At 36.6% G+C, this 72,089-nt stretch overlaps 2 protein-coding genes and 1 non-coding gene across 3 annotated transcripts; all 3 read right to left on the reverse strand.

Moving 5' to 3' along the window:
* Positions 1 to 12,426: 12,426 nt before the first annotated feature.
* LOC141625584 (small nucleolar RNA R71) lies at positions 12,427 to 12,533 on the reverse strand. The gene has a single exon (XR_012535356.1). It is a non-coding gene; the product is annotated as a small nucleolar RNA R71 (small nucleolar RNA).
* Positions 12,534 to 33,389: 20,856 nt separating this feature from the next.
* Positions 33,390 to 34,732, reverse strand: LOC141617390 (uncharacterized). Its single transcript, XM_074434584.1, has 2 exons — positions 34,243 to 34,732; positions 33,390 to 33,412 (listed from the first exon to the last, which is right to left on the reverse strand). Exons 1-2 carry the CDS (start codon positions 34,730 to 34,732, stop codon positions 33,390 to 33,392), a joined length of 513 nt encoding a protein of 170 aa, XP_074290685.1.
* A 7,021-nt stretch (positions 34,733 to 41,753) lies between these two features.
* On the reverse strand, positions 41,754 to 42,829 carry LOC141621401 (uncharacterized). Its single transcript, XM_074437936.1, has 3 exons — positions 42,728 to 42,829; positions 42,496 to 42,615; positions 41,754 to 42,391 (listed from the first exon to the last, which is right to left on the reverse strand). The coding sequence occupies exons 1-3, from the start codon at positions 42,734 to 42,736 to the stop codon at positions 41,978 to 41,980; spliced, it is 543 nt and encodes a 180-aa protein (XP_074294037.1). The 5' UTR covers positions 42,737 to 42,829; the 3' UTR covers positions 41,754 to 41,977.
* Between the last annotated feature and the right edge of the window lie 29,260 nt (positions 42,830 to 72,089).

Here is a 72,089-nt window from a genome sequence, read left to right on the forward strand (position 1 = left end):
TTTGGAATATAAATTCCATCCCCCACTTTATTTTGGACATTGTCCTCAATGTACATGTAGGAGTAGGAATAAAAGGAAATACATGTTTTTAGATTTTTGGATTTATAGAAATTGAAGTACAAATGCAAATGCAATGATATGAATGCATGCTCTAACCAAATGCAATTTTATATGGCATATATAACAAATGAATGCAATCTAAACTACACTATATGATGCATGTTCTCTATTAAGCTATGGTCACCTATGATCAAACCTCTCCAAACCGATTTAAGCACTATTTCTAGTGTAGGAGAAATGAGGTTGGGTCATTAGTGACTATGCATGAACTCAAGTCTATATGCAACTAACTACATGAATCATGTGAGATATATTACAATCCAAACTAATCTAATCATGTGAGATATATTACAATGCAAACTAATCTAATCATGTGAGATATATTACAATGCAACTATACATGCGAGATAGGGAAATAAAGGGTTCTTACAATCATTGTAGGAGGTGAAGATGGCAGATAGGATGTATACATAGCAATTTCACGAGCCAAATGAGAGAAAAAGATGAATTTCAGGGTCAATGCGCTCGAGTTTAAAGTAACCCGCTCGGGTTCAGCCTCAACCCGCTCGAGTTCAGGCTCTAGGACGCCCGTTTTCTCAGAAAATCGCCCGGATTCTCTTACATGAAGAATTTTTTTATTTCCTTAGGTTTCAACTCGCGCGAGTTGATTTCGGTTGATTGTGCCCATATTACCATAAAAATCTATGTAAGGAAATTGTTTTTCCTTAACTTTCATTTTTATGCTCTTATATTTGCATGCATGTTACATAGATCACCAAAATGATAAATTATTAGATAATTTAATTTTTATTAGAGAGTCTAATATGGATTTATGATCTTTAAAATGGTATCAGAGCTTAGACTTGTAATTTGCATGTTGATTTTAAACATATTAATAAATTATGAGATAATTTATAAAAACTCAAAAATTGTGTTAGAAGAGGTTTTAGCACGAAATTTTTAGGGCATGCACACCTACTGATCTCAAAAGATTTATGGTAAAGTTTGGTGATTTATGAAGTTATTTTGCTATTTTTAATGATTTTTGGTAGAAAACCGAGTCAAAATACCGTATTTTAGTTATAAATTGACTAAAAATAGTTAAAAGATGACTCGGGCCATGGAATTTTTATGGTGTTTCATGTATTTGTTCTACTGATTGTATGCAAAAGTTTGAAGGTTGGTTTGAATTTTGCATGTTTATTGATTTTATGAGATAAAAGTCGATAAAAGTGAAATAAATTAATCATAATTTCGAAATATTTGTTCCTGCCAATGATAAATTTATCTACATTTGAAAATATTATTTAAATGTTAAAAGTGAAATTTAAAATGTGTTTTCACCTTGTTTTGATGTTTATTGGTTTTAGTGGTTAAAAACCGATAGATATCGATCTTTTTCTTCATAAATTTTATCCGGATTTTTGGGGCAATTTTTCTGACATTTTGGTGTTTTTAGGAGTGTTCCAGAATACTCAAAGTTTTTCAATTTTTTGGGTAATTTTTCAATTATTTTTGATTTTTACTTAAAATTTTTGATTTTACCGATTAAATTAGCAAAATATCACCAAATCAAACTAATTATTCATCATAAAATTAGTGAGGACTAAGTTTGAGGTTCAAAAAAGTTTGGACAATTAGTATGGACTTAAATGAGATTTAAGAGTTTATTATTGATTTTTACATGTTAAAAATCGATTAAATCCACAAACACCGAGATGGATACCAACGATTGATGGATAGGGCGATTTTGGCATCATTTTACAGCATTTTAAGCATATTTATTTAAGTTGAATGAATTATTTTCATTTATTTAAAGTATTTATCTTGTGTTACCTAGTATGGCCTAGTTTATTTTAATCGTTATTACCCGAAATGAATGGGAATAGCGATTTGTTTGTAATTAAATACGATCTCATATCGTCGGTTTGTAATTAATTAATAGTTTTATTTATTTTATTAATTAATGTGTAATAGGAATAGCTATGTAATTCAATTGTAATAGTTGTTCTTACCGGCGTTTCCAAAAGACGGATTACATCGACACGGAGTCTATATTTGGACGGTGTTCCAAATCCCACAAGAAGCAGCCACTTTTGGAATGAAGAGGCAAGGGACCAAGGAGTTGGTTTCCGAAGTGTAATAGACTAGTTTTTATTAACTAGGTGGCCATACTAGGATTTTTCATATGCTTACTTGGTTGCTTGTTTTTATTTTCGCGCATGCCAAAATCGCCATTCACATGCATTTTATTTTCGCGGTTGTCAATTCACGTCATTTACATTCACCGACTTAGTTCACTTATAGGGAATTTATGACTAAATTGACAATATCTCTCACATAACTAAAATTGAGATTAGGCTTACCAATTAGTAACACCTATGAATCTCTTGTTCATTAGAGCCACGCTCGCCCAAGCGGGGTGTTCTCTTTTTACCTTGAGTAAGTAAGGTGGTAAGCGGTTATCACACGCCAAAATTGGTTGGACTCAACGGGATATAAGACGGTCTTGTGTTCCGGGGCTAGTAGATGGATTTAAGGAAATTCGTTGACCAAGAGTTATAGAGGTAGAATTAGTCAACGTGACTTACCGAATTTACACAATTATGGGATGTTTTGCCCAAGCGATGCTCATTTTTGTTTAATATTTGGGTCTTGGTATCATTTATATAATTTAGTGGGAGATCATTATATAAATGTTAAAACTTGTTAAAGATGTTTCACAAGTAAAATTAAAACATTGAATGTTAATTTTTCCTATTTTTCGTTCATTCTCATAAATGTATGACATCGCGCACTTCATCCTCCTTTCTCTATTTATTGTTATACTTGTTTCATTCTTTCATAGAAAGCGGTTTCTTTGAAGGAATTAATGATTGGTAACATGATTTACCAATTCACCTACATAAGCTTACAACGATTTTTGCGGTTATTATACAACTTAATTAACGTCCATACATATTAAAAAGGGGTTTCATGTTGCAAACTCATATTACGAGTTTAAAAGGAAGTCGCATTTTATCAAGAGAGTCTTGATTTCGGAAGTAACACCTCCGTTATGATGATGACATATTAGTTTTAATTACTCAAGTGTAATTCAAAAGTTTGCGAAAAGAGTTTTCAAAAACACTTATAATACTCCAATATGATACCGTCAAATGGCTCACTTCGAGAAAGGCCAAATCGATTGTTTATGCGCTAAAGAGTTTAGGCATATGATAACAATTGAACAGTTAGGTAGTCTAATTTCGCAAGAAGTTGAGAGTTTGCCACATGTTACACTCACTTTATAGTAATTCACTCTTACTAAGTGTATAAAATATCACGAATGACATGAAGAGAGGTCTTCATGAGATTCATTTTTGCTTGATTGAAGCAAAGAGGAATGTAAAAGTGAGTGGGAGTTAAAAAGTATCAACCCTAGATGTATGCGATAGAACAAAGTTGAAAGTGACATCTACTCAATGGATAGGCTAGTTCCACTATCTTGGTAGGAGATACCACGTACGGGTCCTTTCTTTGTAAAGAAGTTTACATTAATTGATAAAACGTAAGACGTCTAGCATAGGACATTTTTGTATCAAAATGGTGATAGAGTAGCAATGATTTCGATAAGGACAAATGTACCTAAATTTGGTTTTAAAAGAATGTAATTATCTATGTTTATACATAGAAGGCATCACTCATGTGATTTAAAAAAAAATGTTGTACCTACTCCTATGATAACTTGGTGGTTGGTTTAGACCACTTAAGTTAGAGGAATTTTACATTCTTCACTAAAACTAAATGTTATACTATCTTGTAGATTTTAAAGTCTCTAATCTGGTGAACCCAATTGATCAAACCTCAAGTAAATTCATTTCAAACGAGTAAACGAAAAGCACATTGAACAACCATTTGATTGTGAGTCTTATGGTATGTGTGCATGTATTATGTTTTTCTTTTGCAGAAAAGAAACACAATAGTTTGGTGATTGACCATATACATACGGATGCTTAAGGCCGATAGTTGGTTATATATACATATATATATATATATATATACTTCGTTACTTTTACCGTAATGTTAAGTAGATATGAAAACCTCGTATCTATTTAATAAGTCATAAAAGTGATTTTTGAAACGTGGAATATTTTCAAAATGAAGTAGTAAACCAAAAGCACGTTATGAGCAAGATGTTGATCGGAAGTTTCAAAGTAATGACTTTGAAGATCAAATGGGTAATATCAAGTAATGACCTTGATAATCACTAAGAAGATTGTGAACCAGTTCACATAATACCTTCTCCTTGGGACACCATAGAGTATGGTGTAGTCAAGTATATAAACCGAACTTTAGGAGATATAGTTTGAAGTTTTTTTTTTCGCAATTTTTGTAAGCTATTTTCTCACTAAAAGTTTAAAACCCAACTTTAATAGCCAAAATGACTCCATATGAGATATGGATAGGAAGAGTCCCTAACTTGTCTTTTTATACATTTGGGATCATAAATGTTTATGTTCAGAACCAATTTGTGTATTTGTGAGGGTTATCCAAAGTTGAACCACTTGGTTTTTACTCCTCCAAAACGAGAACAAAGAGTTTGTGGCTCATAATACCGTCTTTCCAGAAAGATTTTCATTTTCTGGAAGACAAAGTGGGAGAAATTTTGAACTTACAGAAGTCCAAGACCCACAAACTGAGTATAATGCAAGAAGACGTTCTTAATTGTGGCTCAGTGGTTATAAGGAGATAATTTTGCGATAATATTGCGTTACTTTTCAAAAGTGACGAATCTTAAACCCTCATCAAAGGCTTTTCTATAGTATGAACTCTATGTGATGGCATGTCACCATGTAATTTGAATTGGTCTCCTTGCACACGTTGTGATAAGGAAGGAAACACGAGATGTTTTCGAGACTTGATTTTAGGTGAATACTTTGGTTGGTTACTTGATCTTGTCGTAAAGGTTACATAAGATGTTTCAAATTTGGGCTTGTTATAGAGAGTTTGTGACAACCCAAATGCCTTTATCAATTCGTATGGTCTTAGCAATATAGCCTCTCATGAGGATGAGTTTTAGGCAAAAGGATAACGAAACTTTCTCCTTGAATGTATCTTATGAAGGGAGAATTTTTGTTGATGTTGTCAATGCTAAGAAGCCTAGCATGCTTGAAAGATTCCTTTTGTGATCTATATACGTCAAAGAGTTTGAACTTTGGGTTCAATCATGTAGTCTATCAAAACGGTATTACTCGAGTGTCGAGATAACATGATGATACATGGAGTTTAGTGGGAGCTAAAGTGAGTTTCTTAGTCAAAAATATGTGCTTGACATATTATTGACTAGAAATGTAGTCAAGGTGATATTTCTTAGTCTAAAATATGTGTTTGACATATTAGTGACTAGAAATATTCTCGGGTGAATACTTGAGAATAGCATGGCGCATATTAAATATCCGGATCTATTGAGATAGATATCTATGGATATTAACATTATAGTCAAGAGACTTATGTGATAAGATTCTTGACTCGTTCAAGTTGTTGAACAATTAATATGATCTCTTGTGCTTCCGCTGCAGGTTCTATTAAATATACTAAAAGCTACTCTTATCAGGACTTATCATGTTGAGAATATGAGAAGTCATTACCAATTATTTCCTAGTGAGTGTCACTAGATGATTATCAAGAGCATCCTTGAGTACTTGAGAAGCACTAAGGATTTACTCTTGTAGTTTGGAGGAATTTATGAATTTTGTGTAAAACGATTACACGGAAACATTCCTATACTTATAAGATGTTATGGGTCTCGTTAAGGAATGGTTAGCATGTAAGAGTGCTATGTGCATAAAGAGTAATATGTATAAGAAGTTATACATATGTGTATAAGAAGTTATACATGTACAAAGCAAACATGTATGAGGCATCATACATAAAAGATGTTATATGAAGGATGTGTATGTATAAGTGTTATACGTACAAATCATGAACGAAAGCTAAGTACATTACAACATCCGATGTTGTAAGAGAGATAGTTGATAACCGGAATTTAATGGGACTAGAGTAGTTCTGTTAGCCAAATATCGTATCCCAAGAGACTGTGAAAATAGTGGGAGTGTTTGACTGGCTTTAGAACCAGAGTCTTAAAACTTGTTTAGACGTGTACTTAGAAATGCTCTATGTGATGAAAAGATTTCATAGAACAATGGAAAATAGCAATGGAAATTAGAGTGATGCAACTGTTGCTTATCCTCTAACCAAAGCCGTAGACATGATGATTATGTCATCTCAATGTGAATTGAGGAGTATACCTTAATTGCTAAAGATCGTTATGTAAATATTGGATAATTGATATTTACATAAGTGATGATCGCATTCATTGTTAGAGTTTCTTTAAGAACTCAATTATTCAGTTTGACTGAAAACATTGAATACCTTGTTTATCTGAATAAGTTGTGGAGACAATGTTGAACACTATTCAAGGGAACAAGATGAACATTGTATTTTGTCCCTAGTCACTTAATGAGGTGACGTCTCAGAGTGACTAGATTGTAAGTCAATTGATGGTTGTTCAACACCATAAGGTCATACGTGATGACTAGTCGATTACATAGGAAGAGTGTGTGACACTTTGCTGGACAGTGACCATTTAGAGAGTCTCTAAGTTCTATTATAGACGCCTGGTCGTGGCAGGGATCTCTAAGATGTTCCTATGAGTCGATTCTTTTGACTGGAGACTATTATCTGAACAAGTGCAGTTTCCGAGTGACTTTGGTCTTTATCCTAGGTCGTGCCGTGAAAGGAGGCCAAAGGGCATTTACTAGGTCATGGTGATCTGTATTGTGAAATAGGATAGATAGGGCAGACAGGAATTGTCCACCCACGTTGGGTAACTATATCACAAGGCCACTCGAGGAGTTAATGACTACAAATGCGTTGCCACGCTCGGAAGTAATCTGTGAGAGATTTTTCCGGTCAGGTAGTCATACACCCGATCGAGAAAACCACTCGCGATATGTTCATGTACAAGTGCGACCTGAAAGACACCTTGCATTGAGTGGAAGATTAAAACGGACAAGAGAATTGGTAGCGCACACCTTGTGTCGGACAAGTGGGAGATTGTTGGAGTTAGTGTCCTCCACAATAGTGCGTTTACATCTCATTAAAGGAATATTATCAGATATTTAATTATTTGATCCTCGTCAGTTGATTAACGTAAATCGATAACGGTTGGCTGACTAGAGTTTGACGTTATTGTCGTGAGACGGCGGTGATCAACTGCCCTTTTCGGTCACACCTATAGGAACGAACCCCAATTGATATCTAATTAATTGTATGAGAAACAATTTATTTAGTCCCTTGATTTATAGACTAAAAGGTTAGTCGATTATTTTAGAGAGATTTCGAGTTGCAAACTCGAGGCACGACAGTTATTATTTAATTATGCGATAATTGAATAATAAATTATGGGACACGGGTTTTAGTTAATTAATTGTTAATTCACTAAAATTGTACTAATTGATTAATGTGATTAATATTAGTACACAAAATAATATGTGTAGCGGTACACGTATGTTTACGGAGAGATTTGGAGGAAATTAATTGGAAGCATTTAAACATGAAGCGATGTTTAAATAAAATTTACACGTATTTGTGCGACAAATATAAGAACCAAAATGGACCCGTAAATGGGACATTGGACCGTGTAAATGAAGTTAGTGGATGATCATAATCATTTCACTTTTACTTGTTTTTCTTCCATAAGTGTCATATGATCATTGTGCATGTCATAATGTTTTTAGACAAAAATTGAAACAAGTGCACTCCTACACACTACCCCTCCCACCCGGTTTTCGCCCTCTATTAAGACCATTTTTTGTTCATTTTTGCAAGCTACCTCATTCATGTGTTTTGTATGTGAACAAAAACTACTTATCTCTCTAAAATAATTATCATCCTTTACTAAGTTGTTAGTAAACTAAAATGAATAATTACTAAGTATGTTAGTAATATTTACATATTATCAAGGGAATTATTCTAACTAGTTACTAGTAAATACTTGTTAGATTAATTGGGTTGAGTTCTTGGGTGCACATTGTTAGGAGATCTTCTCTTTGAAGATTTGTTAGGAGGATCATCCTTTTGTTATAAGCTCAAGAACAATCAAGGTAGGAGATCTTGATTGTGCCCATATTACCATAAAAATCTATGTAAGGAAATTGTTTTTCCGTAACTTTCATTTTTATGCTTTTATATTTGCATGCATGTTACATATATCACCAAAATGACAAATTATGAGATAATTTAATTTTTATTAGAGAGTCTAATATGGATCTACGATCTTTCAGTTGGGACCCATAGATTTCAAGCAATTTTGACCCAACACCTTTTTAATGATAACAAAGATGTTCACAAGCCCAAATTCTCCATTTTCTTCATTTCTTTACATTTGGTACCTTCTCATTTTAATTAATTTCCTTCAAAAAGCTCAATCAAAATATGAGATACCTCCCTTTCATCTCTCATGTAATTTATTAAATGAATGCAAATCTACACTAAATGCATATATACAAGTTAATGGTTATTGAGGAACTCCATCAAACCAAAGATTGTCACTAAACAATTTCATAGAAAATTATCACTAGCACTCAAAGCACGTAGAAGTTGGTCAAATTTTTGGGAGTGAGATATAAATAGGCATGGATAACAACACAAGATTATACAATTGAAAAATGCCCAAGTAATAGACCGAACAATCATGTTAAGAACACTATGACAAAAATCATAAGAGATGTGATGGATGGAAGGAACATGAAACAAGTAATTTAACATTTCACTCAACTCGTCCTCCAAATAGTCAAAGTCACCACACTCAAGGCAAGTACTCTCATTATCATTCAAGGTGACTTCGACGGTGTCTATTTGGGGATCCCAAATGTCACGATAATCCTCATCCCAACAAGGTCCATTATCAAAGGGGTTGTCGTAACAGGGCTCACCAACCTCAACACAATTATCTCCCTCTAAAAGATCATCCTCAAAGGGTGAGTTTTCACTCAAGATCACATCCATCTCACTCTCACTTTGCCCATTAACATCAAATTCCATGGAAGTTGGGTTCATTGTTACAAAATAAGAGAAGGATGACGGCATCCAAGCATTGGTTTCACAATCAAGAATGTACTCCTCCTCATCGTCACTCTCTTCATCTATCACACCATCTTCCCAAGGAGGGGCAAATTTGTGAACATAGTAGGTTGGCTCAAGGTTATATGAAGGTGTCTCATTCTCACAAATCTCATTTTCATCATAGTTTTCCTCAATGAATATTTGAAATGTGGTTTTTATCGCTTCCATACCTTCCTTGGCACTTTCAAAGATGTCATGTACAATTTTATTAAGACATTGGATGGTCATGAACTCAACAAATTCCCAAAATTCCTCACAACTCATCTCACATATCCTACCACCACTGACGTGAAATGCTAAGTTGCGGGTTTCAAGTTTCATGCCATTATAAACAACACAACATGCTTCATAATTTGAAAGAGTAAAATCATGATGCCAAGCATAAGTCATATATTCTTCAAATCTTGCAATATACTTATCAAATGACTCATTATAGAATTGCCAAAAAGTGAATGTAGACATGGTGAGCATATGACATAGAACAAGTACAATAAAACTCAAGAAGAAGAATATAACTAAAGCTAGACTAAAGAACGATTCAAATACACAACACCGTCCCCGGCAACGGTGTCATTTTGATGAGCGTGTCGTTATCCGATCTCAAACACATTTATACCCAACTACTAGCATAACAAGCAAGTCGGGGTCGAACCCAAAGGACGGGGGTATTTGTATTGTTCAATCTAATCGTAGTTGCGCTAAGGGTTGTCACAATTGATTGGAATTAATTGATTCGATACTAATGAAAGCAATAAAGTAAAACAAGCAATAAAGCAAATAAAGATGTTAACAAATAATAAAGGATACTAGGATGTCATGGGATCATAAGGGAATCATGGTAAGATAGTATAAATGAGTTATATAGATGCAAGCAATTTATTATTGTTGGAATTAAGTTAGTTCATGTCACATAATTCATAAGAATATTTGGGTCCCGGAGCCTAGTCATTTGTGACTTTACAACACCTACAAGTCGACTTAATTCTTTCTATTAAACTACATGCATGATAAACCAACTCCTAGGGAAACTTACATCTCGGAGCCGAGCCGGTTAAGACTTTACAACACCTACAAGTCGACTTGGGTTTTTCCTATTCAACAATATGCAAGGTCTAACAAGGCTTGGGTTTGTTTATATCTTACAAGCCTTGTTGAAAGGATAAGAGAAACATGCTAGGTTGTTAATCAAGCATTTCATCAAACATGATATATGCACAAGTTGAAGAACAATAAGCAAGCATTCATACGAACTCATTAAGCATAAATCTTTCCCATGATTAATTCCCCTAATCCCCCACTAGCCCTAGTTAAGTAACTACTCACTCATTATCATGGAAGACATGTTATCAATGGTGTCAATCATCACAATAAGTATAAACATGATTAAAGAATGAGGAAATTAACAATAAATAGTAAAGAGTAAAGAGATTATACCAAACTTAAGATGAACAATTGGAAAGGAAAGAATAATAGAAGAAAACTTGATTGATTCATGAAGAGTTGCAATTCTTCAATAATAACCCAATAAACTTCAATTACCCAATAATAAACTTGAACAATAATTAAGGAAAGATTAATGTGTAATTTTGTGGAATGATTAAAGGATAATCTATTCTAATCTACTCCTAATCTAATCTAACAGAGGTTTTTATCTAGGAGAGAATTGGTCATTTAGCTAGGTAATACAATGGGGTATTTATACTAAAAATTAAGTACAAGAATTAGGGTTACAAAGGGCTTAAATGACGATTAAGTTCTTAAGAGAAGATTGGTGTCTTGCAAGTCCCGCAAGGCCATGCACGTCCTAGCTTGCAAGTCCCTCAAGGACACGCGTGACTCCCCTTGCAAAGAAAAGCTTGCTGCATAACAATCCGCTCGTCCCGAGTGAAAAACGCGTGTCCTGAGCTTCAACTCGAGTGGGTTGAAAATGACCAAGTGGGTTGAGCTGTAGAACCCTTTTTCTTGCTTTTAGGCTTATGATCCTATATACTCTTTATTCCTACATCCTTGGTCATCATTCTTTCCTCCTCTTCGTACTAGTCTATCCAAGATCGTCAACAAGCTTCCAAATATGCGCGAGAGACGAGAATTCCGCCTCATTATCTCCTTTCCTATAAAACATATAAAATGCACTAGGAAAGCAAAATATAAAGAATTTGACGGATAAAATGGCCATAAATGCTATATTAGTATGCAAAATTGGGTTCAATTGGGGGACTAAATGTGCGCAATTAAGAGCTACATCATAATTTCACCAACTCCCTTGCTTTTTGATTAAACTTAGACTTAAACAAATTAAGTTCAACTCCATACCATCTTCGTGTTCGAACTCGACCGCTAGCTACATAATAGTTGAGTTTATAAGTATTATTTGAAGTGGGTTCAATGCCAAACCCACTGTGAAAATGGTGTCGTTGCCAGGGATGGCGTTAGATTGTACTTAGTTAGTTAAGAGTATTAGCTTTAGTCTTGGTGTCTTTTGTTTGCTTATTTGAGGAGTGTTTTGTTTCTTGTAGAGTGATTGTCTTATTGCTTATCCCTAGTGCCTAAAATCACTAGGAGACTAACTTTTTCCTGATGTGTATGCCTAGAGGAAACGGGAATCCTTTGTTTAACGATCTGGAACCAGAAAGGCTTTTTCGAGCTTTACGGATTAGGACTTTATCAGGGGTTCGCATTACCTCTCAAACTTCCTTAAACCAAGCAACAGTAATCACCCTAACGCACCTAGAAACCACTATACAAGCGCAAACAACCATCACCATTGATCCATTCATATAAAATCCTTTCCACAATCTCGAAATACCAAATACACTTCTTATAAATCCACAATTGGCTGCTTTACGAGATCATAACCGACTAAACCACGATGACACTTCCGATCCAATCAACTTTGGCACCCTTGCCCCTAACAATTTTGAAATACATCCTGCCCAAGTTTGCCTCATTGAGAAGGATAGCTTTGGTGGGCATATTGATGAAGATGAACATGCCCATCTTAGAAAGTTTAAGAGCAAGGTTGCAATGTTGAAGCGCAATGGAGTACCGGAAGATACTTTGAGATTGATGTTGTTCTCATTCTCTCTAAGGGACAAAGCGGATCGTTGGCTAAATGTTCATGTACCGAACACATTCACTACATGGGACGCCTTAGCCAAGGCTTTCTTAGCCAAGTATTACCCATCCTCCAAGACCGCTATGATCCATAATGAGTTAACTACTTTTCAACAAGAATAAAGAGAGTCTCTATGGGAAGCTTAGGATAGGTTCCAAGACCTTCTTGCACGTTGTCCACATCATGGGATTCCGGCTTGGTACATCACCCAAACTTTCTTTCAAACATTGCTACCAAGGACCAAAGAGATAGTGAATGCCTCCGTGGGGGGGGGGGGGGGGGGGGGAGCATTTGATCATGTAGGATGTAATACTACGGTTTTATGTGTCTCTGGGTACTCTATCGAGTGGGGCTTACTCTGTCGAGTAAGTAGATTTTTACGCAAAACAGTAGTCTGCCTGTAGGGTACTCGATCGAGTAAGTTGGGGACTCGATCGAGTAAGGGTCACTCGATCGAGTAAGTCACTTACTCGATCTAGTAAGTGTGTCTTACGGGTGATTTTTGACGGGTTTTGTTAATAATATGGGATTAGTATATAAAGCTTTCGTCACTTTTCCTTAACACTTTTATCATCCTAAAACCTTTCTAGAGAAGTTTGAAAGTTGTTCGTTTTCACCGCATTATTAGCAAATCCCAAGGCTAGAAGTGTCGGATCATCTCGTTCTTTACGCCGTTGTGATCGTTGTGTCGAGGGTAAGCTTTTTATATAATTTTTATAATGTTTCGTTAAGGTTGGTTAAACCCTAACTGGGTAATATTGGGGGTTTTTTAGTGATATTTATGATTGTAATGGTAATGGTATGTATACGTGTTATAAGAGGAGGTTTCATTGAGGAAAGATTCTGATTAGCTGCTTGACCGTCTGTGGTGTTTGCATTCCAGGTAGGGTTTCCCTACTCAGTATTGGTTACATAAAATTTGTTGGTAATTGTTGTTGTTTTATATCGTGTTGGCATTGGATTCTGATTTGGTGATTGTTGGTAGTGTAATGTGATTATCGTTGTATAACTGTCTGTGATCTTCGGGGTGCGTCCGTGGCTGAGTGGAGTCACTTACGGGAGTGGCTTCACGCCCTTGATTCGCCTTCTGTGGAACCCGCCAAAGAAGGGATGTGCACATTAATGAACATGGGTTTATCGCTCGATGGAGAAGAGCGGGGCTTAGGTGGGAAAGGCTGCGGTCCCCCACTGGCGGCGAGGAGTACTTGTTGCAATGGGTACTCTAGCCGGGCTACACACTTTACTGTGTAGTCAGATATGAGGAGATGGGGTGGAGTTGTGGTGATTGCGATGTGTTGATTGAGTTGTTTATAATATGATTTCATTGCAGCTGTTGTTTTTATGTAATTAGTACTGACCCCGTTTAAATGTTTTAAAAACCGTGGTGATCCATTCGGGGATGTTGAGCAGTTATTGAGCAGGTATGAGACGATGCACATGGGTTAGCTAGGATGAGTCACCGCGTTGCTGTTTTTAGAAGTCTTCCGCTGTGTCGAACACTATTTAGTTGTTTAGTAGTTGACAGTTTTGAGAACCTCTGTATTTTCTTTTAATAGTTTTGGTTTTGGTTGTATCACTTAAACTTTATTACTGTTCAAGTACATTTCGTTATTGTCCATTTGATTATTATTGCCTTGGGTAATCGAGATGGTAGCATTCTCATATCTTAAGTGGTTCTGGAAAGGCACTTGGAGTATGAGGGTGTTACAAAGTGGTATCAGAGAGACGATCTTGAAACCTGTAACCAATGAACCTAATGAACATAGGGAGTCAAACTAAAATGAACCGGGATAGGAGTTGTAGGAGCTAATGCAAAGACTTGGGAGACGTCCTAAAGTCGCGAACTCGCCTTACAACTTTGAACTGCTCACCATGGGATGTGAGTCGGGATCGCTATCTGTTTACCTTGTGTGTTATGTATCTATATAGTAATGTGATGTATGAATAGGTGGTCGCTAGTATGTGGAGGATAGGAGATATGTAGTGAGGGAATATGATGATATGATTATACAGGTTGTTGATTGAATATATGAATGGCATGATAGTTGATTTATAACGTGGCATATTAGAAACATGGAAGGGAAGTTATCGTTGTTTGAGTATACAAAGAGATATGTATATATATGTTGTTGTTTGTCGTTTTACATAAGAGTATAGATAGTTGGAAGTATGAGTTTGAACATGCGGGTAGTATACGAGTCTGCATGACTCAATCGAGTGGGGGGCACTCGATCGAGTAGGTGAGTGACTCGATCGAGTGAGTGCAACTCGGTCAATTAGGTGGTTTTCCGTTTCTGGGCAGTAGTCTGTTTTTGGCATTCGATCGAGTAGGATAGGGCACTCGATTGAGTGGGGTCAACTCGATCGAGTGGGAGGTTGGCTGGATCGAGTACGTTTTTGGGAGCTTTCTGGTCAGGTTCTGGAGTCGAGACGCTCGATCGAGTAAGTGGGCAACTCGATCGAGTGACCTCAAATCGATCGAGTGGGTTATGGCACTCGATCGAGTAGGTGCTGTACATGTCGGTTTCGTGTTTTGAGTTATGGGATGTGTGTTCATCTTACCTTTTCTTATATAGTTCCAAGATGCTGCCGAAAAGAAACGCGTTGTATGCTAGGGCCGAAAACATGAGTGTGGACGAGATTGTTAAGATGTTGGAGCACCAAGATGCTCTTACTGAGACTTTGAAGAAAGTGGGGAAAGATAAAGAGGCGGGACCAGATCACTACAAGATAAGTATACATATAGGGAGATTTAATCCTAAGGAGTACTTGGGAACCGGGGCGCCAATTTTGATGGATAATTGGCATAGAGAGATGGAGAATATACTCAATCTGGTTCATTGCCCAGAGGAGCTTCAAGTGGAACAAGCTGCGTTCTACTTGAGGGAAGCAGCTGATGAATGGTAGGATAAGGTTAATGTGAGTGCTTTGGATTTATATGTGAAAGAGGGGTTACCTGTGATACCATGGGATGAGTTTAAGAGAGCTATGAGGCGAGAGTTTGTGCCAGAGAATGTGCGTAGTAAGCTAAGGGAGGAGTTTGACGACTTTAAGATGACTTCTGACATGACCGTTGCTGAGTACTACCATAAGTTCAACGAGAAATCTAGGTATGCTGAGGACATGGGGCTGAGCCAAGAGAACTTGGCGTTGATATTCGAGAAGGGGTTGACACCCAATATCATAGAGAAGTTATCGGTAGGAGTCCTTACTGATGTTAAGGAGGTGTATAAGCGTGCAGGGAGAGCTGAGAGGATGGTAGAGCTGACTAAGGAGAACTGAGATAGGGCTTCTGAGAAGAGGAAGGCTGAGAGCGATGGTGGTGGTCAGTCTAATTATAAGAGGGGCGGCCATAACCAGGTGAGGGCATACTCATTAGGTTCGGGGTTTAGTGCTGGAGCTTCTTATGGGCGTGGCCGTGGTGGTGGTAGCAGAAGTTGGGGTTGTTTTAACTGTGGCGATATGGGCCACAAGAGGCATGAGTGTACCAGTGCTGTGAGTGGGAGTTTCTAGAGACCGTCACAGGGGAGTTTCTCTCAGGGTCCATCGCAACGTTATGCTAGTAACAGGCCGGCTGGGTCGTGGAATATCCGGGGTGGTCAGAGTAATAACAACGGCAGGGCTAACCGCAATGGCGGTAATTCATATCAGAGACCGGCGACGAACAACAACAACCAGGAGTCGGTTGCTAAGCTATCTACCTCAGCTAGTACTGTCCAAGGAGGTAGGCAGAAGACCAGTGGTAAGCTGTTTAGGATGGAGAAGAAAGCAGCTGAGGATGATGCTCACGTTATCACCGGTACTTTTCTTGTTAATGGAGTCTTTACCTTTGTTTTGTTTGATTCGGGAGCATCACAGTCGTTTGTATCATCGAGTCATGCTAAGCTTTTGGGTTTGAGTGAGTATGAGTCTGTAAAAGAGGAAGTTTTTATACCGTCGGGTGAGTCTGTATCAAGTGGGCGGTTGACCTACCAGTGGACTTTTTAGAGTTTCCTTTGGAGGGTTTTGAGATGATAGTTGGTATGGATTGGTTGGGTAAGTACAAGGCTAAGATAGACTGTCATCAAAAGAGAGTTTCTTTGAGAGGTCCCAAGGGGATTAGTGTGTCTTATCGTAGGTTTGTTGTCAAACCCAAAGTTAAGTTGATTGCAGCAGTGATCTTGAAGTCCTATCTGAGGAAGGGGTGTCCGTTGATCTTATGCTATATGAGAGATCATAGTATGGAGAGTCCGACAGTTGAGCAGATACCAGTGATGGGAGAGTTTCCAGATGTCTTTCCAGATGAGATACCGGGGTTGCCACCAAAGAGGGAGATAGATTTTAGTGCTGAGTTAAAACTGGGGATGGGGCCAGTCTCTAAGGCACCGTATCGTATGGGTCCTAAGGAATTAGAAGAGCTGAAGAAACAATTGGATAAACTGATTAAGAAGAGATACATTAGATCTAGTCTATCACCGTGGGGAGCACTAGTCTTGTTTGTGAAAAAGAAAGATGGCAATTTGAGGCTATGCATCGATTATAGAGAGCTGAACAGGGTTACAGTTAAGAACAAGTATCCTTTACCGAGGATAGATGATTTGTTTGATCAGTTGAACGGTGCAACGGTCTTTTCTAAGATCGATTTGAGGTCGAGTAATCATCAGGTGAAGATTCGGGAGGAGGATATTCAAAGACAGCTTTTACATCGAAGTATGGTCACTATGAGTATGTTGTGATGCCATTTGGGTTGTCTTATACACCAACAATGTTAATGGATTTGATGAACCGGGTCTTCAGTCAGTTCTTGGATCGGTTTGTTGTGGTCTTTGTCGATGATATCTTAGTCTTTTCTAAGACTAAGGAGGAGCATGAGGAGCATTTGAGGATAGTGTTGCAGACTTTGCGAGACAATCAGCTGTATGCAAAGTTGTCTAAGTATGAGTTCTGGTTAGAGGAAGTTGCTTTTCTGGGGAACGTGATTTCAAAGAAGGGTGTAGCTGTGGATCCTGCAAAGATAGAGGCAATTACTCGATGGGATGCACCGAAGAATGTGGCTGAGATCAGGAGTTTCTTGGGTTTGGCAGGGTACTTTCGACGATTCGTGAAAGACTTTTCTAAGATAGCCAGACCGATGACAACTTTGATGAGGAAAGAAAACAGGTTTCGTTGGGATGAAAGTTGTGAGACGGCGTTCCAAACCTTAAAGGAGCGTTTGACCATAGCAACAATCTTAGCATTAATTGAAGGGAGTGAGAACTTTGAGGTGTATACAGATGCTTCAAAGAATGGGTTGGGTTTTGTGTTGATGCAGAACAGGAAAGTGATTGCCTATGTTTCTAGGCAGCTGAAGCCTTATGAAGAGAACTATCCGACACATGATCTAGAGTTGGGTGCGGTTGTGTTTGCTCTCAAGATTTGGAGGCACTATCTTTATGGGGCGACTTTTAAGGTGTTTTCAGATCATAAGATTCTCAAGTACATATTCACTCAAAAGGAGCTGAACATGAGATAGAGGAGGTGGATGAAGCTGATTGGGGATTATGACATGGATATTGTATACCATGAAGGGAAAGCTAATGTGATTGCAGATGCCTTGAGCAGGAAGAGTGCGCATTCTCTTTGCACAGCTATGTCTTTGATGAGGTTGAGAGATGAGGTGGGGAAGATGGGGATACATATGATACAGAAAGGGGATGCTATAGGGGATTTGACAGTGGAGCCAGACCTTTATGATGATATTCGCAGGAAACAGGCTTTGGATCCCAAGATTGAGGAGTGGAGAGCGGGAGTAGAGAAAGGGACAGTTTCTAGATTCTCTATTCATACAGATGGCAGTGTGAGATTCGATGGGAGATGGTGTGTTCCTAGTGATGAGGAGTTGAAAAAGACGATCATGACCGAGGCTCATTGCACACCATACTCGGTACATCCAGGCGGTGACAAGTTATATAAAGATTTGAAGAAGACTTTCTGGTGGCCTGGGATGAAGAAGGAAACAGTTGAGTTTGTGGCCTGTTGTTTGACATGTCAGAGAGTTAAAAGGGAGCAGCGTCGACCACAAGGTAAGATTCAGTCTCTTAAGGTACCTGAGTGGAAGTGGGAGTCCATTTCTATGGATTTTATCGTGGGTTTACCGAGGAGTCAATAGGGTAATAACATGATATGGGTTATAGTGGATCGTCTGACCAAGTCAGCTCATTTTGTGCCGATGAAAGATAATTGGACCAAGATACAGTTAGCTTTGGCTTATCGGAAGCATGTGGTTCGTTTACATGCGGTGCCTAAGGATATACTGTCCGATAGAGATGCGAGGTTCATATCACGGTTTTGGAAAGAGTTGCAGGAGTTGATGGGAACTACCTTAAAGATGAGTACAACATTTCATCCTGCGACAGATGGCCAGACAGAGAGGACCATCAAAACTTTAGTGGATATGCTGCGAGCTTGTGTTATGGATTTTGGAGGTAGCTGGGAACAGAGGTTGGACCTAATTGAGTTTTCTTATAACAACAGCTATCACACCAGTATAGGTATGGCACCGTTTGAGGCTTTGTATGGGAGATGTAGGAGTCCGAATTGTTAGAGTATGTGTCCTCGTCAATAATGCGATCACATGTTTAAATCTCATATTAAGAATACATAAGGGATTGTAACATTTTATTGTCAACTGATCCACATTAATTGGTAATGATTGGCTGACTAGAGTTTGACATTACTGTCGTGTGACGGTGGTGATCAGTTGATCCCTTAAGGTCATACCTCTAGGGAAACGTTCTTAATAGATAATTAATTAATTGTATGACGATACAAGTTAATTAATTACTTAAATTTGAACAAATGATTTTGTGAGTAATAATACGTATCTTATTGTAATTCGATTAAATAAGATTCGTACTAAGTAATTAAATTGTTTTATTACTTAAAATTTATTTATTGTTTATGAAACAATTATAATAAAAAATGAATTGTTTATTATAAATACCAGTAGTTGTGATTTATAATTCTATAACCCATTTTAAGAAATTGTAATTGTGAATTACTAGTTAATTTTTGTATGTGATTTATTTCATTTATATAATGATTTTTAATTTGTTAAAAATGCATTATTTAAATAACATGTCTAGTAACATGTCCAATTTGTCACAAATACAAATTAACATTTTAACAAAGTTAAAATGGATCAATATTAGGCATGTATGTGCCGTGTAAATGGAAGAGGTAGGAGGATTTCTGCCTTAATTAATATAAATTAGTGGGTTGTAATGATGATTACCTACTAATCATAGGTATGCATACCTACACCCTTGAGAAGAGAAAAATGCAAAGGTATTGGGCATTCTACCCATGCAAAAACCGGTGTACTCCCCCCTTATACACTTAAGTAGTGTATTTCCTACCTCTCTCTAATTCATTCTTATCATTCATTATCTAGAGAGCAAGATTTTTCTCTCTATTTTGTTGTAAAAATTTCTTAAGAAGAAAACTCACAAAATCATAATATTATTATTACTAGTTGTAGTAACTAAAATAATTTTAAGTCTTATTTTAAGGACACAAATATTAATTTCTAGTAACTAAATTAATATTTGTATTAAGAAGGATTTTCTTGGTACAAATCCTTAAGGTGTAGATCTTGCTACTAGATCTAAGTTTTTGGGGGCATTTGGATTATTCTTAAGAAGACTAACTTGGTAGGAGACCAATTTAGTATAAACCAATTTCGGCCCTCCTTGTAAGAATGTCTAAATTTCTTCTCTTTTATTTAAATTGTTATGCATTCATAAGTTCCTTTTAGTTTATGACTAAACTAATAAACACTTAGTTATTAGAAGAGTCTAATAAGAGATTAATGAATCTTACAATTGGTATCAGAGCATGATTTATTGCATGCATAATCGGTTTTGTTTTTTTCGAGTTAATATGTTAACAGATAAAACTGAAAATTTGTAATTTATGAAGATAAATGCCACGAAAATATTGCATGTTAAACATTCTGGTCCTAAATTGATTTTAGGTCATTTTGATGATTTATGGTAATTTATTGCTATTTAAATTGATTATTTGTATTTTTATTACATTTTATTGAGTAAAATGACAATTAAAATGCTAAAAATAGTTAGACTATGATTCTGACCTTGAAATTTTTACACGACCTCACATGCTTATTTTACAAATTGTATGGAAAATTTCATATAAAATGGTTTTATATTGCATGATTTTTGATTTTTACATGTTAAAAGTCGATTAAATAGAGGTATTTATGTTAAAAATGGTTAGACTTTGTTCCTACCCATGAAAATTTAGTATGTTGTCACATGCAATATTTACACACTGTATGTAAATTTTTAGATCAAATGGTTTAATGTTGCATGATTTATGATTTTTTAGTTGTAAAAATCGAATAAATAGTGACTAATTTTGGCAAAAATAGCTAAAATAAATTTAATGGCATGAAAATTTTACCCAATGTTTTATATATGATATGAAGATCAGATATAAAGTTGCATATTAATTTTATTATGATTTTAATGGTTATTAATTTTTATGGAATATAAATTGATAAATAGCAACTTTAATAGTCAAGAATATAAAAATTCGATTTTGGCTTAAAATTTGTCATTTCCAGGTTCTAGAAACTTCTCAAGAATATTCAAAAATTTTAATTTTTATTTATTGCAGAATTTTATGTTTAATTTTGAATTAAAGTGTCAAATTTATGTTTTATACGATTTATTTGTAAAATAAATTAAGATAATCTAAGGGCAAATTTTATTAAAGTTTTGGAATGTTGGGAATTTTCCAGAATATACAAAATTATGATTTTGAAATTTTTTGAATTTTTATGACTTAGTTGGAAATTATTTCTTTATTATTATGAATAATAGATGTTTAAAGAGTAATAATAAAATATCAAGTTAAAATATTGTCAAATGTTTAGTGAAGACTAAATTTTGAGTCCTAAGATGGTTGGAGTAATTAACTTGGACATAGATGTGAGTTATGTAATATTTTCTGATTTTAATAGGTTTATTGTCACAATAATCCATAAAACCGGACCATATATACGATATTAGCTTAAATAGGGCGATTTGGCACATAACATGGCATGTTTTATACATATATTAATGCTGGATTTTTAGTATGATTGTCATATTTTATTTTATGTAATTTTGAATTATGTAATTTGTACCTTGTATGGCTTTAGTTTTAAATTGGTATTTCCCGAAATGAATGGGGATATCGATTCGGTTGTAATTAATTTGATCTCGTATCACTTTTATTTTATTTAGTTTTGTTTTTATTTTATATTGTATAAATTAGAAAAGCTATGTAATTTATTTATTCCGGAGTTCCTTGAAGACGGTGCCATTCAAGAAGGCGGTCCAACAAAGACGGTGTTGCCTTGGAGTGCGTGCCAAATGAAGTTCAAGGGACCAAAGGAGTTGGTTTCCGACGTTGTAAATAGTTTATTTGTTTTACTATTTTAGGAAGGCCATACTAGGATTTTATCTTTATGCTTTGCATTTGTTTTATATGTTTGCATGCATAGCCAAATCACCATAACCTCACACACATATCTTTTTATCGAGTCATCGACCGTGTCAATTAAAATTATCGTAGTTCATCGCTTTCGTTCACTTAAAACGTGATAGATAATAAATTGACAAGACCTCTCACTAAATAATAATTGCGAATTAGCCTTACCAAATAGTAGAAACTATGAATCCCAATTTCATAAGGAAGTAGGCTCGGCTAACCGGGGTGCTAAACTTGTTACGTTGGGTAAGTGGGTAGTAAAATATTATTAGATCGAAATTTGGATTGAGCTCAACGGAAGTATTCGTGACCGTAGTCGCATGTGTTACGGGCTAAAGATAAATATTAGAGTAATTTTATCGACCGAGAGTTCTAGAAGTAGAATCGATAAAAGAGTTAATCCACCGAGTTATATTAATAAGGAATGAATCGGCTCACCGTGTCCAAGTTAATATGAATTTGGATCTCGGGATCATTTATAATAGTTGGGTAGAGGTCACTATATAAATACTTAAAACTTGTTTAAAATGTTTACAAGTATTATTAAAACAATAGGTGTTTATTAATTCCTTCATTTTTAATTTTGTAGTCATATATTGTTTCTCAATCGCAATGGCAACTCCACATTCATCCGCAACCACTAGTTCGAACACTCTCACCAATGTTTCATGGCTCCGATCCTTCATGGATCGTTGTAAATTAGAAAAGAATGGGTCCAATTTCGCCTATTGGGACGCACAACTTCGCTTGGCCATGGAGGGTGACGACAAGCTTTGTTACCTTATCGAGGCCTCTCCCGCCGCACCTACCGCTAGATCTACCCCCGCCGCTAGGCAAGCCTATGAGACTTACCAAAAGGAGTTGTCCGTGATAAAAAATGTGTTGATCTTCTCAATGGAGGCCAAACTCCAAAAGAGTGCTATAAGGATTAGCACCGCCTATAAGATCTATACGAAGCTTGTGACCATGTTTTCACAAGCTCCGAGGATAATTCAATATGAAGCGGCATCCGCATTCTTTGATCTCAATATTAAGGAGGGCCAAAAAGTTAGCCCTCATGTGCTCAAGTTGATGGAGCATGTTGAGACTTTAAAATTGCAAAAGGTAGAGATTCTCGAGGAACTCATCATTGATAGAATTCTTCATTCCTTAAACAAGGTTAAGGCATATGTTCAATTCAGGGTGAATTTTAATATGCAAAACCTGGAAGTGTCCCTCGATGAATTGCACAAAATGCTTGTGCAAGCCGAGAGGGACATGGGGCTAAGTGTTAGCACCACCAAGGATGTGCTCAACATTAATCAAAAGAGCAAAGGGAATTTCAAGAAAGGTGGTCACAAGGGAAAGAAGCAAACTCCCTACAAGAACAAAGGAAAAGCTTGTGAAGCTAGCTCCTCTAAGCCCAAGAAGGGTGCCCCATCCAGGGACAAATGCCACTATTATAATGGTGTTGGGCATTGGAAGAGAAATTGTACTAAGTACCATGGCGATATCAAAGCTGGAAAAGTTATTCCAGTAGGTAAATTACTATCCCAATCTTTTATGTTTCAAATCTCAACTTTGGTATTTTGATACAAGTTGTGATATTTATTCTTTTTATTGTAATTAGGGCATCCTAGCAAGGACAAGGGTAAATAAAAACAAGCGTAAAAGATCTTGAGGGAAGCTAGATGTAGCCGCCCATGGTGCTAGATCGGTGGAAGCTTGGCTTTATTTTGTTTTGTCTTTATTTTGATGTTGTATTTTGAAATTTTGGAACTATTTTGATTTCCTCGTTTGACTTGGAAATTTGGTTGTTTCATTAAACAATGGTTGTATTTTGGATATTGGTGACTTGGTTTGCAACCCAAGTCACTTATTTTATCGTATCGTTTGTTCTAAAATTTGTCATCATACACTACTTGCTTCTAGAAACATTAAGATCTTCATCATCTTAAATTGATCAAAAGACAAATATAATGATCAAGTCATTATATGTCCATGAGCTATGAATTCGATTCTCCTCATGCCATTGTGACTAAAGTCACAACTTACTTATGTAAGATCAATTATGAAGTTTTGATTGAGTTGTTGAACTCACACAAGGGAACGTTGCCAGACTTATTTGATACACCTATCAAAATTAAATCGCCTAGTCCAAATTATCCTTTTAATATGTCTCGATTAAATCACTATTAAGTTGATATGTACTACGTTTTTCTTTCGTCTCCATCAGTATTAAGTTGTTTTGTGGCTCAAAAGCTATCTTTGGAGAAAAAGAGCATTTATCTTTGAATTTAGCCACAAACTCTTCATGTAGACGAGACCAAAACAAGATGTTCTTAAGGAAACTACGTGAGGAGACCAAAAGAAGATGTTCTTGAGGAAGCTACGTGAGGAGACCAAAAGAAGATGTTCGTAAGGAAACTACGTGAGGAGACCAAAAGAAGATGTTCTTGAGGGAACCACGTGAGGAGACCAGAAGAAGATGTTCTTGGATTGTAAGATTTTGATCTATGAAGGGATATAACTAGAGATTTTAAAATTCGACATTTTACTTAAGATCCTTATGAAACTAAAATGGTATCTATCCAACTAAATGGATTTATTTGGGATTGTTGAGACCAATCCAAAGTAAATAGAAATTTATGATTAAGAGTTTCATAGAGAGACATGTCGATGTCTACGAAAGCTAAGTTAATTGTTAGCTATGCTAAAGATTTAAACACATTGCTATACCTCATTATGAAAATGAATAAGTTATATATTGAAACCTCTTTCCAAATGGGTATTTTGAAAGAAATATGTGAATGACATATATGGTTTTATCTAAATACTTAGTAAAGCAATGATTATTTCAATTCATGAAATGTTTCGAATGAGTTGTCAAAAACGAAACATGTGGAATTAAGTGGGAGTCGGTGACAGTCATGCTTGGACATGAAGTTTAGTGGGAGCAATCATCCTTCATGAATTGTATAACATATTACTCATTGGGAATGACGAGCATATACTGTCTTTTATAAATAAGTATTTAGGTTTTCAATTCTGGATGATATTGGAAATCATGTGAATCTATTAAAACATGAGATGTTGGATTGGCACTTAGATAAGTATCTTGCGTTGATGATGATCCTTCATCTTAAAGATATCAACCAGTTAAGTAGGTTATTCATGTCGATGAATATAGAATTACCATGATAGAATCATGGTTATTTATCGAACCTAAGAAATGTTGTCTACATGAATGGATTGCTAATGTTTCCGCTATTAGTATAATCATGTATGCCATGATGCACATGTCCTAGATGAATTACATGCTTGGAGCATGATAAGTCGATAATATAATAATCCATATAAGAGTCATTGGTAAGCCTTAAGGAACCATCGTGAATTCCCAAGGAGAACTAATGATCTGTTCTAGAGTTTGGAAGTGTAACAAGTTGTGTGTTAAGAGGTTACACAAACTCTAGTTTCCAGACTCATTTGGATTTGTGAAAATCCTAGGCAATTTATTAACATAAGGAGTAAGAGACTAGAAAAGTGTATTATATTGTCATCAATTGCAAGATTCTACGAAATGAACCAATGTACGTTGTGATTGGGTGGTGAACTTTAAAACTATAAGTAGTGTTGTCCACCTAAACCCACATCACAAGTTATGTGATAACTGTAAAAGCTCCGTTTAAGCTAAAGAACCTATGTCTAGTATGAAGTCTAGACATGTACTTAGTAAAATTCATGCTATAAGGGATAACATGAAATTGAAGGAAATCGCAATTCACAAAGTTTGAACACTTGAACACATGGTATGTTCACAAGCTAAACTTTTATTGCTTTACACAAGTGCATGAGTACACTTATGATTATAAGACATAGAATAGTAATATGGTATTGACTACTCGTGTGTAATAATCACATTTATTGTTTGAGTTTTCGTTGACTCATCCTGTACTTTGTTACATCCAAATGGGATTGTTGAGACAATAATATTGAACCCCATTAAAGTGAACTGGATTAACATAGTATTCGTCCCTAGTTACTTATATGAGGTGACATCTCGAAGTAACTAGAGTGTGATGCGATTGATGGCAAGTTTGAGTGCCATAGAGTCATAAGAGATGACTAGTCGATCACATAGGCAGACTGTGAGGGACACTCTGTCGGGCTTATGACCGCTTATAGAATTCTGGAAATTTTTTATAGCCTGGTCGTGGCGAGAGCTACTATGGTATTTTTATGAGTCAATTCTTTGACTAATGACTGTTCGCCCAAGATGGCGCAATTTCAGAGTGACTTTGATTTATGTTCTGCGACCTTCGTAATTGGGGTCCAATGGGCTTGTTTTGGGTCATGATGAGCTGTGGCTATTCGAAAGGAAGAGTGCAATAGGAATTGTCCATCCCTGTTAGGGTTATCTTATATCTCAAGGCCACTCGAAGAGTAATGAACTGGAAATGCGTGGCCACGCTCGGAAGGTATCTATGGTAGATAATTACGGTCAGACAGTTATTCTCCAGATCGAGGAAACCACTCATGATATGATCAAATGTAAGTACGATATGCAAGACACCCTTCATTGAGTGTGAGATAGTAATGGGACAAGAGAATTGGTGACGCACACTTGTCGCGGACAAGTGGGAGATTGTAGGAGTATGTGTCCTCGACAATAATGCGATCACATGTTTAAATCTCATATTAAGAATACATAAGACATTGTAACATTTTATTGTCAACTGATCCACATTAATCGGTAATGATTGGATGACTAGAGTTTGACATTACTGTCGTGTGTCGGTGGTGATCAGTTGATCCCTTAAGGTCATACCTCTAGGGAACGTTCTTAATAAATAATTAATTAATTGTATGACGATACAATTTAATTAATTACTTAAATTGGAACAAATGATTTTGTGAGTAATAATACGTATCTTATTGTAATTCGATTAAATAAGATTCGTACTAAGTAATTAAATTGTTTTATTACTTAAGATTTATTTATTGTTTATGAAACAATTATAATAAAGAATGAATTGTTTATTATAAATACAAGTATTTGTGATTTATAATTCTATAACCCATTTTAAGAAATTGTAATTGTGAATTACTAGTTAATTTTTGTATGTGATTTATTTCATTTATATAATGATTTTTAATTTGTTAAAAATGCATTATTTAAATAACATGTCTAGTAACATGTCCAATTTGTCACACAATACAAAGTAACATATTGACAAAGTTAAAATGGATCAATATTAGGCATGTATGTGCCGTGTAAATGGAAGAGGTAGAAGGATTTGTGCCTTAATTAATATAAATTTGTGGGTAACATGATGATTACCTACTAATCACAGGTATGTATACCTACACTCTTGAGAAGAGAAAAATGCAAAGGTATTGGGTACTCTACCCATGCCAAAACCGGTGCACTCCCCCCTTATACACTTAAGTAGTGTATTTCCTACCTCTCTCTAATTCATTTTTATCATTCATTATCTAGAGAACAAGATTTTTCTCTCTATTTTGTTGTATAAATTTCTTAAGAAGAAAACTCACAAAATCATAATATTATTATTACTAGTTGTAGTAACTAAAATAATATTAAGTCTTATTTTAAGGACATAAATATTTATTTCTAGTAACTAAATTAATATTTGTATTAAGAAGGATTTCCTTGGTACAAATCCTTAAGGTGTAGATCTTGCTACTAGATCTAAGTTTTTGGGGCATTTGGATTATTCTTAAGAAGACTAACTTGGTAGGAAACCAATTTAGTATAAACCAATTTCGGCCCTTCTAGTAAGAATGTCTAAATTTCTTCTCTTTTATTTAAATTGTTATGCATGCATAAGTTCCTTTTAGTTTATGACTAAACTAATAAACACTTAGTTATTAGAAGAGTCTAATAAGAGATTAATGAATCTTACACGATTTTCTAGGATGATAGAGCTGAGGCAGTGGTTTTAGGACCAGAGATGGTACAGGAGATGGTTAAACAGGTTAAGCTGATCAAACAGAAGATGAAAGCGGCCCAGGATCGACAAAAGAGTTATGCAGATTTACATCGTCATGACATAAAGTTTCAGGTTGGGGCAGGGTTCTTTTGAAAGTGTCTCCTATGCGTGGGATAATGAGATTTGGGAAGAAAGAGAAGCCGAGCCAGAAGTTTATAAACCCATATGAGATTTTGGATTGCGTGGGTAAGGTTGCTTACCGGTTAGCTTTACCAGCTGCTTTAGATAAAGAGCATAATGTGTTTCATGTGTCTCAACTGTGGAAGTATGTGAGTGATCCTTCACATGTGTTAGATGTAGAGAACATCGAGCTGGATGAGTACTTGTCTTATCTTGAGGTGCCGGAAAAGATTCTTTATCGCAAGGTTAGGAAAACTAGACATGGGGAAACAATTTTGCTTAAAGTTCTTTGGTCTAACCATGAGGTTAAAGAGGCTACTTGGGAGGCGGAGGAGGCTATGAGAGAGCAGTATCCGTCTCTTTTTGATCAGGTATGTGTAGTTACGGGGACGTAACCATATTTCTTTTAGGGGGTAGGAGATGGTCGCATAGAGTTTTTGCATGTTTATGTTGGTTTAGTACAGTTAGTAGTTGTCTTGAGTCGGGTTGAGTCTTGTTTTGGGAGGTGTGTTTTGAGTTTTGGTTATGTTGTTATGTCGGTGTGGTGTTAGTGTGTTTTGTTTTTGTCTATGGGCTGAACTTCGGGGACGAAGGTCTTTTTAAAGAGGGAAGACTGTAATACTACGGTTTTATGTGTCTATGGGTACTCTATCGAGTGGGGCTTACTCTGTCGAGTAAGTAGCTTTTTACGCAAAACAGTAGTCTGCCTGTAGGGTACTCGATCGAGTAAGTTGGGGACTCGATCGAGTAAGTCACTTACTCGATCGAGTAAGTGTGTTTTACGGGTGATTTTTGACGGGTTTTGTTAATAATGCGGGATTAGTATATAAAACTTTCGTCACTTTTCCTTAAAACGCTTTTATCATCCTAAAACCTTTCTAGAGAAGTTTGAATGTTACATTGTTCGCTTTCGCCGCATTATTAGCAAACCTCAAGGCTAGAAGTGTCGGATCATATCATTCCTTACACCGTTATGATCGTTATGTCGAGGGTAAGCTTTTTATATAATTTTTATAATGTTTCGTTAAGATTGGTTAAACCCTAATTGGGTAATATTGGGGGTTTTTGGGTGATTTGTATGATTGTAATGGTAATGGTATGTATACGTGTTACAGGTGGAGGTTTCATTGAGGAAAGATTTTGATTAGCTGTTTGACCGTCTGTGGTGTTTGCATTCCAGGTAGGGTTTCCCTACTCAGTATTGGTTACATAAGTGTTGTTGGTAATTGTTGTTGTTGTTGTATATCGTGTTGGCATTGGATTCTGATTTGGTGATTATTGGTAGTGTAATGTGATTATCGTTGTATAACTGTCTGTGATCTTCGGGGTGCGTCCCTGGCTGAGTGGAGTCACTTGCGGGAGTGGCTTCACGCTCTTTATTCGCCTTCTGTGGAACCCGTCACAGAAGGGATGTGCACATTAATGAACATGGGTTTATCGCTCGATGGAGATGAGCGCGGCTTAGGTGGGAACGGCTGCGGTCCCCCATTGGCGGCGAGGAGTACTTGTTGGGATGGGTACTCTGGTAGGGCTACACACTTTAGTGTGTAGTCAGATATGTGGAGATGGGGTGGAGTTATGGTGATTGAGATGTGCTGATTGAGTTGTTTATAATACGATTTCATTGCAGCTGTTGTTTTTATGTAATTAGTACTGCCCCCGTATAAATATTTAAAAATTGTGGTGATCCATTCGGGGAAGATGATCAGTTATTGAGAAGGTATGAGACGATGCGCATGGGTTAGCTGGGATGAGTCACCACATTGCTGTTTTTAGAAGTCTTCCGCTGTGTCGAACACTATTTAGTTGTTTAGTAGTTGACAGTTGAGAACCTCTGTATTTTCTTTTAACAGTTTTGGTTTTGGTTGTATCACTTAAACTTTATTAGTGTTTTACATTTCGTTATTATCCATTTGATTATCATTGCCTCGGGTAATCGAAATGGTAGCATTCTCATATCTTAAGTGGTCCTGGTAAGGCACTTGGAGTATGGGGGTTTTACATAGGAGATGAAGACGGTTCAACCCTTATCAAAAAAATGGTTGTCTCGGAGTCTAATTATGGGTCAAGGGGTAACATTTTGAGAAGAAGTAGCCGCTATCCTCAAGAGAACTTTTCTAGTTCAAATGCCGAAACCAAGGCTAAACTTGATCTTCTCACTATGAAACTTGAGCAAATGCAAAGGAATTAAGTGCGCCAAGCTAGTGCCTTCCATGGTACACCCATGGAAGATATCATTCCTAACTCTTCCTGTGAATTGTGTGGGGGAAACAGACATACTTTTTATGTGTGTGCCAATAATGCTTATAATGTAGGGTATGATGAAAATGTTCAAGATCTCAACGCTTTCAAAGCTACAACAACAACAACATGAGGCCACCAAGGCAACCCTAGAACAACCAAAGCAATTATAACCCCAATTCCAACTTCTATCATCCGGGCATGGGGAATAGCCCACTCTTGAGTTATAAGAGCACGAATGTGCAAAATCCGCAACACATTCAACCGCAAAACACCAACCCACCCGCGTTTTCTCAACCTAGGGGTGGAAACCAAAATCAGGAAGCAACTTCGGAAATAAAAACAAATGGTCAAAATACAATCAAAACCGAAATTTTGGAAACCAACTTTGATAAGGCTAAAGTCGTATCCCCTTAATCAAAATAAATCCAATAATACTACTAACAAATAGCTAGCGGTAAGTAGGGTATCGTATCCAAAGGGAGGCGGTAATAATGTAGTTTGCTATTATTTAGATTCGTCTTAAAGTAACAATTTTATGGGGGTTTTGTTTGTTTGATTTCTAGCAACTAATAACAATGTAAATAAATAAGATGAATTGAATAATATTAAAAAGGTCTAGGGATTAGGTTCACTAGGTAGTTATTCGGGGGTGAGATTTAACTTATTGATAAAGCAATTTATTTTGTTTAAGGTTATAAGATCGGTCGATTCTAATATGTCCTTTAGATCTAATCTAACATGCAATCAGTATCATTAAATTAGTTCTATTCAGTTATCGTAGCCTTTACTAGTCTTAACCCGATCGGTGAAAATCCTAGTTTCTGCAATACTAATTAATTAACCCTGCAGAAGCTAATAAACTAGATTCAAACCAACAAACAGAACAACAATAAAGAGCAATTTAACTATAAATTCATCAATATAATCCCCCTTCTAACAACCTAGATCCCCATTCACCCTAGATAAGAGAATTAGCTACTCATATTGAAAGGAAGAACAACAACAATAAGAAGAAGAAACATGATGAACAATAATAAAAGATGAATAAAGCTTGAATAATAATTATTGAAGAAAGATTAGAACAATATCGTAAGAATAGCTTAGATTCGGAAGTAAGAACAATAAATTAAACTTAACTAAGTATTTGAGAGTTTTCTAGGGTAAATTCTATTGTAGCTACAAAAAATAAAGCCTCATTAAACTAGGGTACGGTTTTGGGTATTTATAATAAAACATAACCGACTTAAGGAAAATTGCGGAAAATATGGAGTAAAGTGGTTCCTTGATCGAGCCCCAATGTACTCGATCGAGTCACCAATATCCTCGATCGAGCCTTGGCCTAGTTGATCGAGGAACCATCCCTTTGCAGCTCCTCTCTTCGTGTGTTCTTCTTAACTTCTCTTCCTTCATTCTTATGGATTCCCGTGCCATGCTCCGTGTATTCCTTCATGCCTACTTCGCGATGCCCATTTCATTCCTTTGCTCCTCAAATGCATCATTCCTGCATTAAACATCAAAAAGCGAAAGTATCGACATTCTAACATAAAAGGCATGTAAATGATATAATCTAGCACGGAAACCGTATCAAAAGCAATAAAGGGGAGACATAAATATGTATATAATTATGACTCATCAAACTCCCCCAAACCATATCTTTGCTTGTCCTCAAGGAAAGCATCACCCAATTACAAAAGGCAATCATACAAATGGCGAATAAACAACTCAGAGCTAATGTTTAATGCATAAAAATCCCAAGCTATCCATATCTGTAACAAAGCAATGACCAACGTATACCAATAAAACAAATTCAAGGGTACGGGAAATAGAAAATGTAGCTCAAGTCTCAAGTAACCATACTATAGACAAATGCCAAATACCTTTCGATCTTGCAAGACAAATTAGTCGGATTCTCGCGGATTCATTCATGCACTCATAAGTATGTAAAGGTGAGTTATATGTAAAGATAGAAAGAAGTAGAAACACTCACTCGACTTATGAAACATGCATGCAATATAATGTGATAGATATTTCCTCAACTAGTATGCAATCACAATGTAGACAAAAGTACATGTATCAACAACAATAAGGGTGGCAAATGGGTTAAAGGGATAGAAATGGTTTGTGCCAAAGCACGTTATCGATATGTGGAGCAAAGACAGTAGTCGCAGCGCTAAACCAAAACCAAAACCAAAACCAAAACCAAATCTTTGAATACAAATGAACCCAACTTAGAGAGATAATCTCAACTTTACAGCACATGAGAGTGAATAAAGTACTCTTTAAAAATGCATTAGACTCTAACGACCATCCTTTTGATCCTTGACAAAACCAAATGAAGCAATCAATTTTCTTTTCTTCTCTTTTCAATTCTTTTTTTTTTCGATTTTTTTTTTCTTTCTTTTTTTTTTCTTTTTCTTTTGCTTCATATTTTTCGTCTTCCAACACAAGGATACAACAAAATTGCTAAATAATGATCTTGCTATACCCACATGATAATAAATCCCAACCCAACCATAATAGCAAAATAGACATGATAAACAAGCAACTGCGACTGTCCCGATAAGGTAGGCAAATTCTGGATTGTAGCTAATTAATGTAGGATATAGAACAGCTACAAAGGTTCGAATGTGCTAAAAAAAAGGTAATGCAAGGCTTATTTGAACGGTAAGAACCGCCTATCCACATGTACTTAGTCAAATGAAAGCAATAAAAGTATCAAGAAATTAATGTCACACTTATGCAGTTTGATATTACATATTCAACAAGGAGAAACCACACTCAAACCTAATTGACAATGAGACCAGTTTATTGATGTTCCTGGCCTAGGAAGCTCTAAAGACTTCAGAATTTTAAGTAGTTTACCAACATAATTGTGTCAAATCTAATTCGCATGAGGCATGTCAATACGGTCAAGACTCGAGTTATGAGCTTTGTTTTCATGAATAACGGGTAAAAACAATGTACATGGACAACTAAATAGGATTCAAATGCAAAAACAATGCAATTTAACATCATTGTTATTAAATTCACCAAGACTCGACATAAAACAAAGGAAAAACATATTTTTGTATTTTGAATTTTTTTTACTTTTTATGGATTTTTGATATATAAAAGCACACAACGATAAAATAAAGGCACACAACATAATTAAACTCCTCCCCCAAACCTAAATGTCACAGTGTCCTCATTGTGATGCCTACAACATAACAATCACACAAAAATTTCCAGCAACTTAAAGGACACAACCAACAAGAGGAATGGGAAGTAACCAGAGATAGTATAATAAAAGAAGGTACAAGGGAAGAGAATACCAGGTAAGAGCGTAGGAGTTCTCCCAAACCAGCTGCAAAAATAGGGGGAAAATAATCAACCGCACAATCTTATCATCATTAGGCTACGTTTTTTACCCAAAACACGCGAGTAGTCGATCGAGCCTGCCAGCACTCAATCGAGGCACCATCTGGCGAGCACATTCTGCATTCAAAACAAATGCACACGCAAACCACAATCAATACAACTTAAAGCTCGTAACAGTAAATCAAAAAGTAGCGCATGTGCTACACACAAGTATAAGTAGCACCAATAAATAGTCCAAGAGAAAATAAATGACAAATAAAGTTGTTGCTCATCAAAATCAAAGTCTAATTTAAAATATGAGCAATGTTCATCGTTCTTCAAGTCATCATCACTTGGTAGGAGATAGGGCACTTCATCTGTCATAGGCGCTTCATCAAAAAGGTTTGACTGGCTCCTCTCTGAAAATCTCATCTTCCAAAGCATCCAACTCGGCTTCTATGTCAACACTCTCATCACAATTGTAAACCATCTCAGGAGGAAGTTCATCTTCATATATCAATTTCTCTATCTCTTCAACTTCCTTGCTCTATGGATATGACGCAACAACAGGGGCGTCATGTGGATTCATGTCAAAACATAAAGCAAGACAATCATCAAAAGTAGGATCAAGAGCATTAATTATATGACAAGAAGCTTTTAAATCAGGAGGACGTGATGCTTTGACAAGACCAAAAGTGATAGTATCATCTCCAATGTTGAACGTAAGACTCCCATGTCTAACATCTATAACCGCCCCTACAGTATGCAAGAATGGTCGTCCTATAATAATAGGAACACGAGAATCTTCAGCTATATCTATCACTACAAAGTCGACTGGAATGAAAAATTTCCCTATCTTAACTGGCACATCTTCTAAGATACCCATATGGTGCTTAATAGACCTATCGGGCAATTGAATAGTCATATTAGTACATTTAAGCTTAGTCATTTTTAATTGGTTGCAAATTTTATACGGCATGACACTGACGCTCACTCCTAAATCACATAAAGCATTGTCAATAGTTAAAGGGCCTATAGTACACGGAATAGAAAAACTCCCTGGATCCTTAAACTTAGGTGGAGAATTGGCTTGTAATGCGGCATAACATTCATGAGTGAACACAACAGTCTCCACTTCATCAAAAGACCGCTTCTTTGACAAAATCTCTCTCAAAAACATGGCATAAGCCGACACTTAAGTTACCAATTCAGTAAATGGCACTGTCACTTGAAGATTCTTTACTACCTCCTGTAACCTTCCAAACTATTGTTCAAGTTTAGATTTCTGCAATCTTTGAGGAAAAGGTAGTTTAATTTTTATCGGCTCGGCTTCTTTTGCATTAGGAGTACGTTTGGAAGTATTATCGTCAATTATAGGAGTGACTCGATCGAGTTCAGTAGTCACTCGATCGAGTCCAGTACTCACTCGATCGAGGAACCTATTTTTGTCCAATGCCGTAGCTGAAACATGTGAAAAATAACTGTCAGAGGAGATGCCTCGATCGAGACTAGGGTGCACTCGATCGAGTATGGGTGATCCTCGATCGAGCCCAACGTTACTTGATCGATGGTGTCGGTTAAAACTCGTCGTTAAAAGCTACCTAACCAAAACAATATTTATAACTTCACAAACTACTCTTAGCAAAGAGGTAAGTTAAGGTCGGATCCCAAGGGACGGGTATTGATGTAGGATTTTCAATTGCAAATGATTGTGTCTTAGGGTGTCATGATTTGGGTTGAGATAGGAGATCAACTAAACTAATCAACAATATAAAGCAAAGTAATAAAAACAAGCAAGGTGATTAAAATGAGATGTAAATAATTGATTAAAAGAACTAGGGTGTCATGGGTTCATAGGGGATTCATGGGAGTTGATCATACAAACATGTTCTCTACTAGATGCAAGCACTTATTATTGTGATGGGATCGAGTTGGTGTATAAGCTTACAATCCCTAAGAAGGTTTGGGTTCCGGAGCCGAATCGATTAGATTGTACAACATCTACAAGTCGACTTAGTCCGTCCTATTCAACTATATGCATGGTCTAATGAGACTCGAGTTGGTGTATAACCTTACAAGTCTCATTGAAAAGATAGGTGATGGTAAAAAATGCAAGGATTCATAGGCCCGCATTTCATCAAACATAACATGTGCATAAGTTGAAATCACAACAAGCAAGCAAATTAATCATGAAAACATATTTGATTAAGCATGAATCAATCCCCATGTTGGGTTCCCCTAATTCCCCATTAACCCTAGTTAAGGAAACTACTCACTCATTATCAAGTTTAACATGCTAGCAAGGTTGTCACTCATACTAGCAAGGCAAAACATAATGAATAAATGATTAACAATAATTAAACAAGGTTAAGAGAGAATTATACCTATGAAGATGATTCCAAATAATAATGCAAAGAATAATAGAAGTACTTGATGATTGATGGAAGGTTGTCAATCCTCCAAATAAACCAAAATAATCTTTTAATTACCCAAAATAAATGAAGAACAATAGAGAAATTAAGAAAAGATTAAGTATTGAGACTTGTATTAAGACTAGATTAAAGATTGATTACAAGATTAAGAGAGTATTAAGATTGCTTACTAATTGATTACAACTTGATCCTAATCTAGGTAGTACAAAGGGGTATTTATACTAAAGGTTAAGTACAAAAATTAGGGTTACTAAGGGTTTAAATGACTATTAAGACCCTTAAGAAAAGTTGAGGAAATTCTCCTCTCCAAGGAAATGAGCATTTCCGTTTTGCTGGTCCCGTATGGATATGCTCGTCCCGAGCGGCTTGAGTCTTGCCACGGTGGGTTCTGTCCTGTGATCCGAGCGGATCATAGAGGAGACGCTCGGATCCTTTGGCTTCAAGACGAGCGTCTTGGCTGGAGGACGCTCAGATGGTGGTGCTGGGAGACGCCCGGAATTGTGGCAATCCGCTCGGATCCTGGGTCAGACAACTTCTTTTCTCTTCGTTCCTCAACAATCCGCGGGGATCTTGTTGAGGATGCAAAGACCCTTTCATCATTGCCCAATCTACTTTATTATCTACATAGGCCATCTAGTATTGTCTTCTCCTTGATGCTTGGTCATTATATGCGATCGATTTAGCTCCATTTCGCCATGTAAATGCAAGGTTAGCTCTCCTTTCCTACCAAGGGGGACAAAACCTCAAAGAATACGCAAAATGGGTAACTAAAGATAGTAAATGACCCAATTATGCACTATAAAGCATAGGAACGAGGTAAATTCGGGGACTAAATGTGCTCAAATATGAGTCACATCAATCGAGGAACCATGCTTTGCTTCGTCTTTTCGCTTTTCTTCAAATCCCGTGTTTTAGTTTCGTCAATTTCGTTTTCATCGTCACTTAGCTCCAAATTTCCCAATCCCTTAGGATGCATGTAGGGAACTTCATCATTATTAATGGGCATGTCCAGACCTTGATAAGAAGTACCTCTCCTCAAAGAAATAGAATTGACTTGCTCATGTGCTTGTTTACCTTGAGGGGGAAGTCCGGACTGTTTTGAAGGTTTTTGAGCCGCCATTTGAGCAACTTGAGTATCCAACATCTTGTTGTGAGCCATAAGTTTGGATATTTTGGTCGTTTGCTTTTGTTGAATCATCAAAGTTTGTTGCAATAGAGCCTTCAACTCCGACATCTCATTACTTGGAGCTTGAGGAGGAGGTTGAATTTGTTGAAAACCTCCTTAATCTTGCCGAACAAAGCATCCTTGTGGTTGGTTGCCATGATTTGGAGGAATAATATAAGTAATCTATGGCGGAGCATAAGCATAGGCATTCTGACTCCTTTCATGGACGAAGTTAGAATAAGGAGTACCTTGCTTAAAAGATTGGTGATGAGTGCATTTTATATAGTCTTTTTGAGCCTTATTTGCATGCATTTCTATGTAATTCCCATAGTTTTAGGCTACCAAATGCCCCGAATAGTCTACTTTGGTTCATTTGGTGTTAATTGCAGGAATGGAACTGAAAGAAGCAGAATTAAGCCTTTTACTGTCCCGTTAGTTTGCATTTAGGAGATGGAAGGTTTGGAGCAGAAATATCACTGTCTCGGGATGCGTGAAGTTGCTTTGGAAGATAAATCATACGTCCTTTGGCTTGATTAAGTGGTAGTTGTCTCGATTGAGTACTTTTGCCGGCTAAGTTGCTCGATCAAGACCTTTTGGTTGGAAAGAAGTCCTCGATCGAACCCCTGCTGTGTTCGATCGAGAGGTGGCTATTTGGAGGTCCTTGATCGAGTAGTCTTAGTACTCGATCGAGAGGTTTTTGCTGGAAAGTGTTCGATCGAGGAGTTTGGTGTTGCTAGATCGAGCACTTTGTTATCTGAATGCGGGATTTTTCTCGCGTGAACTTATTTATTTTATTATCTTAAGTTGCGTGTTGAAGAATAAATAAATATCCGTATAAAACCCCTTAAAATTAAGGACTATAATGTAATTTATCATGTGATTAATTGTCATAAACGAAAAACAAGAGAAACGATAAAAGATTAAGAATCAACCTCGGGTCCTGTGCTAAACGGCCTAAGAACAGAAATCAACGTAGATTTCCTCCTAATCGTTGCAACCAAGATCGTCTGAGACTATGCCCCTTGTGCTAGAAATTGCTCTCTGATTGCCTTGCAATATTGAGAGAGCTTTTGTGAATTTTCTGATGTGAGATCTAGAATTTCAGAGAAGAATACTCCAAAACCCTAATTTTCTTGCAAATGAGAATGATTAGGTCAAAAGGAGAGAAAGACTCTCCTTTTGTTCTTCTCGGCCAATCGTGAGCCAAGGGAGAGAGTGGGCTTTCCACTTTCTCCTTATTTAACTCGTGGTCCGACTCGTTTTGCTAAATGTATATGACGGGTTTTTATTATAAATCGTTATCCGTTATCGGATATTAAAATGTCGACTAGTAACATGCATTAGTCGACATATTAATACTTGTCCGACAATGACAATATTGTATAATTAATTAATTCAATATACATTAATTAAATATAACCGTTTATATTCAATTTACGAATTAACCGCTTAATTCACCTTAGCCAGTATTATTTAATCCGTATTAAATAAATATCTCAACATCGCGTTTGACTAATTATTAGTCAATAACTCCGACTAACCGCTTAGTCATATTAGGCATCAACATGACTGCATTTCCATGTCGTCACATCTCTCAAACGTATCCTATAGGTGTGACTTTTAGGGACCAGTTGATCACCGCTTATCGTATGACAATAACGTCAAACTTATCTAGCAAGCCAACCGTTATTGATAAACGTGGACCAACTGATAATAATACAAAAGTATACCATTTGATCCTTTTAGAGATTTATATGTCATTGCACTAACTGTGGAGGACACCAGCCCCAACAAGCTCCCACTTGTCCGTACAAGTGTACGTGCAATAACGTTATCCGCACTAACTGGAGGACACCGGCTCCAACAAACTCCCACTTGTCCGTACAAGTGTATGTGCGATAACCGATTCTCATATCCATTTAAAATTTCTCCCACTCAATGTAAAACAATTTCCGGATCCGTATCCCAAGGTCGTATTCTACAATCGATCCAGATCAAGAGTGGTTTCCCGACTAGAGAGTAACTTAAGCGATAAAACGAATCCTTATTCGAGCATGGCCATGCATTTCGATTCTGACTCCTCGAGTGGCCCTGAGAAATATCGAGTACCTGATAAAGGCTGAATATTTCCTTCAACTCGACTCCTGCCGATCTAAGCACAATATGAAATGACCCAGAAAAAATCTACTTGGCCCCCTGTTACGGATGACCGTGAGAAAGACACTAAAGCCACCCAAAATCTGCCTTAGTCTCAAGAGACAGTCGATAGTCAAAAGAATCGACTCTTAGGATCACCATGGAGGTCCTATCCACGTTCTGGCACCGAATGTTATAAAACATTTAGGACTCCACGTCGTTGTCACAATTGTGTCCTACGAGATATCCGTATAACTCGCCTCTGTGATTGGTCAGTCAACCGTTTGACTTATGGCTCGTTGAACCCACCATCAACCAACGTCACAAAATAATTGCCAGAGTTATCAACTCACTTGGGCAATTAAGGACCAATAATATAATGTTTGTTCAGTTCACTTTGTGGTGTTCAAAATTGTCGTACAACTCCACATGAAAAACAAAATATATAAATATCAAAACGATGATGTGGTATAGAGTACACGAGAAAAAGAATCTAATCCATAAAAGAGTACTACAACTCAGGAACACGTTTAATTCCCATGGAAATAACATGCCCTTCATGCTTATCTTGTCGTAATGGTTTAGTGAGAGGATCTGCTATATTATCATCTGTAGCAATCTTTTCTATCAGTACCTCCTTTTGCTCCACGTAATCTCGGATTAGATGAGCTTTCCATTGTACGTGTCTAGACTTGTTGCTAGACTTAGGCTCCTTAGCCTGGAAGATGGCACTTCTATTGTCGCAATAGATGGTGATCGGGTCATTCGAACTAGGCACTACAGATAGTCCTTGTAAGAATTGACGCATCCATATCGCTTCCTTTGCAGCTTCAGACGCGGCATAGTACTTTCGGATTGATCGTAGAATCTCTTTGTAACACTTTGTTTGGAACTCTTCCGGTGATCGCAGCGCCATTAAGAGTAAAAACGAATCCAGATCGAGATTTCGAGTCATCTCGATCCGTTTGGAAGCTAGCATCTCACAGAATCGGTTGCGCATAGCTTTTGATCACCTCCATAAGTCAATGCCCAATCGTTAGTCCTCCGTAGGTACTTAAGAATGTTCTTTGACCATCCAATGTGATTCACCCGGATGCTTTGTTGGAATCGACTTGTCATACTCAATGCATATGCCACGTCCGGACGTGTGCATATCATGGCATACATGATTGATCCTATTGCCGAAGCATAAGGAATCCGGGTCATGCGCTCTATCTCTTCCGGTGTCTTTGGTGCCTGAGACTTGCTCAAATGCACCCCTGGAGCTATAGGAAGAAACCCCCTTTTGGAGTTAGCCATGCTGAATCTCTCTAGAATCTTGTCTATATAAGGCTCCTGACTGAGAGATAACATCCGACGTGATCTATCTCGATAGATACGGATGCCCAAAATTCTTTGTGCCTCACCCAGATCTTTCATCTGGAAATGGTTCTTCAACCATACTTTTACCGAAGTTAAGAGAGGTATGTCATTCCCTATCAGGAGTATGTCATCAACATACAATATTAGGAAGACAATCTTGCTCCCACTCGACTTGATATATAGACATGGTTCCTCGACCGATCGAGTAAATCCATTTTCTTTTATCACTTGGTCGAATCGATGATTCCAACTCCGAGAAGTTTGCTTAAATCCATAAATGGAACGCTTAAGCTTGCACACTTTCTTAGGATGTTCAGGATCGATGAAACCTTCGGGTTGTACCATGTACAACTCTTCCTCCAAAAAACCGTTTAAGAAGGCGGTTTTCACATCCATCTGCCAAATTTCATAGTCATGAAAAGCGGCAATCGCTAAGATAATCCGAATGGAACGCAGCATGACTACGGGTGCAAAAATTTCATCGTAGTGCAAACCAGGCACTTGGGTGAAACCTTTAGAAACTAGTCGTGCTTTATAGATATCTTGTTGACCTTCCACAGAATGCTTTATCTTGTAAAGCCATTTGCATTGAAGGGGACGAACCTTAGCAGGCAAGTCAACAAGATCCCATACGTTGTTCTCATACCACTACAAAAAGAATTAAAACAGGCGACTGATTTTGGCGACTGAAATCAGTCGCCAAAATCAATTTGGCGATCGAAATCGCCGCCAAAACGTCATCGCGGACCTTAGTCGCCTTTTTTAGCTTTGGCGACTAAAGTCGGTCGCCAAATTTAGCGGCCCGACAAATCGTCGCCAAATACCAAAAATGGCGACTGAAAGGGTAGTCGCCAATTTGGCGACTGATGCCAAGGTAGTCGCCAAAATGGCGACTGAAATGCAGTCGCCAAATGCTGGTTCAGTCGCCATTTTTGGGTGACGTAGCCAATTTGACTGAGGCAATTTGGCGACTGATTACAGATTTGGCGACTACATTTCAGTCGCCATTTTGGCGACTACCTTATTATCAGTCGCCAAATTGGCGACTGACTTGCAGTCGCCAAATCAGTAATCAGTCGCCAAAGCTATTGTAAGTTTTGGTGGATTTTTTCGTTTTCATTGCTAGCCAAAAATTTACAACCTGCATACAAACCGATGTTCCACAACACCATACATCCCATTTCAACACACACAACACCATACATTTCAACCCAACACCTCCCAATTTCTCAAACTTCATTTCATATATTGAAAATGAAAGTTTTACAAGCTAAACTATTCTAAATGTTCAAGTCTAAATGTTCAAGTCTTACAAGCTTACATGCTAAAATCATCTTACTTGGAAGCCAACACCGGCTCCACTCCCCCCATGTGGACCATGCGGATCATTTGGATCGTAGTTGGATCTATGTCCGGGGTTACAACCTTGCCACCAATCCTCAAACATTTCCATTCTTTCCTTCATTTTCCGGAATTCTTCATCACGTTTGGCAAGTTCTTCATCACGTTTGGCATCACGTTCATCACGCTCTCTTATTTGACTTTGAAGTTGACTAATAATTCCCGGTTGATACGTGTTGCTGGGAATTGTTGAAGTCGATCTCCTACGCGTTTTCTCATAGAAAGCCGGTGTTGAACTTCCGGTACCATACACATTCCCTTTCTTGAAGCCATCCACCAACTTATACCATATGTCATTATCCGGAGTTTCTGGATTGGCGGCTTTTTCTTGTTCAAATGCTTCCTACAATATTAAACAAATGGTTGTAAGTTAATATGGTAACCACCTTATATACGACATTTTAAAAGAGAGTAAATTAACAAAAATTAAGTGTTACGGAAACTTACATATAATTGCTTGTCTTTTGGCTTAGTCCAAATTCTAACCCCTTTGTGGTCAACCCTGGAATGCGTGTCCAGAAACAGTTCTGGTACCGACGCAATCGGCTGTGACTTCTTCTTTCCTCTCTGAATGAAAAAAAAAAAACATACATGTTAGAAAATCAACAAAAAATGTAACATAAAATAAACATGTTGCATTGAAAACAAAAAAAAGTGTGATTATAATAGACAAACTTACCCCCAACATACGATTCCAGAACGATCGTGAACCCGCGAAATGAGTAGGCTCGTTCACGGCGTCTTCCTTTCCTCCTCTTTTGTTGAGGGATGCTTGCTTAGACTTCTTTCAAAAGCGGGAGTTTTGGTATGCTTTATTAAGCCTTCATACTTGTCACCTGCAATTACACATATGAAATCATAACTAATAAGTTTCGATATTATTTATAATATAAGAGAGTATATACTAATTAATACAAATAACAAAACAAGTTAATTAAATACCTTTCATGTGCTCTGGTTCCTTTGGGCGCCTAACTACCTTCCAAATCACGTCCCGATATCGTCGAGTACCGACTTCCTCGTACCTGATACGGACATTCCGTTCTTGAGACGGTGACCAAGCATATGATTGCTACAAAAAAAAAGCGACAAAATTTCATATTAGTATTTATAAAAGTATAACCTTGGTTATTAAAACAAAGAATTACGGAAAATATGTACCCGAAAGTTATTGAACCACGCATCTCTTTGTGCTTGAGAAGCTTGTGTCCACGATGTAGGAATTGGACCCACGAAATTAGTCTTCGTGCTTTTCGTGACACCTCGTATCACGCAATCGTCCATAAACCTGCATTTATTTTGAACATGTAAAATTACAAACAATTATTATTTTAAAAAAAAAAATACAAAAAAAACAAAATAGTAGACTAATAAAGAATAAACCTTACCATAATCCCGCCGGCTCAAGAATCATCTTATGATCCGAAGTGTACCGTATCGGCACCCGTGGCTCGTCGGTAGCGTCAGTCTCCTCACCGTCACCGTCACCGTCTGTCTGCATCGGATCCTCCCCGCACAAACTCCTCCTCCGCTCCGGACGCGATTCTGTCCTCCTCCCGAGCCGCCTCCACGCTTCCTACCTCGACCGCTCCGGCCATCTGCAGTAATACAAATAAAAATTAACACAAATAATGATAAATGAAAATTATACAGACTTCTAAATTTTAATAATTTACTCTTGAGCAATACAAAATTATACCAATTTAATCATCTTCATCTTCAAACCCCTCGTCCTCATCCTCATCCTCTTCCTCATCGTCATCATCATCATCATAATCATCTTCATCTCCAAACCCCTCGTCCTTCCTCCTTTTCTCCTCCTCCCTTCTCCTCCTCACCTCATCTTCCCCCCTCCTCTCCTCCTCTTCTTCCCTTCTCTCCTCCTCCTCCTCCGCCTCATCATCCTCCCCCGGCAGTCTCTCTTCCACATCATAAAATTCTTCCTCTTCCATGTCTTCACCATCTTTATTCTCATGCTCATAGTTGATTTCATCGGGTGGAGACAAAAGCGTTTCATTTGAAACGTTTTCTTCTTGGAAAAAAGTTGTATCAACTTGTGACCGTGCCTTCGTCTTAAAGATTGCACACCACGCATTTTGATTTCTATCATTTGTTGTGCTTGGATAAGTAGCAAAATACACTTGATGAGCCTGATGTGCAAGTATAAATGGATCATACTTAGAGTATGTTCTAGTACGATTCACTTCTACAAGCTTGTATTGTTCATGTACTCTCATTCCAAACCACAGAATTATCCTTCCAGTCAACCTTGAATAAGACAGTTTTATAAGCTCGGTCACGTCCACTATAACTAATTTCAAAGATATCTTCAACTATACCATAGTATTCGTTGTCATCAAGAGAAGAAATAGTAACCCCCAATTGCACCTAGCCTTACCTTTACCGTGGTTGAATGTTTGAAAATTAAACCCATTAACCGAGTATCGATTCCACGTTCTTACCATTTTTGAAGGACCAAAAGCCAAACTTCTTATCAAATCATCTTGAATATTCAACTCAATTACATGTTTCTGAAACCATGATGGAAATTGGTCCTCATGTTTGTCCCAAACATCATCCTTACTTATATTAGGATTCCTCTGAATGAAATCATTAACAAACTGTGTTTCGTATGGCTCCAAGAGGTCACAATTAGATAGCACGTAAAGGTGGGCACGATTATACTCTTTATCATCCAAATATCGTGTTTGCCCCTTTGATGAACACCCTTCATCATCTTGAGTTTGAAAAAATTCGGGTAAACTTCCGTCTACTTCATCCGGTTTCTCAACATTCAAGTTTTTTGCTTTGGTTTCTATATGTTTTTCAAAGTAAAGAGAACAAAAGTTTGCAATCTCTTCCGTTAAATAAGCATTGCATATAGAACCTTCCACCCTAGCTTTATTACCAATTTTTTTCTTCAAATGATTAAGAAACCTATAAAAGTTAATGATGAGTTTTATTAATAATAAAGTTAACATATAATAAATAGATTAGTTATTATTATTAATTTTAATTTAAAAGTAGCTAGATTATCTTAATTACCTTTCAAATGGATACATCCACCTATATTGAACGGGTCCCCCAACTTTGGCTTCATATGGCAAATGAACCGGTAGATGCTCCATGGAGTTAAAAATGCAGGAGGAAAGATCATTTCAAGCTTACACAATATCTGTGGTATTTGCTCTTCCGCATTTAATCATGTCATCAACACATATTGAAGAGGCACATAAATCTCGGAAGAATTGACTAATCTCAACAACTCGCATTCCAAACGTTTGTCGGCACGAGGTGTTTCAAAGCAACGGGTAATAATCGCTCCATGAATACATGACAATCATGACTTTTCAAGCCTTGCAACTTGACTTCTTAAGATCAACACATCGACTAAAATCGATGCATACCCATCAGAAACTTCAAATTTTGTAACCACTCACACAATACTTTTCTCTTAGCTTTGTCGAGAGTGAAAATGGATTTGGCTTAGACCGTCGCCGCGAATGTGTAATTTGGGACGATGACAAAATTTCTGCAAATCTTTTCTAGAAGCAATGCTATCACATTTTTCACCTTCTACATCCATGATCATGTCAATTAGTTGCTCAAAGAAATTCTTTTCTATGTGCATTACATCCAAATTATGTCTTATCAACATTGTCTTCCAATAAGGAAGGTCCCAAAGAATGCTTCTTTTAAACCAACCGTTTTTTTGCTTTTTCAATTCTTTAAATTCTTCCTCGGTACCATCAATAGGGGATGGTAAATCACATACCGTCTTCCATATCTCATCCCTGTGCACTCGTTTCGGAGGGGCATCAAGCACCTCTTTACCTTTTGTGAAAGCTTTCTTGTTCTTCCTATGTGGATTTCCCTCTCGTAAGAAGCATCTATGACAATCAAACCAGCTTATTTTCTTGCTATTGGGAAGCCAAAATGCTTTACTTTCCTCCATGCAACAAGGACATGCTTTTTGTCCTTGTGTAGTCCACCCAGATAGCATACCATAGGCGGGAAAATCATTTATTGTCCACAAAAGGGAAGCTTTAAGTTGAAAATTTTGTTTTTAGACACATCATAAGTTTCCACCCCAACTTCCCACAAATACTTCAACTCCTCCACCAATGGTTGTAAATAAACATCCAAATTACGTTTCGGGCTTTTTGGTCCGGGAACAATAAGTGACAAGAAGATAAATGGTCTTTTCATACATAACCAAGGTGGTAAGTTGTATGGTGTGACCATAACGGGCCAACAAGAATACTTCCTCCCAAAATTACCGAAAGGATCAAATCCATCCGTACACAAGCCAAGTCGTACATTGCGGGGTTCCTTGGCAAAATCGGGATACATCCGATCAAATCGTTTCCATTCTTCCCCATCACTAGGATGACTCATCTTCCCTGGAGCACGTGGGTTTTCTTTGTGCCATCTCATTTGTTCGGCAATGTTTTTGGTGGCATAGATTCTTTGAAGTCTTGGTGCGAGAGGAAAGTAAAACAATTGGTTACATGCTATTGGTTTCTTACTCTTTTTGGCCCTCTTACTACCGTTGCCTTTTTCAACACCAAAATCAGTATCTCCTTCACTTGTCTCATATCTATCCGCCCCACAACCTTTACATTTGTCAAGCAAAGCATCATCTTTCCAAAATAGCATACATCCTTCAGGACATGCATCAATCTTTTCATGCGGTAATCAAGACCTTTAACTACTTTTTTGGTAGTATAGAAACTTCGGGTCATGATATTATCATCGGGAAAAGATTCCTCAAGGAACGAGGCAATGCCATCAACAGCAACAAATGGCATATTGAACTCACATTTCAAGGTAATTAGCCTAGAAGCGGCTTGTAACAATGTCATTCTGCTTCCTTCATACAAGGGTTTTTCTCAGGCTTTTAACATGTCAAGAAAGGCTTTTGCTTGTGGGTGTGGCGGTTGTTCTTCATAAATAGTTGTATGGTCATCACTATTAAAAATAGTGGAATCCATAGCATCAACAACCATCTCTCTATATGGGTTCTCATCATTTTGTATTTGTTGGGTGTGAGTTTGTTCATGAATTGGAGAATATGCTTCTCCATGTGAAATCCAATTGTAATAATTTGGCTTAAACCCGTTTATAATGAGATGTTCTTCTACTACAATGTCAAGTTGGTATTTCAGGTTTTTGCATTTGGCACAAGGGCACCTAAGTTTTTTGTCTACCAAGTCATATTCATCTTGTTGTTTAGCAAATTCAATAAACTCGCTAACACCCTTTATAAATCTAGCGGTAGGACGTCTTTTCTTATTGGAATGGTCTAATCTTCCTTCATACATCCATGAACGTTCCAATCTCTTCATTTTAATCTAAAGAAGACCCCAAAGAAATTTAAACATTTTTAAAAAATAACAATAATATTAAATACAAAATTTAAACATTATACTCCACATTATACAATAAACATATGAAAACAATATATAAATATTGTCAATAAGTAATCCATCTTCGAATGGGGTCCTTATCACTCCAACCTAAACCTGTCAATGTACGTTTCAAGTCACTAGCAAACACACTTGTAATTTATTAATGAGGAAAAAATTGGCAAAGCAATTCCCTTGATTCTCCAAATACACATATACATGTATTCGGAGAACATTAAAGGGATCGCCACCAAACTCATTCCTCATTAATAAATCACAAGTACGTGTTTACTACCTAAATGACTTGAACGTACAAAGACGATCCCAAAATGGGGACTATTCAAGAATTACTCCTAATGAGTAATTCTTGAACGGGTACTAAGTCAACATCAAATCAAACAACAACACAATCAAGTACTAAATTAATTAAGTCAATCAATAGCCCAATTCAACCACATAGTAAAGGCTTCTATCCTAAAGTCCGTAACATAATTTGAACTAAAATTAGTAAATTTAAAAAGTAACTGGTAAGAAGAGGTTACCTAATCAAGTAAAAGCAAAAATGAAAAGAAAACAAGAAGCAACAACTATCGCGACGGTGGTGCCTAGCAACATGGGACAACCCTGAAAAGAGAAACGAAAAACAAAAATAACAAGGTTATTCTACCTCAATTCATCAATAACATGAATTATCAAACTAAATTTATCAAAATCAAGTCCTAAAGAAGGTTCTACTTAGCTAATAGATAATTTCTCTTAATCCAAAAGACGGTTCCACTTAGCTAATTCCATTAATGCAAAGGACGGTTTCACTTAGCTTAACATTAATAATAATAAGGCGGTTTAATTAGTAATAATAATAATAATACTAATACTAATAATAATACTAATACTAATAATAATAACAATAATAATAATAATACTAATACTAATAATAATACTAATACTAATAATAATAACAATAATAATAATAATACTAATACTAATAATAATACTAATACTAATACTAAACCCTTCCCCCACCGCCACCACCCACGGCCACCCTTCCCCCACCGCCACCCTTCCCCCACCGCCACCCTTCCCCCACGGCCGACCAAACCCCCACCCATAACCCTAAACCTAAACACAAACCCCCTTAATCATTCCCTTTTAATTCAAACACAAATTAAACTAAATCTAACTACAAATTAATCTAACATACTAACTACAAATAAATCTAACAAACTAACCACAAATTAATCAAACTAACTACAAATTAATCTAACAAATTAAACAAATTAAACTGAAATTAAACAAAAAAAAACTAACCTAATTAAAGAGAGTGATGGAGGCAATGAGAACGGTGGTCACGGTGGTGGAAGTGGTGGAAGTGGTGGTGTGGTTGTGTGGTTGTTGTCGTCGCCTTTCGCCCGCTGCTTCCTCTCTCTCTCTTTTTTTTTTTTTTTTTTGTTTCGAAAGAGTAAAGCAGGAGAGAGGACTGACCGTTTTCTATAAAAAAAATTGGCGACTGAAGAGCCATTTGGCGACTGCATTTCAGTCGCCAAATTTGGCGACTGCACATATATCCGTCGCCAAATTTTAATACTCGGTCGCCAAATTGATTCCCTTTTTAAAAATTGACAGCCTGGTTTCTACTTACAAAATTGGCGACTGATTGTCAATTTGGCGACTGAGTTTCAGTCGCCAAATTGGCGACTATATCTAATTCAGTCGCCAAATTGAAAGTTTCAGTCGCCAAGTTTGATTCCTTTTTGAAAAAAGTCGCCATATTGGCGACTAATTTCAGTCGCCAATTTAAAAATCAGTCGCCAATTTGGCGACTACTTATTTCAGTCGCCAAATTTCGGTCGCCTGTTTCAGATTTTCTTGTAGTGTACATGGAGTCCATCTCGGATTGCATGGCCTCAAGCCATAGCTTTGAGTCGGAACTAGTCATGGCACCTTTATAGGTTGTGGGTTCACTACTCTTAAGAGCAGAATGTCATCTATGTCATGTTCCTCGACCATACCAATGTATCTGTCCGGAGGAATAGAGACTCTACCCAACCTCCTAGGCTCCTCAGGAATACTAACCGCAGCCGGGATTGAAGGAACTGGTTCTTCCAATGGTTGCTCGGTATTTGGTTCTGGAATCTCCGACAGCTCGAAGGTTCTATTACTCTTCGCGTTCTCGAGAAACTCCTTCTCTAAGAATGTCGCACTAGCCGCAACAAATACACGTTGTTCGGTTGGCGAATAGAAGTAATGACCAAATGTTCCTTTAGGATAACCTATAAAGTATGTATTGACCGATCGCGGGCCGAGCTTATCCTCGTGTCTCCACTTGACATAAGCCTCGCAGCCCCAAACCCGTATAAAGGACAAGTTAGGGACCGTTCCCTTCCATAGTTCATATGGAGTCTTGTCAATGACTTTATACGGACTTGTTAAGTATTAGAGCAGGTGAGAAGAGCATAACCCCACAATGAATCAGGCAATACGGTGTGACTCATCATGGATCGAACCATATCAAGTAGTGTTCGATTTCTCCGTTCGGACACACCATTCAACTGAGGTGTTCCAGGTGGAGTTAACTGTAAGACAATCCCACAGTCCTTAAGGTGTTGATCAAACTCGTGTGAAAGATACTCGCCACCACGGTCTGATCGTAGTGTTTTAATCTTTCGCCCATTGGTTCTGCCGATTCTCGGTATTCTTTGAATTTCTCAAAGGACTCACTTTTATGCTTCATTAAGTAGACATAGCCATATCTACTTAAATCGTCCGTGAAAGTGATAAAATACCTATAGCCTTCTCGTGCGGTGATTGACATGGGTCCACACACATCCGTATGTATGAGTCCTAATAGGTCAGCAGCGCGCATTCCAACACCGTTGAAGGAAATTCGAGTCATCTTACCAATGAGACATGATTAACACGTGCCAAATGATTGAAAATCAAAGGCCGAGATAGCTCCATTCTTTATGAGCTGTTTAACGCGTTTCTCATTAATGTGTCCCATATGGCAGTGCCATAGATAAGTTTGATCTTTGTCACCAACCTTTAACTTTTTATTCATTACGTGCAATATTTCAGTGGTCTGATCTAAAACATAAATTCCATTCATGGAGACTGCCTTGCCATAAATCATATCGTGTAATGAGAAAATGCAGCTATTATTCTCTATTACAAATGAAAAACCAAGTTTGTCAAGTGCAGAAACTGAAATAATGTTTTTGGATAGACTGGGTACATAATAGCAGTTATATAAAAATAACTCAAATCCGCTAGGAAGCTGGATCACATATGTTCCCCTCGAGACGGCAGCCACTCGTGCTCCATTCCCGACACGCAGGTCCACCTCACCCTTTACGAGGGGTTCGATGTTTCGGAGCCCCTGCATATGATTGCACAGATGAGAACCACAACCAGTATCTAGTACCCAAGTTCCGTAACTTGCGTGGTTAATCTCAATCATATGAATAAAAGAAGAAGAAGTAGACATACCAACGGGAGTAACGCGACCGCTTTTATGTCCTCATGGTATACAGACATGTACGCCTCCAATGCCCAGTCTTGTGGCAATGATGGCATTCCATGTTACCGGTCTTGCTCTTTGTCGCGCCTAGTGAGGTGCTCGACTCACCAGGCCCACTCTTACCCGATCCCGACTTCTTAAACTTCGGTTTACCTACCGCTAGGTGCTCGAGCTTTGCCCTTACCCTTGTCCTTGTTTGACACAACGAGAACATCCTGTTTCAGGCTCCCACTAAACTTCATGTCCTTCTCGGTCTGTACGAGAAGGGAGTGTAGGGCATGAGGACTTTTCTTCAAATCATTCATATAGTAATTGGCTCTAAAGAGCGCAAAACCATCGTGGAGTGAATGAAGCATGCGGTCAATCACGATGTTCTCACTGATCTTACAATCAAGTGCCTCCAGTTTCTCGACATTCTCAATCATGCTGAGAATGTGTGGGCTAACCGGTTGGCCCTTTCGGAGTTTCGCATCAAAGAAGCGACAGTATGCTCATAGGTCACGATTCTCGGTGCTTTCGAGAATTCCTTAGTGAGCGTGGTGAAAATCTTGTTTGCACCTTGGGCTATGAAGCGTTTCTGCAAATTGGATTCCATTGCAAAAATGAGCACGTTCTTTATCGCACCCGCTTCCATGACGAAATCGCTATACGTGGCGATCTCGTTAGCTCCACCCGTGGGGCCTGGGTTTGGCGGGATGGGCTCTATCAGATATTTGAGCTTCCCATCAGCGATGGCAGCATTCCGTAATGCCGCCTCCCAGTCCGTGAAGTTTGATCCATCATTCTTCAGTCGAGTAGACTGATTCATCTGATTCATGAAGATCCGAAGCCAGGACTCACGGTCCAATGTGGCACTTGGCATTGGGTCGTTCATACGGCCAGCCATTTTGTTATTAGGAGTTTAAATGATCGTGTTCTACACTGAAAAAGAAAGAAAAACAAAACGAAATAAGCAACTCATCGAGGTGATTTAAGTCTAATTAAAATTCATTTTAACGTGTAGACTCATTGCATTTGTATAATCGATCTACCTCAAGAATAATACAAATGATCCCAAGACTCAATTTCCGTAAATTGATAAGCCAACTGTTTGGCTAGTTCTACCGTTAGAACTCTTGGTCGATAGATTTCCGTAAATCCTATCTTTAGTCCACCATAATCACAGGATCGTACGAGTGACCATAGTGTTGAGATAAAATAGGTCAATCAGTTCCAACTTACCCGACGTAGAAGGGGTCATATTATGCCTACCGACGAAGAAGGGATTCATTGGAGTTTGACCTATAAAGACTATTCTCAATTTTTTTTAGTTATACGAGGAAGATCCCATCAACTTAGTTTTAATTCATTTTAAGTGAACGAAAATCTAGCATTACGTGAATGAATTAACTTAGGTGATGGCTTATAAAGTCCGTGTGACATCTGTATGTCATAGAAAACTAACGCGTAACCTCTATATGAGTCAGTTTTCATGCAAATATTAGGTGGTTTGGTTTTAGGCGGAAATGATGCAAACTATCGTTACGATGAAAAACATAAAAAAAACAAAACGTAAATAAAAGTCCTAGTGTGGCCTATCCTAGCAAGATAAACATAATACAACTTTGGAATCCACCGTTGGACCCGAGAAGCTTGTCTTGATGTTCCATCTTGATCCATGCAGCGGGAGTGAGCATCCGATCTCCATCTTTGGTCTTCTAAAAATTACAATTTAAAATTTACAAAATATAAACCTATTTACATTCTAAAATAAAACTGTAATTACAAGGAAAAATCCAAAACGGAGATGCGAGATCTCAAAATACAACCAAGACCGTGTCCCATCATTACGGTAACACGTTCTACTAAGGCCACACTATGTTACAACCGTTTGTAAAATTAAATACGTAATAAAAACATTTATGGCATTCAAAAGTAACGATGAATAAAAATGCATCAACTAAAATAAAATTTATTCGTGACATAATTCCGTAATTATGTTAAATATCCAAACCACCTTTTAACGATTAAAAATTATGTGACAAAACCGCTTTTATCAACTTAATTTTAATTCATTACAATCCGTTACTTTAAACCGCTTTAAAATAACTAAATGGTACGTGTGTGAACTGTTTCACAATCAAGCGAGTGTACATAATCCGTATCATGTACATATTATGGCCAAAAGAAAAATTAAAGCATGGAAAAAATAATTTTAAGCGCAGCCATAACACATTTCCTCGATCGAGACAATAAAGTCCTCGATCGATGAACAAAAAGGCTCGATCGACTGATACTGCCAGTCGATCGAGTGGTTTGCCAAACAGAAAGTGCTCGATCGACTGAACTCGAGGTCGATCGAGTACTTTTATTAGCAACGCTGTTCGATCGAGTACGAGGACTTCTCGATCGAACAGTTAGGGTTTTTAAAAATGGTCGATCGAGTACTGCGATTACTCGATCGAGTAAAACAACATAGAAAAGCACTCGATCGAGTAGTATTACGCTCGACCGAGAGCAAAACAATTCTGAAACATTAAAACCCTCGTGAAATCGATTTGACAAAACAAAACCAATTGTAAATTTGACGTAATCCGTATAAAATTAAATCTACAATTGACAAAACCTTAACATATTGCTATAATGACCGTTTAAAATAACAATATGCAAAAACAAATCGAAAACAACACTAATCACGATCGACTGATCAGCCGTGGGCATGCATGTCACGGTTTTCAAGGCAAAAAAAAAAATATCGTTTCAAATCGTTTTATGAAAATCACGATGAAAAATATACGTGGCCTGGCTCTGATACCACTTGTAGGGTAATATCCGTATAAAACCCCTTAAAATTAAGGACTATAATGTAATTTATCATGTGATTAATTGTCATAAACGAAAAACAAGAGAAACGATAAAAGATTAAGAATCAACCTCGGGTCCTGTGCTAAACGGCCTAAGAACAGAAATCAACGTAGATTTCCTCCTAATCGTTGCAACCAAGATCGTCTGAGACTATGCCCCTTGTGCTAGAAATTGCTCTCTGATTGCCTTGCAATATTGAGAGAGCTTTTGTGAATTTTCTGATGTGAGATCTAGAATTTCAGAGAAGAATACTCCAAAACCCTAATTTTCTTGCAAATGAGAATGATTAGGTCAAAAGGAGAGAAAGACTCTCCTTTTGTTCTTCTCGGCCAATCGTGAGCCAAGGGAGAGAGTGGGCTTTCCACTTTCTCCTTATTTAACTCGTGGTCCGACTCGTTTTGCTAAATGTATATGACGGGTTTTTATTATAAATCGTTATCCGTTATCGGATATTAAAATGTCGACTAGTAACATGCATTAGTCGACATATTAATACTTGTCCGACAATGACAATATTGTATAATTAATTAATTCAATATACATTAATTAAATATAACCGTTTATATTCAATTTATGAATTAACCGCTTAATTCACCTTAGCCAGTATTATTTAATCCGTATTAAATAAATATCTCAACATCGCGTTTGACTAATTATTAGTCAATAACTCCGACTAACCGCTTAGTCATATTAGGCATCAACATGACTGCATTTCCATGCCGTCACATCTCTCAAACGTATCCTATAGGTGTGACTTTTAGGGACCAGTTGATCACCGCCATCTGTATGACAATAACGTCAAACTTATCTAGCAAGCCAACCGTTATTGATAAACGTGGACCAACTGATAATAATACAAAAGTATACCCATTGATCCTTTTAGAGATTTATATGTCATTGCACTAACTGTGGAGGACACCAGCCCCAACATTTTGTTGTGAGAATTGGTTTATAGCAATACAATAGTAATTATTAGGTTGAGTGCACGCAACTGAAGTAATTAAACTGGTTAAATTCAGACCTAGATCGGAAGATTGGAATGAACAGACTTGTTATGAACAATAAACTACCCTAATCAGAGCGGAAGCTATGTAGGAAGAATCTAGGGCGGATAGCGGACTTGAAGGACCTTTCCACTACCCTTCTCACTATAGACCGACTGACCTTACCTTTAGCTGATTTTTGTAATATCATGGTGACCCGACATCCTGGCATATTTCTCTCTATTTGATCGCATCTTATTTCTTCCTTGCTATTTTAATTGTTGTTTCTTGTATTGCCTTTAAATATCGTTCATTAGTTTAGTTACAACTCAATCAAACCCCCCATTTTGTGACCATAGACAGACTTGATAACAAGTAGATGGTGACCACCTCCCTGTGGAGTATGATACCCGACTTACCTCTGCTATATTAGTTAGAGCCGGTTGGTTTATTTTTTATAGGGTTGCGACAGCCGTGTCAAATTTTGGCGCCGTTGCCGGGGAGGCAACTATTTTATTTACTTGTTCTGTTTTTGTCTGTCTTTAGCCTCAAGGAATTTATTCCTTGAGGCATTTCTTATCTTTTCTTCCAGTGTTGTCTTAAGACGTCCTAAGGATCCTTACTAGACAGGATTCTTGAAGAAAAGCTTCAAAGGGAAGACTTGAGTATCTTTGATTCTTCTACCAATATGTCTAACGTCTCTAGAATTATAGCACAATTTGAAGCTCAGAATGCAAGACCTGACAAGCTGGAGAGTAGACAATCTTGGGGTGGTCCACATCAGTTTTTATACTATAGCACAACAGGTGGTCTACTGTGAGAGATGTGGTGCTGCGGGGCCCAATGCTGTTATTTGTATGGCGGAGATTGACGAAGTCTATGCGTTTAAGCAGCATAGACAAGGTAGTCATTCCTATGGCAACCAGCGTGGGGCTTACCCAAACTTTACCCCACCCGCGCAACAACCGACATATGTGCCGCCACATCTATTTCAGCAACAAGGCTATCAAAAGCCTCCATTTGTTTGGCCGCTGATACCGTCGTCAGGTACCAAAAATAAATACCTAAGTACTATTAACAGAAGTCAGCGGTAAGTAGGGTCGATCTCCACAGGGAGGCGGTCACTATCTACTTGTTAACTCGGTCTGTCTACGGTCAAAGTTGGGGGTTTTTAATTATTTGAACTAAACTAATGGAGATTAAAGTACGAGAAAGGAATAAGAGAAATTAACAATAAAGGAAGAGAGCTAGGATTGTCGGGTCATCAATGAATATCGGATAATTACAGCTAAGGTCACAGATTGGTCGCATGCATCGGTCTAAGGGGCAACGGATAATTGCATCTAAGGTCATAGATCGGTCGCATGTATCCTCATCTAAGTGGCGAAAATTATCTAAAAGGGAAGCAATCTAAGGGTACACACTCCTTCATAGATATGGTTTCTTCAAACTACTAAGCCTAGAAGGATACCAATAAATCACCTCCAAGTTGTCTCAATCTAGGGTACCTTTGTCCTCAATTGTTAAATGCTTTCGTCAAGGGTAGACTCCCTATGGTGTTAGAAACACTGGAGGATCGCGGAATTCCCCTTCTTGCCTTGGCAAGAAGAAGGGTCGTCCCCTCTCTACCATGCACAAAAGTGGCTTCGATGGATAAAGGGATCATTTGTATTTGAGTTTCATATGAGAGTTTTCTTTTGTTGTTATTTTTCCCCCCAATTTTCTTGTGGCATTTGACATTTGAGAACACTTTCTTTTTGCCATTTATTTTAATGTTTGGCATTTCAATACTTGACAATTTGAACTTTTTCTTGCATTTTGTTTGAACATTTTCAAAGTCACCCCATATGTAGTGAGGGTGCTTATATTTGATGCATAGGAGTTTTCGTTTTTGTTACTCCTTTTTTCTTTTGATGCAATTGCAAACTTTCTGACTTTCATTTCAATTCTTGAACTCAAATTTCGAACAATTTTTGTGCCCATTCCCTTTTTGATGACAAAAATGTGGTAGAATATTGATGATGGTTGCATGGTTTCAAGGGTCACCTTGGAATAAACGGTAGCCAAGGAGTTATCACACCACAAGGTACTCTTGACTAGGCCTTAACCCATGGGTCAAAGGATACTAGCATGACACATCCTAGGGTGTTTTACAAATATTCTAATGAGCAAAGTCTTAAGAAAAAAAAGTATCTACAAGGGCCTTATATACACTTGTCAAGCTTCCCAAATAGACGTTTTCACAAAATTTTTCCTAAATGCAACTATATGCCATGATGCAACTAACATTTATACAACCTAATGCAAATGCTTCTACCAACTAGCATGCCAAATAATCTAAATGCAATCCTATAATCACATTGTTTATACCGCATCAATCAAAACAAAACCACATAGTCATTAACATAAAGAGGAAAAAGGAGATTGGAAAGATCATATCATGCGGTCTTCAATTTTCTCATGTCTTGGATGTGGCATAGTCGATCAATGTGAAAAAGGGTAGACAAACACAATATATATACAAGACTACCCTATAAAGGAAATGAACATGTTTTTGGGTTTTTCAATTTTTCAAATTTTAATGGTTTTTATGCTTTATGGAATAAAAACACATGTTTTTATATTTTTCAAAATTTTTCAATTTTTATCATTTTTGGTTTAAAGTCATGTTAGAATTTCCCATCCCCACACTAGTATGGGCATTGTCCTCAATGGCCAATACGATAGAAAATTATGCAAGCTATATGAGAATGCATGATTTCTATACTAAATGCAAACTATATAACATATAAACAAGTGAATGCATTCTAAACTATACTATATGATGCATGAATTTGTTTGGTTGGAGAGCATAATTTGAATTAACTCCCAATGCTTATACTTGAACTTCCCCAAACCAAATGAGACACTATTGCTAATGTCAAAAATGGGAATGTTCATGCACAAGAGTGCTATGCATGAAACTAAATTTGTCATTTTGGATTTTACATGGTGGGAACAATAAATGACACCTCAATGAGACTAAGGATGGAGTCCTTTGATTGTTGCTAGGACTCAAACACATGATCAAGATAAAAATTTAAAAGCAAGAGAAATGAACAAAGCTAAAGGAGGTGTAGGAAACTCACAATGGATTGTGGCATCCTCCAAAAAGCTTGCTAGTCCTCACTTGTCACCCATGACGACATCACTTCCATCGTCATCATCATCATCAACTTCCTCACTAGTATCATCATCATCATCTACCTCCATAGACCCGGAGGCTTCACCATCATCACTTGAACTTTGATCTTCTTCTTCCTCATTTTCCTCATTTTCCTCTTCTTCTTCAACTTCTTCACTCTCAACAACAATCTCCTCACCACCCATGCTAACATCCCTAGGAGCATTAGGAAAGAACACTTCCCTATCCGCCCAACTAGGCAAAGGACATAATGGGTGAAGAAGTCCTTGTCTAGCTAGGTGTAAGAGGGGCAGATATTGAGCTCTATAGGCATTGACTCGGTTTTCATAAGCTTGCTTATGCATGTGTTGCATTAATTGAGTTAAGTAATCATTACCTACCGCAACACCTTCGGGTCAGAATTCTTGGTAGGTGAACAGGTAGGGTGGAGTCACAATAGTGGAGGAGGAGGATTCGGCATTGAATTCTCTTTGTTGTTGTATGATCATCTCGGCTTCACTGGAGAGTGGAAGAAGATAGTTTGTGCTTCGACATTGAGTCGGTAAGTCTTGTTTGGTAGAATGAAGGACTTGGCATCTTTTGTAAGCCACTCAATTTTGTTGTCAAGGTTGTCATGCTTGACCCAATGGAATTTGTGAACCATAGTGGCTAGATCAATGAGGCGGCCTCCCTTAACCAGCTTGTAAGTCCCATCTTTGTTGAAATCCCGGTTGAAGTGCTTTGCCAATCATGTTACCAATCCCCCATTTACTATAAAGGCCGCACCTTCTTTGCCATGGTCGATTGTAAGCCACCTTCGATTAAGAGTTGAAGAATATTGTATTTCTTGGTGAACTTCTTATTGAAATTCAAGGTTGACTCAAGATAGATGAAATCAAGTTCGGTGAAATGATTAGTGTTAGAAATCTATATCTCATTACTTAACATATTCTTATATGTTTTAAATTTATTTAGTCATAAAATAAATTCCAAATCTTATGCATGCAAACTAAAATAGATAAGTGAAGAAATCATTTTCTCACCATATGAATTTCGGTCAAATGGGCACCAACAAGATCTCCTTCTTGTTAGTTCTTGAGCTTTCCAATAATGGATGAACATTCAAAATCCCAAAGTATAGATTCTCCTCTTGATTGCACCCAAGACTATCCTTTATCCCCACTAAATAATATTAGCTAGATATTAGTTTAGTAGTTTACCTTAATATTGATTACTAACACTCATATATTACATTAATAATTTTAGTAATCTTTTATGAACAATTTGAATCAAAAACTCATATTTTTGATGAAGATTAAAGAGAGAGAAGAGAGGAAAAATACATGAACTTTTGCATGTGTTTTTATGAATAATTATAATAGAAAAATAAATCCTCTTTTGTTGTAGAGAAGTCACTGTTGGAATGGAGTAAATGGCATCTACTTATTACTTTTTGTCTTCACAAGAAATAGATGTGTAAGAGTAGGTGTAAGGCTATTAGGTGTAGGCATCATTGTTTTATTTTTATCACATAAAATAAAATAACCACAACCCACTAACTCCTCCTCCATTTCGGTTTACTCAATATATGAACCACCATTTTATTTTGTCAATTTGTCACACAATATGTCACATGTAGTATGATACATGTTATTAATTAATTTAATGCATATTTATCACATAAATATCATTTTATGAATTAATTAAGTTACATCCAATAAATTGACTAGTGATACTTGATCACATAAATAAAATGGGTCATGTAATTATAATTCACAATATCTTGTAATTATAATTAACCATTCATTCTTATCTCTATTGTTTCTCAAACAATAAACAATTTTAGTAACAAAGCATTTTATTACTAAAATAAATCTTATTTAATCTTATTACAATAAGATAATATTATTCTCTCTCACAATTGAATTGTTCAATTTTAAGGAATTGATCAACTTGTATCGTCTTACAATTAATCAACTTTATGGATAAGGGCATCATCCTTTAGGTGTGACCTTAAGGGATCAACTGACCACCACCGTCCCACGACAGTAACGTCAAACTCTAGCAAGCCAATCGTTACCGATTAATGTTGATCAGTTGACTATATAAATGAATCATCCCTTACGTATTCTTTATATGAGTTTTAATAAAATGATATTTAAATCATGTGATCGCACTATTGTTGAGGATACATTTCCCAACAATCTCCCACTTGTCCTCGACAAGTGTGCGTCACCAATTCTCTTTTCCTATTACTATCTCCCACTCAATGCAAGGTGTCTTTCGGGTCGTACTTGCAAGTGATCATATCGAGAGTGGTTTCCTCGATCTGGAGAATAACTGATTGACCGGATTTATCTATCATAGATAACTTCCGAGCGTGGCCACGCATTTCCAGTTTATTACTCCTCGAGTGGCCCTGAGATATTGTTTTAACCCTGGCAAGGGGGTGGACAATTCCTATCGCACTTATTCCCTTCGACTAGCCACAGCCATCATAACCCAAAATATGCCCATTTGACCCCATTTACGAAGGTCGTAGTAACACAAATCAAAGTTAATCTGAAACTGTGCCATCTTAGGCGAACAGTCTTTTGTCAAAAGAATCGACTCATTAGAATACTATAGTAGCTCTCGCCACGACCAGGCTATATAAATTTGCCAGAACTCTATAAGCGGTCACTGCCCGACAAAGTGTTCCTAACAGTTTGCCTATGTGATTGACTAGTCATCTCACATGACTCTATGGCACTTGAACTTGCCATCAATCGCATCACACTCTAGTCACTTCGAGACGTCACCTCATACAAGTGACTATGGGCTAATACTATGTTAATCCGGGTTCACTTTATCGGGGTTCAATGTTGTCTCTTCAACTCGTTTGGATGTAACAAAGTATAAAAGGAGTTTTTAAAGTAAAACTCGAACGACAAATGCGATTATCACATATGAATAGTCAATGCTGATTACTATTTCATATTCTATAATCTAATTTGATCTTGTATGTAGTTGTTCATTTCAATTCAATTGAAATGACATGACTCATCATGTTTAGCCTTTGAGAAGGCTTTGGTTAGTAGGTTTTATCAACTTGTTGTACCTTACTCAACCTTACTACATACTCGTTTTCCTTTGTAATGTATACATTTGCATCACAAAACTTTCTGAGTACGTGTCGAGATCCAATCAAGACATAGGCCCTTCAGCCTAAGAATAGCTCCCACTGTTTTCACAGTGTGTGGGACTCTTCCTCTTGCACATCTCATGATTGCAAGTGTACTCAATTTCCGTTGTAAACATTTCTCATTGTTCTTTATTGTCTAGAACGATTCTAGAAAATCTATTTCTTAATTAACATAGCCACAATGGTATCTTAACCATCCTAATGTATTTTGTTTATGGTTTTGTCGGAAACCATGCGCAATCTCAATTGTCAATTGTCACTTGTGTAACACCCTTACACAAAATTGCATCATAAACACTTTGCATATTAACCTTAATGCTCCTGCAAGCACTTAAGGGTAATCTTTATGGCTTACTAGGTAAAGATTACTTAAATTCGTTTTTGAAAACAATTCATCATACTCAAAGCATATGAAGTGTTATACATCATTATTTATTTAATTGATCCGGCAGCGGAAGCAAATGAAATCAATCAAATATGTTCAATTTAATTGAACTAGTCATGAATCTTATCAACATAAGACTTCTTATTGACGCTAATATCATGTGGATTTATCTACATAAATCTAGATATTAAAGATGTATTATATTACTCCAAAAGTCTTAAATCATTCTCAATGATCAATATGTCATCCACATATCGGACTAATTAAAATTTCCGTAACTCCCACTAAACTCCATGTATAAACACAACTTCTCGACTTATCGAGAAAAGTTTTATAACATGATCAAAACATTGATTCCAACTCATTGATTTCCTACTTAAGATTCTCTCTTAAGTTTCACATTATCTTAGGATTGCAAGAATCTACAAAACTCAAGACATGTATTGAATACATTCCTTCTAATTGAAGAAGTGGGTTTTAGATTCACTCGCTATGTATTTCATAATGAAACACAATCCCTAAGAAGATCCAAATAGACTTAAGCATTTCAACTAGTGCAAAACACTTTGCCACCAATCTTGCTTTGAAATCTCTCTTTATTAGTGCAAAACCCTTTGTCACTAATCAAGCCCTTTTATTTCGGATTTTCATGGCTCTAAGCCTTGTATTGAGTTGTGACTTTAAACATTCTCATGTAAGTCATATGTTCATTACTTTCTAGAAGTAATCAACTTGAATCAAACGATTTCTTTTGTAAGTTATAAGCTCTTTACTTTCTTAAAAGTAGCATGAATTCATCATCTTTAACAAGTGACGAATTTAACCTCCTAGGTTTTAAAGAAACAACATCTTACACAAAACGTCTCATGTAGCCAAGAAAGACCAGTTTCTTGCGACATAACATTCCAAAACGTCTCATGTAGCCAAGAAAGACCAGTTTCTTGCGACATAACATTCTTTGTGGCTCTTGAATAATTTCTCCCACACTGTCTTCTAGAAATAAACTTGTATTTTAGAAAGACAGCTTCACGAGCCGCAAACCCGTCGTACTCGTGATAATTGAAAGGAAAAATGAGCATTTGTTTTTTGTGAAAACTTACAACCATGGTACTTTTGCCATTTCATATCTCATATGTATCGTTTAGGTTTAGTGGAAAAAATATTTTAGACAAAATGATAAAATCCCCAAAAGGATCAAGTAACTCAAAGTAACTTGATTGAAGTTCAAACCATATCGAATAGCGTTTGATTTCTTATCCAACCACACATTATCCCATAATGTGTGTCAAAAGAGATTAAATTGTGATATTATATCACATTTCATTTGGCTTATATCAAAGTCTTCACTTTGATAATCCCATCATGATTAAATCATGATTCTTTGAACTTTTGAACTTCTTCAAAGATTTCTCTATTTACCTTATTAGGTGAACACATTAGTGTCAACTTAAATCGTTGGTAAAAGAAAATGATCAACCTATTTTGGATCAATGATTTACAACCTCGATTTCCTTTTCAACCAAAAGGCACGAGATATCTTGCTTTGAATACAAGATACGCATATACCATTAACAATACTCGATAACTCTTTGCGTTAATCATTCCAGAATTTAAGGTTTAATCTTGGGTTACCAATTTGAGTCTTGCATCATCTTCATGATATATCATTCTAGTTTGGTTTAGAATATAATCACCTTGATAATGGGCTAGCCATACATCAAATCATGGTGTATAAGGTCACAAAAGTGAAACCTCTTTTGTATCTTAACAAGTTTGTATTCTTATTTAGAGTTTATGTACTTAATAGTCACAATTAAGTACAACTCCAAACCCGAAAACTAGATATAATACACAATGACTCTATCTCTCAACTTCATTGTTGCTAGTCGTCATATTCTAATCATCCTATGTATCAAACATAATGATGAAAACCACCACCGGTTTCTAATATTGACAAAGTAGTACTAGCAAAATTTATGTTTAATCAAATAAACATTTAAAGAAGAAGGTCACATTAGATGTCCCACAATTAACTTGTTGATTCTTCAGTAATTTGGGGTAGTTTCCTTTCTAGTGTCCAACATTTAAGACAATGGAAACATTATCGGTCGTGATTGATAGGTTTAGTATCGTTATTATCAATAACTTTACTTTTAACATTACCTTGTATCAATTCCATAATAATGTTTACTTCTTGAACCTCGTCCTCATCTTAACGGTTTAAGAGAATGCTCCCACTCTTTTCAATGAGTCTTTGCTTTGAGAAGCAAAATTGAATTCATGAAGATTACTCTTCATTTGTTCGTTTTAGTCTTAAAACTTTCATTTGAAGTGGTTGCGTTATTTAGGTCAATTACGAATTCTGACAAAACTAATTACCAAAACAATTTATCGCTTCAAGGTACTTAATTCAATTAAGTATATGAAACATAATCCACTGTAAGTAGAAGTGTTAGTCAAGAATCAAAAACCTGTTTGATAATGAATAACTTTTATCTATACTCTTTACAAGAGATCCTTCCAATGGATAAAATGAGGTTTTAGAAGAAAATTCATATTTGTCTTTAGTTACGATGTTTTAATGGAGATTTGAATCAAAAACGAAATGATATCGTATATGAATTGTGGTAAAGAAATAGAACAATATGATAACGGAATAGTGGAAAACTTAACATTTATCGTTTCATTAAATACTTGTAAATAACAAGTAAAGCATTTACATAGTGACCTCTACCCAACTATGATAAATGATTCCAAGATCCAAATTCATATTAACTTGGGCACGGTAGGGCCGATTCATCCCTTATCAATATAACTCGGTGGATTAACGCTTTAATCGATTCTACTTTTAGAACTCTTGGTCGATAAAATTACTCTAAAATTTATCTATAGCCCGGAACACATGCGGCTACGGTCGCGAATACTTCCGTTGAGCTCAATCCAAATTTCGAATAAATGTGTCCATGATCCAAATCCACATCAACTTGGGCACGGTAGGGCCGATTCATCTCTTATCAACATGAATTCGGTGGATAGACATTTATCACCCACTTCCCCTACGTAACAAGGTTTGTACCCCGGTAGGGCCGAGTGCACTCCCTCGCGAAATAGGTTTTCATGGTTTCTACTATTTGGTAAGGCTATGTCTCAATTGATTATTTTAGCGAGAGGTTATGTCAATTTATTATCTACCACGTTTTAAGTGAACTAAAGCGGTGAACTACGATAATTCTAATTGACACGGTCGATATACTCGATTAAATGACAATGCATGTTTTAATTATGGCGATTTAGCGATGCATGCGACATATAAATAAAAATGCAAAGCATAAATTAAATCCTAGTATGGCCTTCCTAAAAAAGAAAAAATGTTTAACTATTACACATTCGGAAACCAACTCCATTGGTCCCTTGAACTTTGGTTGTGGCACGCATCTCGAGGTAACATCGTCTTTATGTATCGCCTTCTTGAATGACACCGTCTTCAAGGAACTCCGGAATTAATAAATTACATAACAAATTACATAATTTCCTATTATACATTTGTAATTAAAATAAAATAAATATATTAAATTACAAAACGGTGATACGAGATCACAATAAATTACAACCGAATCGATATTCCCATACATTTCGGGTAATATCAATTAAAAACTAAGGCCATACTAAGTAAAATTACATAATTCAAAATTACATAAAATAAAAATTATGACAATCATAAATAAAATGCAGCATTAAAATATGTATGCACATGCCCAATTTTATGCTAAATCGCCTTTAAGGAGCCAATATCGTATATTAATTGGTTTTTACGGATTTGCGTGATTCAACCTTTTAAAATCACAATAAATTACATAAATTCATATTTATGCACAAGTTAATTACCCTAACCATCTTAGGACTGAAAATTAGTCTCCACTAACCATTTGACTATAATTAACTTATATTTCTTAAAATTGTTCATTAATGGACTCAAAATTACAATAAAATGCCATAAACTTCAAATAAATCACAAAAATTTCAAAAAATTCAAAATTTGAAATTTAAACTCATGAACATTCTGGAAAAATACCATGACACTCATAATGTTCAAAAAACTTAGGTTAAAAATTTCGACAATTATCGGGAAAAACAATGTTGCGGTTTATCGGATTTATCAACTATAATCATAAAAACATGAGAAAAATTATATTCATCAACTTTTCAATTTTAGATCTGAAAAAGATAATAAAATGCAACATGTGACGTTTTTCCTTAGTCATGAAGTATGTTTTAGCAATTTTTCACTAATTGAGTCACTATTTATGCTATTTTTCATCAAAAATCCATAAATCATACATGAAGACTTCATTATAGCCTATTATTTTACACACATCTTGTAACATTTCATGTGACAACATACTAAATTTCTATGACCAGATTCGAAATATTTCTCATATTAACCTATTTTTCATCTAAATCCGATTTTTATCATGAAAAATCCATACTTCGAGCATAAAAACTCAAAAAATTCTAAAACTTTCCAGATCATCTAACAATAATATATGTGGAAATATATCCAAAAATCACTGGAAAATTCGAAGTTTAGCTAATTTTCGTCCAAAAATGACATTTTTATCATAAAAATCACATTTTAATGCCAATAATATATAAAATGAACAACAAAATCCATAAATTAAACCAAAATATCCTAAAACATTTTAGGACCAGAAACGTTGACATGCATAATAAATTTCGTGATATTTCATAATAAACACAAATTTATAAGTTTTGTTTGTTAATCATATAACTCGGAAAAACAATAACCGATTTGCATGCAAACAACCTTGTGCCCATGATACCGCTTGTTAGAAATCTATATCTCATTGCTTAACATATTCTTATATGTTTTAAATTTATTTAGTCATAAAATAAATTCCAAATCTTATGCATGCAAACTAAAATAGATAAGTGAAGAAATCATTTTCTCACCATATGAATTTCGGTCAAATGGGCACCAACAAGATCTCCTTCTTGTTAGTTCTTGAGCTTTCCAATAATGGATGAACATTCAAAATCCCAAAGTAGAGATTCTCCTCTTGATTGCACCCAAGACTATCCTTTATCCCCACTAAATAATATTAGCAAGATATTAGTTTAGTAGTTTACCTTAATATTGATTACTAACACTCATATATTACATTAATAATTTTAGTAATCTTTTATGAACAATTTAAATCAAAAACTCATATTTTTGATGAAGATTAAAGAGAGAGAAGAGAGGAAAAATACATGAACTTTTGCATGTGTTTTTATGAATAATTATAAGAGAAAAATAAATCCTCTTTTGTTGTAGAGAAGTCACGGTTGGAATGGAGTAAATGGCATCTACTTATTACTTTTTGTCTTCACAAGAAATAGATGTGTAAGAGTAGGTGTAAGGCTATTAGGTGTAGGCATCATTGTTTTATTTTTATCACATAAAATAAAATAACCACAACCCACTAACTCCTCCTCCATTTCGGTTTACTCATAATATGAACCACCATTTTATTTTATCAATTTGTCACACAATATGTCACATGTAGTATGATACATGTTATTAATTAATTTAATGCATATTTATCACATAAATATCATTTTATGAATTAATTAAGTTACATCCAATAAATTGACTAGTGATACTTGATCACATAAATAAAATGGGTCATGTAATTATAATTCACAATATCTTGTAATTATAATTAACCATTCATTCTTATCTCTATTGTTTCTCAAAAAATAAACAATTTTAGTAACAAAGCATTTTATTACTAAAATAAATCTTATTTAATCTTATTAAAATAAGATAATATTATTCTCTCTCACAATTGAATTGTTCAATTTTAAGGAATTGATCAACTTGTATTGTCATACAATTAATCAACTTTATGGATAAGGGCATCATCCTTTAGGTGTGACCTTAAGGGATCAACTGACCACCATCGTCCCACGACAGTAACGTCAAACTCTAGCAAGCCAATCGTTACCGATTAATGTTGATCAGTTGACTATATAAATGAATCATCCCTTACGTATTCTTTATATGAGATTTAATAAAATGATATTTAAATCATGTGATCGCACTATTGTTGAGGACACATTTCCCAACAATTAGTCCCCTTCCTAGCAATAAGAGTATTTCCCACAACCTTGTGCCACACCCTTATGCCCGGATGGTGAACATAAAGGGAACGACACTCATGGTATGATTCGAATTTTCTTCCGGTGATAGCTTTCCACAAAGGGGCGGGATCGTATTTTGAATGTTTCTTCACATAAGTCGAGTAATTATCAAGGCCGAACACCTTACCAAACTCATTAAAGGACATCTTTCTATCCACATTCTCAAGGCGGAATTCAATATTCCTTCGAGTCTCCACCTTTGTGACTTTCAATGAACTTAGAAATTCTAAGGTGAGGGAGTGGTAGGTCAATTCTTGCATATCAAATAATGTAAGCAACCCCATAGACTCAAAGAAGTTCTTGGTTCTTTCAAGGACACCCAATTTGGTCAAAGCATCTTGGCAAATAAACTTGGTGGGAAAAATCGATTTCTTAGCAAGAGACATAAAATTTTTCCTATGAGAATCGGATGTGAAAGTTACCTCCGGATATTCACGTAATTGCTCAATAACCGAGATAGAAGTAGCTTCCACCATAGGAAGAGGAGTTTCTTGAATTTCCACTTTTGCTTGTTGAACCACCAAAGCTTTGGAAGCTTGAAGAGGATGTTGCCTCTTTGAAAGATTTGATTTTGTAGGTGCCTTGTTTCCAGGTTTAGTCCTAGCCATTGTTCTTCTCCTTGTATATATCAACAACCAATGATTTGCTTGAATTCTTCTAGTATCCTCAAGCTGCAATGAATCCCAAATCGATTTAGGATTTTTGAATTTTGCCTTTAACCCTAGAAAATCGATTCAATTTTTGAGGATTTTGATGTTTTAATGGCTTTTTGTTGATAAAGGATTAATTTGTTTGAGTTTTGAGGAAATTTGGGTTTGATTTGGGTGAATTTGGTTGAGGAAATTGAGTTTTATGGATAGAGGGATTGAGGGTTTTGAATGTGTGTTTGTGTTTTGTGTTAATGAAATGAAATGGGAAAAGGGGATTTAAATCCCGTGTTTTTGAATTTCAGCAGAGGCAGACGAGCGTCTTAGGCACGGGACGCTCGGATTATAGCTCAGTCAGCCTTAGAAATTGAAACCCATGTTGAGATGAGCATCTTCAGGAGGAGACGAGCGGATTCTGGCTTGAGACGAGCGTCTTCTTCTGGGGACACTCGGATTCATAGTAAGAGTGAAATCCCAAATTTTGATGTAACCAGGACGAGCGGATTCTCAATGAGACGAGCGTCTTCGAACTTAGACGAGCGGATTCTTGGGGAGACGCTCGGATTGTAGTTCAGTAGCAATATTTTCTTTTTAGCTCTGCCAGGACGAGTGTCGCTCTGCTAGGACGCTCGGATTTTCATCCAAGACAAGCGGGTTCTTCTTGAGACGCTCGGATCATCCCTGTACCTCACGGGTTGAGTTCCACCCGTGGGTATTTTCATATCCCAAGTCATTTCTTCTTCATTCCTTTGGTCTTCATTGTGGGTGCACTACGAAGGTTCGGATAGCCTAGGCAATTGCTATCCCCACACTAAGTCAAAACACTACACATCAATAAACATTTAAGTCCCTCCCTCACTTTCTCTCAAGATGATAATCTTGATCAAAATGTACAAATGTAAATCCAAAATTGACAAAAATGCAATACAAGAATAAAAATGCGAGTTAAGGGGTTAGAATATTTACAAATGGTGGTTTAGGGAGGACTCCACCAAACTCTAATTCATTGATGAGATGTCAAGGGGGCATAGCCAAGGTGTTGTTGATGTTGCTCAACACCTTGAAGAAGTAGTCGAAGGCTTATTCATTGTCATTATAAAGATCTTCAATAGACCGTTGCACATTGTGTTCTTCATTGTGGTGACTTGAGTCAAAATGGTCACCAAAGCCTTGGTCTAAGGTCATAGCATTACCAATATATGGATTGACTAACCCTTCAAATTCATCATCCCATAGACCGCATACTTCACTAGCTTGCTTCCCTATAGTATCATGAGTTGATGGAAACAACTCCTCTTTCTTGTTATCATGGCCAATGAGGCCTTCTTCATTACTTGTCATGATTGATGGTGAGCTATTCAAGCTCTCATTGTTGCAATTTCCTTTCTCTTTAGACGGAGCATCTTGAAGATTATCCTCTTTCTTCTTCCATATGGGTGGTAATTCTTCACCCATAGCTTGATCTTTGTGTTGAAATGCCAACTTCTTCCTATCACTTTCTCGGCTATAATGATCAATCTTGAAACATGGCTCATGTAAGCGGGGAGTGATAGAATTCATAATCTCATTAAACTCAACATATTCATATATGTTCAAATTTATTTAGTCATAAAATAAATTACAAATCTTATGCATGCAAACTTAAATTAAAAAGAGAAGAAATCATCAACCCTTACAATGATAATTTCGGATTATTGGGCACAAATGAGTTCTCCTACTCACTTGTTCTTGAGCTCTCCTAAAATGGATGAATAAAGATTCAAGAGTAGAATCTCTCCCAAGGAATTATACCCAAAGTAACCCCTTAAAAGATTAATATTATCAATACTAGAACAATATTAATCTAAATAAAATTGACCAAAAATATGGAATTTTGTCTCTTATTTTCGGTTAAGAGAAGGGAGAAGATGGAGTAATTTATCTCTCTAAAACTCTATATTTTAGATGATGTTAGAATGAATAATACACACTAGCTTTTTCATGTAGTGTGTGAGTGGAAAAATAAGCAAAAATATTTTGCTCTTTTCTTATGGGAAAACCGAAAATGGGGAGAGGAGATAACCCAATGCATGCTCACCTTTTTCTTCCCAAGAGAAAGCTATGTATGCAAGGCTATATGTAGGCATTATCATTATGTTTTCCACTTATAAATAATCAACACAATTTTATCCTAAATACTCCCTCCATTTCGGTACACAAACATAAAATGGATGAGTCCATTTTATTTGTGATTTTGTCAATATGTCACATGTGAAACATTTCATGACATCTTATTTATAAAATGTATTTTTAACCACTAAAAATCAACATATTAATAAAATATGTCACTTATAAAAATTAACATAGTAATTCACAATTACTTGTACCAAAAATGGTTTACCAATTTATAAATCACAACATCTTGTATTTATAATAAATTATTCATTCCGGTTCAATTGTTTCCGTAAACAATAATTTCATCTAAGTAATAAAACAATTCGATTACTTAGACCGTATCTTATTTAATCAAATTACAATGAGACACATAAATATTACTTCCAAAATCGTCCGTCAATTTTAAGTAATTTAATTAACTCGTATCGTCATACGATCAATTAAACATTCAATTAAGAGTTTTACCCTTTAGGTATGACCTAAGGGGATCAACTAATCACCAGGGTCGCACGGCAGTAATGTCAAACTCTAGTCAGTAAATCATTACCGATATGTGTGGACCAGTTGACAGTAAAATATTACTTCCCACATGTATTCTTAAAATGAGACTTAAACATGTGATCATCATGAGCGACAGTTGTGATCGCATTATTGTCGGAGGACACATATTCCAACAATCTCCCACTTGTCCTAGACAAGTGTGCGTCACCAATTCTCTTGTCATATTACTATCTCCCACTCAATGCAAGGTGTCTTTCAGGTCGTACTTGCAAGTGATCATATCGAGAGTGGTTTCCTCGATCTGGAGAATAACTGATTGACCGGATTTAAGTACCATAGATACCTTCCGAGCGTGGCCACGCATTTCCAGTTCATTACTCCTCGAGTGGCCCTGAGATATTGTTTTAAACCTGACAAGAGGGTGGACAATTCCTATCGCACTTATTCCCTTCGACTAGCCACAGCCATCATAACCCAAAATATGCCCATTTAACCCCATTTACGAAGGTCGTAGTAACACAAATCAAAGTTAATCTGAAACTGTGCCACCTTAGGCGAACAGTCTTTAGTCAAAAGAATCGACTCATTAGAATACTATAGTAGCTCTCGCCACGACCAAGCTATATAAATTTGCCAGAACTCTATAAGCGGTCATAAGGCCCGACAAAGTGTTCCTAACAGTCTGCCTATGTGATCGACTAGTCATCTCACATGACTCTATAGCACTTGAACTTGCCATCAATCGCATCACACTCTAGTCACTTCGAGACGTGACCTCATATAAGTGACTATGGGCGAATACCATGTTAATCCGGGTTCACTTTAACGGGGTTCAATATTGTCTCTACAACCCGTTTGGATGTAACAAAGTATAAAGGAGTTTTTCAGACTTAAAAAACTCGAACGATAAATGTGATTATCATATGAGTAGTCAATACTTGATTACTACTTCATATTCTATAATCCAGTTTGATCTTCAATGTAGTTGTTCATCTCAATTCAATTGAAACGACTTGACTCATCATGTTAAGCCTATGAGAAGGCTGTGGTT

Source organism: Silene latifolia, chromosome X (genome assembly GCF_048544455.1).
Source record: "Silene latifolia isolate original U9 population chromosome X, ASM4854445v1, whole genome shotgun sequence".
Lineage (NCBI taxonomy): Eukaryota > Viridiplantae > Streptophyta > Magnoliopsida > Caryophyllales > Caryophyllaceae > Silene > Silene latifolia.

Excerpts from the sequence above, each read along its gene's own strand:
- LOC141617390 (XM_074434584.1), bottom strand. The coding sequence starts at position 34,732 with ATGTTTTTGAGAGAGATTTTGTCAAAGAAGCGGTCTTTTGATGAAGTG. Across the intron at positions 33,413-34,242 it reads AGATGATACTATCACTTTTG|GCATCACAATGAGGACACTG; the intron begins GTCTTGTCAAAG and ends GTTATGTTGTAG.
- LOC141621401 (XM_074437936.1), bottom strand. Across the intron at positions 42,392-42,495 it reads CAAAAGACAAGCAATTATAT|GAAGCATTTGAACAAGAAAA; the intron begins GTAAGTTTCCGT and ends TTAATATTGTAG.